Raw genomic sequence first — 53,889 nt, forward strand, 5'->3', positions numbered from 1 at the left:
AATGGACCCACTGTGCGACTGTTGACGGAAACTAAGCAGTCAGAAACAGACTGATTACTGTTCGCCGCAGTGGCGTTCCTTTACTTCGCGAGTCGTTAAATTCTACGATATTTTTTTTTTATCACGTACGTTTGTCTGTTTAGAAACTGGTGCGATTGTGTTGGGACGAGATAGCATGTATCGAATATTACACACGTGACCACACTTCGATCAAGCAAAGGTCAAGGGTGAATTTACTCATATTTATAAGTTAACTCGATCGCATGGAACTTAGTCAGTCAGTGTTGCATACCCAATACCAGCCGCAATACAATATAGCCATATAGATACGGATGTCGGCCAAGACGATCGTAAGTATCTCCAAGGGACGCGCCGCAGAGCATCGATGCCGCTCGTCGGAGTTCATTTCTTTCTTTTAGTTTACGATTAAATCTAAAATTTTTATTCGCGAGTAATGTTTGCCCATCGCTCCAACAAGATCGTTCCATTTTCCTTTTTCCCAATTTATTTTCGATCTCGGGAACTTGCAGCTCAGAAGTGCGATTATTATTTTTGTCGACGAAATGGAGATCGCGCATCCAAGTGTCTCGCAATATTGTATCAGCAGCAAGACAATCGAAAGTGGAACAATCGGCGACGTCCGAAGCAACGGTTACATTGAAACGGAACTATTGTTTCGGTAAGACGATCGCTGCGACTCGAAAGCAGGATCGACGATTTTTCGATAGATCGCGATCGAACGAACGAACGTCAATAGTGTTCGGTGGCAGACGAAGGATTGAGACGATCGTGGAACGAAGAAAATGTCAGAGTACAGCGAATACTTTCCAAGTGTCACCGGCTCGAGACTCGAACGTGACAAAATGACGAAGCGGAAGTACACGAAATTTTTCTAGATGAAATTATCAAAATGTTTTCGTGTACACTGGGAACAAAAACGACTGAGGAACAGTGAAAGCAGATCGGACACGTTAAATTAAGAAAGTGGATGTGCTTTATGTTTGTCGCGTTAGAAGAAGTGTAATTTCTACGAATATAGTGAAGATGGCCTTATTAGGATGATTTATTCTATCGAGAGACCTTTCCTTTCTGCATGCGATAAGATTAATAATACACTAGGAAATTTTTGATATCGTCGATAGTCTCTGAAACGGCGGTATGATTATTACAGCGGGAAATCATTTTTAGCAATTTCTCTATCACGAATAAAAAGTATTTACTGTTTTTCAAATATATTAACACTAAGTATATTAAGGGGGTCAAAATTACTTACAAACAAATGAATTGCTCATGCAAAGTGATCTCGGAAAATCGTTTACCACTTGCAATCCGATGCTTTGATTTCGATATACATATGAGCAATTAAAGTTAACTGGTATCAATCTCAGTACGCTATTTATATTCCTGTCAATTGGTCGCGAGGCGGTTTGTGTGTACACTTGTATCAAAACACACGTGTCTATGGCGTTCGCACGCGTGAAAAATGCTTGCGTCTCGAAACCGAAGCCTCAGATTGCAAAATGATAAATGACTTTTCAATTTCTTTCCGCATTCGTTACCCGATCCGTTGCATCACTCGCGCTGAGATAATGTTCAGCCGAGTACTCACGCTTCTCCCAGTTTCACCGATGCGCAATAGTTTGAAACGCGGTAATTTTTGATCAATCAATGGATCACTCAGGCGATTTATAGTCTTTTACATTAAAAAAAGTCTCAGCCCTTCGAAAAAAATACACTGTAATAATGGTACACGATTCGTTTGACGACAGTCGCAGCCGCAAAGGCAATCCATCCTGGACCCTTCGGACAAGTATCGTCCAGAGGTCGTCTATTCTGGGAAATTGGAGTCACAATTCAGGGACTACTCCACAGATCCACTGGACCCACTGAAGGAACGCGTTCGACAAACGTATCAGAAGATGCACACTAATCAAACCGTCGCGTTTGTGAAATGTGAGTAACAACGTCCAAATCACAGATTTATTGACAACTTGTTCGAAGGCCTGGTTCCCTTAAAATAGTTGTGAACGCTTAAACGTTAGACCCCAAGCCAGCAAAGCTACGACAAGAGTTAGTTTTTTGGGGACAAAACCAATTGTTTAAGCTCGCATGGACAAATGGCTGCAGTTCAACAAATTTAAGATGACTGTGAAGGATGCACTGATCAAGCTGAACAATTTGGTGGACGAGAGCGATCCGGACACCACGATGCCGAACATCGTGCACGCGTTCCAAACAGCGGAATCTATCAGAAAGGAGCATCCCGATCAGGATTGGTTCCACTTGACTGGTTTGATTCACGACTTGGGCAAAGTAAAGCGCTATTCGTTGTCTTGTTCCAAGAGGACGGAGCTGACGAGCCTCTTGTCATCGTTTCTTGTTGTTTCCAGGTAATGGCATTCTACGGGGAGCCGCAATGGGCCGTGGTGGGTGACACGTTTCCGGTCGGTTGCGCTTGGGCAGACTCGATAGTTTACAAAGAGACCAGCTTCGAGGATAACCCTGACGGTAACGACTCGCGATACAAGTAAGGATCATTGCACACGAGCTACACGCGTCACTTTGCAGCCAAGTCAAAACAATCCCATCTTTTGGCAATACAGTAATACTGGGGGTGTTCGAGAAGTTTCTGAAAAAATGAAGAAAACATATTATATTTTTGGGGGTTGAAGTCTGTACTCTTTCAATGGACAATTTATAACTCGAAAATTAATCCTCAACTATTCGGTTACTTTTGATTCTATTGTTTTAATTCACAACATTATTGGAATATAAAAATGGCTGTAATTTGGGAGCAAGTGTTTCATCGTTTTGTGCCAGGATGTACCGTGCATGACAACAAATAACGTTTTCTTTTGCTTCCAATGTTTTAACATCTCCATGCTTAGATTGAAACTGATCGGGCAATGCAATCATCAAAATGGACGCTTGCCGCTCAGGACTCGGCTGCAAAGTAACGCCTGTTGCTTGTGCGCCAGGCCTAAGTGTACGATAACGAAGCGTATCAGGAAAACGATCTTTGGTTTTCCTTGAAAATCGACCCACGATCGTTCCGTTTCAGCACGAAATACGGCATGTACAAGCCTAAGTGTGGCATAAACAACCTGATGATGTCCTGGGGACACGACGAGTATCTCTATCGCGTACTGGTTCATAACAAGTCCAAACTACCGAAAGAGGCTCTGGCCATGATTCGTTATCACTCGTTCTATCCCTGGCACGCGGGTGGCGACTATATGCACTTCTGCACCACCGAAGACATGGAGATGCTCAAGTGGATCAACGAATTCAAGTGAGTACGAATGGTCAAATATACGGTTTAGTATACTGAATAGAAATCGAAACCGATATTACAACTGCTTTCAACCCTTGGTCGTCAGGACTCGAAGGTTCCAAACTTTATTACAGCACAGTTACGCCAGGTGATGGCCTCAAAGACCCTCGAGTCTCGGATTTTTGGTTTATTACCCTGCAACATTTGGAACCTGGGATTCTTGGACAGTTGAATGCGACATGTATAATGCATTGTATGTATTATACACACTGAGCCCAATCGATGGAGCATTTTTACCGTTACTCTACAACCGATATCCTGGAATCCCAGACAATGCAAGGGAAAGACGACAGAACCTGTTCTTTTTCCTGTTTACGTATCGATAGATTTGACACGCCCACGCGAAAACACATAACTTAGAAAAGCAATCACTTCCACCGCGTCTTGTCAGGTATACAACCTCGATAGAAGATAAAATACTTCGAATCGTCGGACTTAACGTTTGAAACGTCTCGTACGGAAACTCGTGGAGAAAACAGATGAAAACTCGATGGAACACAAGTAAAAGACTCGTTTCCAAGTTAGGAAATTCAACCTTTTGTACGAAACTTGTATCGAGTCTTACTTGTCAGGATTCGAAATTACTTACAATTCATCCCATCGCTATTCTTGGTATTATAGACTATTTGTAACGTCGAAGTTTTAGTCAACATTTTTATGTTTCAGTAAATATGACCTGTACACCAAGAACGACGACGTCCCAGACATCGAGAAACTCTGGCCGTATTACCAGAAGCTGATCGACAAGTATATACCCGGCGTGTTGGAATGGTGAAAGCCAATTCTCGATCGCTAGTCAACGGGAACCAATCGATCACCGATCAACGGCAGCGGCGACATCGGTAGAAGCGGAAACGAGACGGAGGACAGAACGTATTTATCGCTAGACATGGCACTCAATCGCCTAGGGGATTCGTCGACAGTCCGAAACGCGCCAATATGTTCGTTTATTCGTCTATTTGGCGGGACGCAATCGAATCGAATCGGAGTGACGGACAGGCGAGCGTGACTCGATGAAAATCCAAACGCGCCAAGATGAGTAACGGGGAAGGACGATGCCTCGTTCGAGAATTTGACTCACCTGTCGATCGATAGCCTGGCCACACGCGAACCGTTTTCCAGTTGCCTCTACGCTGACCGAGAGACCGATTTCGCGTTCGTTCATCCGCGATATTTTAACATATTCGAGACCGATGTTTTAATCTATGAGTCACTCTACCTTCCACTCGATTAGCCAATGACGCAGCCTGTGGGTCAGAACAGAACCGCAAAAATGATGGCGGCTGCATCCAACTTGTGTCATAGCGAGGCATTTTTCACGCAGCTTCCTGTAACTAGAAAGTTTCAACAATTAATTCCTATAAGAGACATCAGAGTTAATCAATAATACAGAATGAAATTTTGTCTATTTCTGCTTCAAATAATATTCGGTTTCGAATGTGCTAATCACTTAACGCATGATTTTTTCCGTATTCGCCCGCCAAAAATGATCAATTTATTTAATATAGATATTATTATATTTATGAATTCAACGAATATTAACATTTATTAGCAAAAGATAATTAAAAATTTAGTTGCGTGTACTTTAAAGTAACGGAGGATACGTAATCGTTGCAGCTTTTGCAAAAAAATACTAAACAAGGTACTAAACTATATATTTTATGCTTATAAACGATAACATGTTCTATTCTGCATATATTAAATAGAATAAAATGCATGAAGTAAAACTCGAAACTATAACTACTACACACTTTTCGGTCGAGGACCAAAGCAATCGAAAATTATAAAAGCAACGCGAGTGTCAACTGTGTGTTGCATTGGAACATTCTGATTGCCATACATTCGGCATAGCGGCTAGTATACGAGTATTAAACACGACATAGAGGTTCAATTTCCACTAACGAGATTCAAAGATCGAGAGTTTTCCTAAAAATTTTTTTCGTTATTTGGAAATCAAATGTGTTCGAATCTGGGCACTCAGTCGTGTGGTCCAATCGACAGGATGATTTTTAACGAACGCTGGAATCCGTTGTTTCACGGTTTTAGAGAGCAGAGAGGTATCCAATAAGTCGATCGAGCTTCCGAGCTGACTGCACAGACTCCTTTCTTTGTTCTCTAATCCGCGATCGTTTCGTTTTGCTCGTGCTATCCGACTTTCGACGTGTCCCGTCTGGCTGTCCGTTCGTTTCCGTTCGTTTTCAGCAGAAACCTCTTTTGCGCGCCTAACTTTTCGATTCGAACGATCGTTTGCGGGGCAGCGCGAGACGTGGCAATAGCCGTGGCGTGGGGGCAATTGAAAACGTGGAAAACGCCATTTTAAGCAAATATTTTTGTTAACGACAAAAGTTTACACTGGTATTCGATAAAAGTTTACATTAAACGGTAAACGATGGAATCAAGAAAGCTAGATATGTGTTTGAATTCTGCCAAATCGGACTTTGACGCCACTGAACTGTTTTTAATTATTTCAGGGGTGCATTATTTTGTGACGGTGTGTACGGATAAGAAACTTTTGTGGTTGATCGTAATGGCGCGGCATTCGTACATCGCGTCGTTACACGAGCATCGGTAGTCCGAGGGTTAATAATGAGTTAATTCGTACTTGGTCAGTGGACGCGTCAAGGACCACGCATGTTATAGCCCGTTACCTGCGCTAATCACGTGGGAACGAAACCGCGAGCAGCGGCGTGTTTGGTCACTGCTCGGATGGGTCTTCTGGAAAGTCGACGCGCGTTTTCGATTACCCGCGGAAACCGCCGCATACCCGTGGTTACTAGAGCTTCCCGTGGTACCTTTCGTGAGCTACCAAAGACGCGTCGCTGCACCAAGGAATTCCTTCTTCCTCTCCCTACTTCGCGACCTCATCTTCGACGCATCTAGCGAAGACTTATTCGATCGTAACAGAGAATATAGGACAGGGATAGCCTTCTCTACACGAGAAAACCATTTATTTGATTTAAATTTCGACAGAGTTGCGTTCCTTCTTACGTTCTAGCCTTTTTGTGATAAAATAAATAAATAACCTTGCTAACGACAGTTGTTGATGGAACGTTTCGGAATCTGGGTTGAAGTCGAGCCGTATTTCGATGCCGACCGTTCGTCGAAACTTTGATCGTATGCTTTCTAAAATGGAATTACGTTCAATTGCACGCGGTGTGGTACAGCGTACAAGAGAATTAAGCGATCCCAGACTTTCGAGCGGCGACGTACGCGCGGAGAATCGGCACAGCGCGTCGAAACGGACCACGTAACCCCGTTTCGGGTTGAGTAACTTCAACGCAGCTGTTCCTTTATTACGATACGCGTCCCAGATCGGGAAAGGAACACCATGCCCTTCCCTCCGACCTTTGCAGATGCATCGCAATGCAGAACAGAACCAATAATTACCTTGCCGAGACATGGGCGCCGTTCGGGCCGCCCCGATAGCTCGATTACCTTCGCTAACGATGCGCACTCGGTACTCGGGAATCAAGCACGCCTAACGCGAGATCGAGTATGCTCGTCGAAAAATATCTCCCTACGTCTTCGTTACGAACAATCTACGAAACACGCACACGCGATCCAGCTTTCTCCCTCTCATTCTTCCTTCGCCTTTTCTTCTCTAAGCTCGACCATTGATGCGATCCATCGATGTTTCTGCAATAACGTCCACACACTAGGCGATATATCAAATACGTAGTTACAATTTAACTTTCTTACATTCTACATACTCTTCATTTTCCTATCGTATAACATACCAAGGCAGATAGATCGTTTATCTCCGATCGTTTTGCCGCTATCGGCGCGCGCGATAGCGGTTTCAGGATCGTTCGACCTTGGGAACGTGCGACCACGCGATCTACTCGAGTTCGTTGGACGAGCGAGAAACATCGATGCGGGGCTTCCTCATTTTTAGCGATTCACCGACATTCCATGGCTCCTCGGGGATACTCGAGGAGGCAACATCGATGGCGAAGGGCGACGTCGATGGGAGACGGTCACCGATGGTTCTCGAAGTTACACGGAGAGCCGGTTGGCTTCGTCTCCGGTCCGCTGGCGTCCATTTCCTTCCGGCTGGGGCATCGAGCCGAGTTCCTCCGGAGCTTGTCGGGATTCCCCGCGGAGATGAGAAATTCCTTCGTGCGGTATCCGTGTCGAAAGGAGAATCTACGCGAACCAAGTACCGTCGCTTTTTTCGAAGGCAAAGCGAATGCCAACCGGCGGAGAAACGTTCGTAGTCGTCGTTAAAAGTACCTGGGAATAACCTAACTCGTAATGATACCTATTGGGAGCATGACTCGTGGAACATTTGATCGAGCGACGTTCACTTCGAGATTGACTAAGATTGAGTAACTTTTTTCGTTTCAGAGTTTGTATCCGGATGACGTTTTACGTGGAAGTACCGATCGTGCTGGATTCGTTCGTGCACGTTTAATTTCATCGAGTGTGCACATAAAACATCGATACCTCCTCAAAGTTTCACGCTGGATGTTCGAATTAGAAATGACTAACCTTCATAGCCTAAAGCAGTCGATAAAAACATCGAATGGCTGAGAAGAAATAAAAAAGAACGAGACCGTGTTGTCGGGCACAATCTCGATAATATAATCAATTTATTAACCGTCTTATGACAAAGACAGATGACAAAGACGCAATACGGGTCAGAATTGGCACACCTTCTTCGACGAACTGTCAGGGAAGACACTTTGTACATAGTATCTTTAATAACGCGATTCTGGCAACTCTCTTTTATAATATTAATTGGATTGGAGCGCCATTCTTGCTCGAAGGTTGTGACACGAACAATTCTAGGAACGAAAGACACGCTACGCGAAAACGACGATCGATTCAGGATACAGACGTACCCTAGAGTTATGACTGGTATTCGCTTGGGAGTTTTACTCATGAGAGTGGGTATCGAGAATTAGAGCTTTTTTGCACAAGCGACCGGAAGAGCCTTCGCACTGAAAGTTACCTCGTCACTCGTAAACCCCAACGAGTTTCTCTAAAAGAACCTCTTGAGAGATGAACGCTCTAGAAGCTCAAAATACCTACAAACATACAAGCAAATTTTAATCAGGAACAACCACCTGATCCTAGCCATCGCTTCACCGCTGTGGGATTTAGATTCAAAATTACTAAACCTTTTAACGTTCTCCATATTATAGAGGAAATATACTTGACGAACGTTTTCTCTTGGATCTATATTATACTAACAACTTGTCCAGGGATTCAGCCACGTTTTTGAACAGAGAAATTACAAGATGGTCGACATCAAGGGGGTTAATTTGTACAAGCAACTGTTTCCTTGCACTCCTAGGGTGATGCAAGATGGCAGTGCTTCGTTACGAAGAGCTAGCGAGTTGGAAATGTCCTTCGAGGAGTCTTAACTCGGTGTATGACTGTATCTCGTTCAATGGAGATTCCCGGACGGCAGCGAATCCTGCGGCGCGTGACACGCGACGCGATGGAAACGGCCTAGTACGGTTTACGACGCGTGGGCACGGCTCGCTGGAAGGCACACGGGCCGCAAAATTGGCTTAGTCATCGGCGTATTACAGAATATTACGGTGCATTAGCGGGAACGGCCGCAACGAGCGGCAACTCACCGCTTTCGACGAGGACGAATGACACGAGGGGCGAGCAGGAACGACCGACTCTCCCGGGTATCCATGAATCACGCTCTACCTTGCGGGCTCTCGCGACGATCGCCGCTTCCAGGAACAAACAGTGCGACGTAACGCGCCAGGCGCACGTTAAACTGCAGGGATTGGCACCTTCCTTCGATGGTTTCGACAACGTTCGCGAACAAGTTCCCTCGACAGGTCTCCGAGCATCCAAGAGCAACGATATTCGAGGCTCGATAATATCTGAAAATTTTGCAAACGTCAGTGACACAGTTACTGATAAAAGACATGGGAACATTAAAATTCTTCGATCTATTCATAAGTTATGATTTCTTAAACATACGCATGAAATTTCGGGGAAACATTTCTGGCCAGACATGAAATTTTCGGTAATGAATTTTTTTCTCGAAACTGCGTAGGATTTCGGGGGTACGTTTATTCACCAAAAATGATTGTAATTGATCCCCACAACTGAAAATAATTTTTCCAGAACGATTTGAAACTTTTCAATTTCGCTGAAAAATTTAGGCACCTATTTCCTGTCGTTTTTTCTTAAAAATTCGTTTTTGACTTTTAATAAACACAACCATGGGTAATGCCCATATCAAAGAGTAAAAGGATGATCTCTGGCTATGATCCTTAGCTCGGTGGACGACTTGCAGTTGGAGGTCATAATGTAAAATTTAGTTTAATCACCGTTTAAAGAATCACGGTGACTAAATTGTTTCACAACGGCACACGAAATTCCTTAACCTTTTAACTGCTGTGCTCCAGTATACTCGAGCGCGGATAACAACATTATTCTGGTTGCTCCAGTTAAAGAAAGCGTAAGATTATAAACTTTTTGACATTTTTCAATAATACTGTAAGACCTGTTCACTTTTTCATGCCATTTCCACGTATAATTATTAAAAAATAAATTGTGAACATAATTTAGCATCTATACTTTGTTATTATCGAAGGAATCCAGCAGGGCGGTGGCTAAGAAATAGCTGAACAGTAAAGAAAATAATTAGTTTTGATTTTTTTGATGAGTTAATTATCCTTTAAAACCTTTTAAATCGTGCAAAAGTGTAAACTTTGTAATGCAGGATAAGCAAGCCGTCCATCAGGACGCCAAGATGCAACGCATAAGAAACGTTAATCGGGAAGTTTAATGGCTCATACATATGGATAATAGAAGTTTACTGGTTCTCGATTTATATCGGGTAATACCCGTGCCCCAGCTTTACACGTTGCAGTTGAGTAATAGTAGTCGATGTCATGGGACGACTCCAGGTGTGTGAGTACCTTGGCGCCCAGCCGCCCATTTCAATCACTATACAGGGTAGACTTACATACAAATGGGAACAGCTAAATATCATCGTTGCTTATACGACAAAACATTGTGTGTTCTCAACAATTTATACACGCTTAACATATTTGTGGTCAAAAGATCTATAGACGTCGTCTGTTAACTCATATGATACGACAGAATGTCTAATGACGTCATGAACGTTTAGCCTCATATCGACACAACGTATGGAGACGTCGCGGTTTTTATTAACACATAACGTAACTAAAACCACCAGCATAACAACATGCGCGCACGTTAACATAATTAACTGAAATTAATCGCAAATTGTCTCACAACATTTAAAATTTTACCTATACAAATATTCCACCCTGTACATATAGTTTTTGTAGGGTGCAACGAAGACGTTACTATTATTATTACTAATAATCCATTTTTCATCCATTAGCTGTACAAATTTTCCTTCCTTTTCTCTCTTTGCATTGTGTTTAGCAGCCGTGTTCTTATATTTGTAACATATAAATTTTACTAAACCAGTCATTATATCTACTTAAGTCGTAAAACAGCAATTGCTGAACCTTGCGCTGTCACCACACCCAGTGTTTATGTATTACATTCTGTTATACTCTTTTTCTTTTACACGCTATATTTCTAAGAACCTGAGTAATCATAAAATTGAGGAAACACCCCCTCAAGTGCACGCGTATTCAACGAACATACTTTTATACATTGATACTTTTATACTTTCGATTTACTTTTACGCGAAGAATCATCTTTCCGGATCTATCGCGATCTCGGAATCATATTGTGCAGAAGAGCGTTCGAACGATAGAGTATTCTGATAAAGAAGGCTCCGCTGTATCCGGATTTTTCGTGCTTTGTTCGCGTTCGTCGTTGATTCTCGGACTTATCGCGAATCGACCGAAAGCCCCACCGATGACGCGTCGACAGTCAGTCACGTCGTGCCTCGAAAGCACATCGTCGTCACGCGAACTTTCCGTTCCGCGAAAAAAGCACGTGCGGTCCTCGATGACACGGACGCGGTTCTAGCGTGAACTCGTTCCAGGGAGGAGTCGATTCCCCGAAATCCGGTCGCGTACCACTTCCGGAAAATCGTGTCGTTCGAAGGGAAACCGAGCGTTTCCGGCGCGAGAGCCAGGAAATTCGGGTACGCTCGCGACCGAATATCGCGTCGAATATCGAGCGCGCGGCGCTTGTCATTTCGTGGCGACTTTTGACCTCGCGCGCGATTAGTCCAATCGCCGGGCCGTCTCGATTTCCTCGTCGACGTTGTTCCATTTAACGGTCCTTCCGGTGATAACGAGATTCGGTTTAAACGGCGTCTTTTTTTTTCGTTCGGTCGCGCTTTGTCTAGAAAACTGGAACGTTTTGTTAAATTTTTCTCCAATCGAGTGGTCGAACGTTCGAGTACTCGGTGGATATTATTCGAATGCTTGACATAATTGGGAACAAAGCTTGCAACGTTGAACGAATAGCGTTTCGACAAGAGATACCAAACTTAACTGGTAAAAAGTTCGCATGTAAAGAAACGCAATTTTGGCCGACCCAATACGCGACACGGTGTTGTGCTGCACAAGATTTTATAAGCACGTAACTACCGTGTCTTACGAGGGTTATCTGTATTCTGGTCCTCGTCGTGTTGGACGGAGATCCTGTCATCGTCGGCGCCGTGCTCTAACGAGGTAAAGAGAGGCCGGGGAATGACGAGAATGACGAGTTAACGGTGACGGTGAAGGTGAGAGTATGGTAGCGCCTGCCTGGTCAGGGGTGTCCAGATCTGCGATGGGTAACGTGACTGTATGAATACTTCGAGAAATAATAGCAGTACTTTCTCTCTGTAGACACGAACGTTTCCGCATCCTTTTAGACAAACCTGATGTCACTGAGCGCTGAACATTCAACGTTAGAACATTCGTACGATAACCGATACAGAGTTGTCAAACATTACACGAGAAGCAGATTACTGTTTATCTCCGACACCGAGGATCTAAATACAGAATTGGTACAGAAATCATTGTACGCTTTCGATAACGCTCAATGTTTATTGTATTCGAAACACTAACAAGTACTCCGAGTTTACCCAATACCACGTAGCACAACGTGTGGCGAAAACAATTATGCAAACCATGCGCGTTGATTGGCCAACGGGGCTTATCGCGCTGTTATTCTTTTTCTGGACCACCAGCTTCTTTTGGGAACTCGTTCCAATAATTATCTCGGAATGTTCGCATCGTTTATTAATTCTATCTATAGTCGAACTCGGATATAGCAACCAGTGACGGATCTAAAAAAGAGAACAATGTTTATGGCGTTAACATTATTGTTGGTGCTATATCAGTCTCAATATACTCGAAGAATTGAAATAGGGGTCACGTAAAGTTTGTGTGGGGTCTGCTACATATAATATATAAAAAGTAGTTTTTAAAATATCTCCCCTTTGAGCTTTTCTAGATCTGCCACTGTGCAACGCTATACAACAGAACGTTAAATAGGGGTTCCAGAAACGTTGATATGTTCAGGGTAAACGATTTCCCCCGAATTAGAAAGTTTGTGAGCACGATATACATAGTCTTACATTTTCCTTAACGTGTCGATTGCTGGTACATTTACCCTATTGAATTGATTGATATTCGTGAGTACGTATTGAACTTAATCCTGGGAGCAGTAGTAGTAGTAGTAGTAGGGGAATAGTCAGCGGGATATATACGCGAGCGCGCGTTACCACGGTATTCGACAGTCGGCGCGCGGCACTCGAACGGAGCGGGTCGCGTCATCACGTCCCGTCCCCGAACACTTTTTCCAGCGTCGTTCTTTCCGCGACTGGCGTCAAGTCACGGCGAGAAAAAGAAAGAAAAGCAATTTAAAGGAAAGAGAAAAAAAAACGCACAAAACATTTCACGCAAATTATCGCCGTGACAGGATTACTGAAAATCGTCCGCGAGCGAGGATCCTCGATCGGTTCGCGTTTTAAGATGACCGCCTCGGCACTCTCTTCCCCGTGTTCCTCTTTCTCCTCACCATCCTTCGTCCCGTCCGTGTCCGCGTCGTCGTCATCGTCGTCGTCGACGTCGTGCTCGTGCGCTCCGTTACCGTCGCGCAGAAAGAAGAAACCGAACCGATTGTGGACGATCGATCGCGATTACACGTCTAGTGTTCGCGAAAGGGGTTTCTGAGCTCTCGGTTAAAACCACAGAGTGCCACAGTGGGAGGGAACCGTCTAATAAAAATTCCAAGTCGGAGAGACTGGTAGTGATCTTCGAACCAAGAGATTTAAAAAAGGAACAAGCAAAAATCTAGAGTGCAAGTGCGCGAAAGGATCCAGTTGAGTCCAGCGAGAGGCTGGATCCGCGCGGGTCCAGCAGCACGCGCGACTTCCCGCGGCGTTCAACGATCCACGAGGTTAGAGAAGGGAAGAAGAGGCGCGCACCGTGGAAGAGGGAAAGAAGAAGAAGAAGAAGCGAGCTAGGCGAAAGGAAACAGAATCCAGGAAGAGGCTAAACGACGAGGTAGTGCTCCCTGGCAGGAGACATCCCGCCGGGTCGGGCAGAAACTTGCATCACGAGCCGGCTATGGGAAAGCTGGCAACGAGTCGTCGACGCGTGACCCGTGATAACGTGGAACAGGAGGCATCGGGGTGCTCGTACGGGCCAGGCGGCGCCAGTTCTGGCCGCGCTTTCGTTGCGGTTCCTATCGACGGGATCGTTCCGGAGGAACGCGTTCGCGTGTGTGGACCGTCGATCGTTGGTGATCCCAGAGACAGATCCAGGGACGATCGAACGACAGTGAACAACGAAAGGGCGTGGGCGATCGGGCGGGTCGATCACGGTCGGGATCGTCGATCGCTCGATAATCCTGGGACTCGATCATCCGTCGAGACGGCAGCCGTCGACGGGCTGCTCGACGCGTTTCACGTGGCCGGGAATGCGCTGCCACGACGGGATCATCGTCCGTTCTCTGGCGATTCGCGTCGTTCGCGAAAATTAGCGTGCGATCGACGGGGACGCGGGTGGTCCATCGCACTGACAGCGATGGCGATCGTCGCGGTTTGCGCGCCAGTGTCGGGCGTGCCGATGCCGTCGCGAACGGATCCGCTAACCGGTCCCCGGCACGACCTCGACCGCTCGACCGGTCTCGAGGACGTCTACGAGGACGCTTTCGAGGACGCTTTCCGAGAAGAGGACCAGCGACCGACGAGAACCGTCCTCGACGACAGCGAGCTGGAGATCATCAGAAGAAGCATCGCGCGAGGTCTTGGCTTGAAGAGGATACCCGACCCCTCCAGGGTGAGTCCCCCAGTTCGTGTTTTACTCTCGTTTAACCCCTCACGGACGGTGTCTGGATGCCAGACAACTTGCACTTTTACCGTTTTCGACGTATAGGCATCTCGCGTATAACACGGAGTGTGTATGTTCGGAAAACGTTTCAAATAGTCGAAGCATAATATTTTATTGACAGTCTTCCTCTATACGTTGTCAAAGTATTTCAAACTATTTTGAGTGGTACCAAAAATAAAAAATCTATCTAAATCAGTGAATCGAGTAACGAGTCCTACAGGACCTATTTACCTATTACAAAATGATTCGTTCAAGTGTTTGGCTTGTTGACTGAAATGGGACGATGCACCGTCATGCATAAATAAGAGGCAACCTACAACATCCAATGGAACTTCTTTCAATAACTTATGCAATTGCTTATTCAAGATGTTGACATAAGAACGACCTATCAATCTCCCATCGAGGAAAACAGGTCTAATTACATTATCGTCGACTATCCTCGTCTATACGTTCGCACTAAATTGTTGTTGGTGACTTGATCGAAAAATAGGTTGTTTATTCGGCCCACTGATGAGCACATATTATGAGAAAAATTAGTCCATCTCCGGTGAATGCAATTTCGTCGGTGAATAACACGGGAGATAGAAAATATTGATCGACGATAGACGTCTGCAGGAACCAATTGCAAAAGTTCATTTCGCGAGACAGATTATCTTCGTTAACCCTTTCCGGTCCTACGTCGAGCTGAACGCGACATAGAATTTTTTCACTAGTACTCGCTATCGCATTCTACGTGCTCATTACATATATTCCTGCTATTTCCTGATTTGAGTTATTTTTTCACATCTCAACGGGTTATGAAAATATCAAGTGCTCTTGGTAGGAGAACGATTTAGGCTAACTTATAGAACAGAATAGCCAACAAGGTTGAGAAATATCAAGGAGCTATCGATCACTGTGTGCAAACAGTACAATAGAATCAGTTATACTAACTCGGTTTGTGATTATAAATTATCGGAGTACAAAAGTGGCTCTACCTTGGAAAGAAGGTCGAGTAGGACACATATTTACATGAACATTTGTCGTTATTTTAGTGTCTCGATCGATCGCTAAAGTGGACCCCGCGTATTAGGAGACAATTGGTATGTACTATATGATTTAACGCGTTGACTATAATTTTTCTTTAGACCTTACGAGAGTAGACTATCAGTAACGCCCAAGTGGTTCAACCTGGAGGTGAATCCCCCATAAACTTGGACTGCGTATGGATCGTGAGTCCCTCCCTCGTGTTCTACTTTTGTTCGTCGATCGCGGAGATGTTCCTTGATTGTCCTCGTATTTTCGTGTCGCCTTTTCGTTTTTCGTCGACGATCGAAAGGATTGGAAGTCTTCTCCGGTGTAGACTAGAGGATTGCGAGTCGTCGGCGCCGCCGGCGCCGACACGCTCGTCGGCAAAAAGTCCAGGGGCCCCGTTAACGGGAGCGTACCAGGCGAAAGGTGCTAGCAGAAGGGAGGAAGATGTTGTGAGAGAAACGAGGAGAAGAGAGAGAAAGAAAACAACGAAGATGTACTTGCCGATAGACAGGCGGCGGAGGAGAGAGGATCGGTGATGCGGCGAAATGGTTGGCGTCTGTGGCGACGACGTTGGCTCGGGGCGAGGTGACGAAGCGGCAGAAGGATGAAAGGAACGAAAAGAAAGAAGTGGAAGAAAGGAAAGAAAGGAGGAACGCGACAGGAGAGGTCCGTGGTCTCGCGCCGGCCGACCGTTCTCCTCCGCAACCGCACGCCACCGTTTCGCCGTTCACCACTCCCGATGGCTCCTTTTGTACCACTCACAAACGTAACAATTTATCCTACGGTAATAACAACAATACCACTTTTTATCACACCGCACGAAAGAAACTACATACACAATCTCCAACTCCCTATCCATTGTACGAAAGTCATCCTAGAAGCACGAATAAATAGAAAATGATTCATCCTATTTCAAAAGTCCATTAGTTTCCTTCAACCCTTGTGTCAATAACCGGATACCAGTCCTACTAATTTTTTGCAGTTATTCTGTTGCATTCGGATATGGCAACTTGAGCAACTTTCAACCAAGATACTAAACAACTCGTACGAAAACATACAAGTTCCGTGGAAAACATTTGTATATTTATCCGTTGTAACCAGTTATTGCCACAGTATATTTTACGATTACACGTGAGGTGCCAACGTTTATTCGCATGTTTGAATCAGCCTCGCGTCATCAATTTCACCGAGGCGACCGATTCGTACCCCATCGCGACAACACGTAGCGGAATTTACGACACCGCGAAATTCGTAAAAAATTGTGTTTAGACACGCACGTTCCTTGACAAAAACCGTAGTGTTAATTTCGTAGGCGTGGGTGAAAGCAAGGTTCTAGTTTTAGGTTCGAAGTAATTTCAACGATTCTAGTCATTATACCCTGACGCAGCAACGAGACAACGTTTAGATTCTATGAATGTATCGACATCAAAAATGAATTCTATTCTAGCAATCCATCGTATGCGAGGATTACGACGCGTGTGAAACTTATTGAGAAACGCGACTGTCAAACTATATGATTGATCGATCAAGTTTGATATTCATTTGCAATTCCCATCAGAAATAGAATTAATAAAGACTTTTGCCCTTGTCGTTTCTCGGCTGTCTCTTCATTAGATGACTGTACGTACTGACACACTTTTGTCCGAATAAACTTTCGTTCGTTACAGACGAGCGCTACGACTAATGAATATTAATTGTCCGGATGAATTATTCGAATACAACAGTTTCCTTCGAGACGTTCTTCAAACAAACATTGGTAAAAATAGGTGTCGATGATCGGGACATTTATCTTGCGACGACTCGATATAATTATAATTTGCACCGCGTCGTGAGAGTCGTACGCCGCGTGATAAATCGTCTCGTACGCGGATTCTGTAAGATCGAGGTTCCCCTCGAAGCTTCCAATGACGAAGCCGCCCCCGTAAAAGAAAACTAGTCGATCCGGTCTGGTACGGTTCGATTCGATCCGGTCGCTTAATCCTCTCGCGTCGTGCAACGACGGTATCCTCGCGCACCTGTGCAAAAGGACGCGTCCTCCGCGTTCAGGTGGTAAGGAAAACAGAGAGGAGAGAAGCGATCGCTAAGAGAAGAGACTCTCGGTAGGTTGCGTTCGGCGCACGCACGTGGACAGCCGGTTCTGCATAGTAGAAGGATCGACGCACGTGCTCGTGCATGCGTTCAGCGAAAGTGGGGCAACCCGGACCACCCACGTACCTCGTCTTCGTCTCGCCGCCTGTTTACGGACGCCGACTCGCAACCGCCGTGAACCCCGCGGCCCATTTCGAATCCTTTTTTCACCGAGTCGCCAACCTTTCCCCTGTTCCTTTCTATTTCGCGACTTTCCTTCGAGGATTTCGCGACGACAGCTTCTTCGAGCAGCTGTGGGATCAACTCTCATTAGCGGGGACCATTCCTCTGTTCTTTGCCGCCCAGGTGCAAAAACAATGTTGTCGTCCCCCCAGTAATTTAACGCGTTCACCGCCATATTTGGATGACGCAAAATCTGTGTTGAACCTTCTCTAACATAGTTTTTCAACTCTGAAAGCACAAGTTATGTTAATAATACGATTTATGAACGACAAATTCCTAACAACAAAGTATTTCGATAGATTTAATAAATTATTTCTGCACAATACTCGAAGCCTATAGGGATCGTGTAGATGATGCAGTATAAGGTTTGATGGATAGCAGATTGGACGATACGCGATCGTTCATCGATCATACGGAAAGATTCTATCCACTTCAATCTCGAAACAGAGACGTTGAAACCAGCAGGGTACGAAACAGAAGGCTGCGACTTTTAAAAAGGAGACTTTAAAGTTATAGGCTGCAGGTGTTGGCCTCTTGAATAGGGAACTCTTCTTTTTATATTCTTCGCAAGAATATTTCATCGATAACATCGTTGCAAGAATTACCATTATCTTGCGGGGAATCACAGGTGCCACAGCGTTGCTATTTCTTTTTATAGTCAAGTGCGTTACTTTTTATTAAAATTTTTCAAACGATCAAGAATGGCATAATTGAACAACGAGTCTGTCATTACCGTCTATATGCGCGTTACTAATGTTAGGAGCCGCAGATGTAATGATTCTCTATGCAGTAATTTGCAGAGTCGTTAATACGACCGTGTAAACGATGTAAGTTGTAAAATTGAACCTGTGCAACCTGTCGTACGTACGCGGTTATGTTGAATGGCAATGCGGCACTACTATACAACTGTCGTTGGAACTCGACGTACGTTACGTTTATGGTCCCTATAAAAAGAAGTACTTTCGCTTCTACGCTTCTGCCCCAAGGCTGAAATCGTACAGAGAATCTTTCCAACTGTCCGCCGTACAGCGACATTCGTTCCAACCTGTCGTTCGTCGACCCTGTAGTACACCAAATTTTATGGCAATCTTGTACCGCCGTCCTACATGACCACGTCGTACAAGCTGCCATAACAGCCCCGCACACTTTACAATTATTGTACGAACAGTCATAACAACGACAGTTGTACGATTTGTCGCACGATAAATCGTCAAGTCTGCGACTGGTATAACGGGGACCGTAGATCCGACGATTCATCGTACGTCCAATCGTCACGACGAGGTGCAACGGTAATTGTGCTCGTTTGTTGTACGATGGTTTTCCCACAGACGCAACAAACCGTTGCTCAACAAATTTTAACGAGGAATAGATTTTGCCGCGAGAAGAAATACTTTTGCTTCTACGCTTCTGTTTTAAAACGTCGTGAAATCGATAAATTTGAGAGTGCCATCGTTCTTCGATCAGTACATCCGTAGACAAGTGTTTCTCCGCGTCAGGACACGAGGTACACGTTCCTTTATCGTTTCGTCGATCGCTCGAATGCATTCGAAAGTCGTAGTCGCGGGAACGGGGGAGAGAAACGACGCTGGCCAATCTAAATTCGGAACGTTACGTCGATGGTCCGTCATCCGGAAATTCCCAGGCGATCGGTGAAATCGGAATTTGTTTCGTGATCCCTGCAACCGACCGATTCGGTCGATGACGGCTACCGGAGGCGGGATTCGGTTCCGTTCCGGATCTTCGAGAGCAGGAAAGAGGGAACGGAGCGGGGGTGGGCAACACCTGTTGTCACGGCAGCTATTGCCGTCAGCGTCGTCGTAACACGCCTGTGTACGCGATAACGAAAGTCGATTCCCAGCCGTCCTCCAAACTCGAGGACGTCGCCGAGAAACGTGAGAGCGCGTCGTAAGACTACGAACGCGGTCGCCTCTAATGCCGAAGGGAAGACGTCTTTCTCGTATTGCTTTCGCGAACGCGCGCCCACACTGGGCAAAAGTTTGAATAACCAATAAAATCTACTTACAGCAACTCGTGATATTCATTCGATCGAACTATTAACGGTTCATGATATTCTAGACCAGTCTTAACGCTTCGATGGCCGGACGTTTCGCACGAAGACTCCTTATTTTTCGAACCTGTAAATCGAACATTTTATAAATACTCCAATATTAGCTCTGCATAGTTTTATTGTTAAGCAAATATACAAATATCAAAGACAGTATCTTCATATATTTCCTCGTACACGGAAACTTTCGTTACAAACTATTTCTGAGTTATAGGAATTTGAATTTCAGTCGATGAGCTAACACTCGCTTTTGGGGATTCATCGATTGAAACAACTTTCTATATTAAGATTGTGAACCAAAGGCACACGAGGATGCAAGGAATATTATTATAAATGGCGAGTGAAAGAATCGACTTGTGAAGATATTCCAAGAACGAGAGTGGTTGCTCTCTCGGTGTCGTGGCTACTTTCATTGAGCGATGTCGTACCCTGAGGATCCAAGCTGTCTGATCGAGGCAGTAAGAGGTGGAAGAGTTCCACATAATAGGGGAACTGGCGGGAGATCTTTCAAGTCGATTCGATCGCTGTATCTTGAGTCTGTAGCCCAGCTACCGAGCGTCATCCAATACTCTTTAATCATCTCGTTGTTTCGTGCGTCAAGAGTGACGCACAATTGTCTCGTACGATATGGTTCGTATGTCATTTTTGTCTAGCCGTCTTCAACGAGAATTTTATACGTGCCGACGGTATTTGACGTGTGACGTTCTCGCGAATGCGGATGTCCTTGGGGAAACCATCGCGCAACGACGCACGTTCCCTTGCCTCCCACGCTACGGCTCGAAGAAAGATCTTTCGCAACCCATTTACATAGGTACCAGCGGCGAAGTCGGGTCGCATTCTTCGCGTAACCTTCGCCTCTAGTTCGAGCGCTGCGAAACGCGGGAACGCAATGGGTGTATGCTCGCCGGTAGAAATATAGAGACATCGGAGAAACTGAAGGGTGCCAAGTCGGTAACGCCATTGACAGCGGGGTGCCAGCAGCTCGCAAATGACCGGAGGAATTCCTCATTGGCGCGAGAACTCGAGAACCGACCGCTCGAGGCCACTTTGCGGTCGAATCAAGCACAAAATAGCTGTGATTACTATCTTATTTTTTTAGGAAAAAGTAGGTTCTTATAAAAATCAACTTGAATTTGCCCAACTCGCGTCGCCTATTTCTAGCCACGACCCCCTAAGTAGTTTAAAAGTTAAAATAAATTTTCTTTTCACAAGTGATCGGTCCCTTTTTCTTTTACGCGCGTGTTCTCGATTGGCGCGCCGTTCCCCATCGCGAGCTTTCTCTTGGAAATAATCGTCGAATCGTGACTCTGGACGTCCGATTTCTCACGGGAACCGCGATTTTTTCTCGGAAGACAGGGAATACCTTTCGCTGCGAACGACTGTCGCGAAAGGTCTTCGTCGCGACGAGCACACACGCGTTGAGATTTCCAATTGATTGCGCTGGTAGAAACATCGCTGGGAACGCAGTGGACGTTACCTCAGCGTGAACGGATCAATAGGTATCTTATAGGCGATATTTTTAGATTCGGTGGTCTTTAGACAACCATACTGCACAGACACAATTATTGCACAAGATAATTAGGTTCCGTCTAGCGTTTTTTAAATACATTTTTAAAAACCCACAGACCAACATGACGTTACATAACTACTGTCGACGGTTTTCATTCGATGTACGCACGGGATCGCCTTGCTTAGGTATGCGTGTTATTCGCAGTGCAAGAATGTGCTAATCAACTGGCACGCATTTTAATCGATTACTCACCTTTTCCTTCTAATGTTCAGATTTTTCTTAAATTTGATACTGCTGGTCCCCAAGAACCAATATGGCGTTCAACGTGTTAAGGCAATTTTCGAAGCTGAAAATATAGGAAAGATTATAGATACTTTTGCTACAGAGACCATAGAAACAATGAGAAAAGTTCGATACAAGTACGTGTTCTATTTAACTTTCTTTCCAGGTTATAGTTACTTTTGTACCCCGGTAATTTCTCAATGCAGATTCAGCTAGTACAACTGATTCTACCGTGGTATTTCTATACAACGCTCGATAATTCCTTGTCTAGTTTATACTCTGTAGAAGTTCAACTTGATAATTAATTTGTTGAGCATTAGAAGAAGTAACGAGCAAGTGAATTGAAACTAGGAAATGGCAGACACGCATTTGATGGTATGTAATTCAATCGAAGCAAGACGTCTGTCTGCGAATCGTTTCCCCAATAGACTTCTGCCAGACAAGAGAACGTTTCAGAGAATACACGAACGCCTCTCAGCACAGGTTTGTTTAAAAAACGAGTGTCAGACGGCGATAGACGTACTAGTATCAGAATCCTAAATCACGTTGAAGAAATTGATGGCGTCGATGCTCGAAGAAACTCGGACACACGACGGTCTAGAGAGTTTTGCACAACTGTTTTATTATTACAGTATTTAGAAAGTGCAGCCACTTAACGAAGATGATTTTCCTCTGAAAGTTAACGTTCGTGTTTGGTTGTCTACCGACATCTTTTATCCATATTAGTTACTGACGAACCTGGCTTCACCAGAATTGGAGTAAGTCAACTTTCACAACACTCTTGGTCAAATTATTAGTGACAATTCAAAGTGAATGTATGAGCGAGAATAATTGATGATAATCTTTTCGTGGATCTGCGAACCACGTGGTATAATGCTTAAAAACACTCGCTACATCGCAAAATCGGACCACACGTATATAGGAAGAAAAAACACGTGCTTCGACTCCCATGATCTTCGATCTTGTTTCGTTTCGCCGCTTCCGGACCAACCCTCATTCGTTCCTACCTCCGACGAGGGGATTTTCGGGCCAAAAAGTTCAAAGCTTCTGGCGGAGAATAAATATTTTTAAGAAACCCTCGACGAAACAGTTCTGCTCCAAACGACGTAAACACGCGGAGTCTTTGTATCATTCGTGAATTCGTGAAGTCAACGACCGCTGGAAGTCGAAGAAAGGAGTCGATACTGATCTAGAAGAAAAAATTCGAGATTTATAGAATCCCAAAAATGCATTATCATAACCTGTGTTGTTTGTGCAGTCTTTCAAAAAATCTTACATTTTGGAGTAGAAGGGTAGATTTTTCTTCCTGAAATTCAACATTTCATTAAACATTAATCTAATAAATTGACCCAATCGATTCTCTGAAAGGTTCGAGCGTCGCGCGAAACTCGAAGGAGCTTCGATTCTGATGGTCCTCGAGATCGTCGTGGATCTGGATCGTTTTCCCTGCTCCGGAGGATCGAGCGAAAACCGCCGACTTCCGTTGGTGATTTCGCGAATCGTGAATCCCTGAGCGAAACGCGAACACCGCAAATTTATTTTCGCGGCACGGATTACGACGGAGCTGTGCTTTCTCAACCCGGAAACGGCTGGGATTAAAACAACACCTCGAGTACCGTTCGAGCTCGACAAAACGATACGCGCGACCCGTTTTCGATTTCGTTCGTCATTCTAACGTACAGCTTTACGAACGATTCTGACCAGACCACGGATTCTGGCAACAGGCGATCGAAACACCTTTGAAGTTTCTGTGTACTGTTGCTCACGAGTAGTGTTAATATTTTTCATCTCCTAATATTTTTCAATTTTCTATCGTAACTCTTCATAGGTTCTAACGTTGTGAATAAAATGCCAACAATTTTAATATGTTCGTCGTTCGGATCGTTCCACGTACGATCTAATGTTATTTCGGTCAATGCTTATTGAATTGAGTTCCTTGTTCTCGTAAATCACCTAATCGTGGCCTCTATAGTGTTCCACCTGGTCTTACGATAGGTTTTAATTGTGTATCTTCTGTTAACCAAAATATGCATTTGTTTAAGCTGTCAGAGACCAAAATAATTCAACTCGAATCAAGAGTAGGAATAATTTCGCGAATGAGCCACAGGTTATCGACCTGTGGATTGTATCAACAAATTTTCGCTGCTTCGAAGAATTTCGCGAAGAAATATTAGTGAGAATTCGCAACGATAAAATATCTAAATCCAGCCACTAAATCTAAGTAGCGTCGTCTTTAACCAGAATCACGGTTAACACGCTGACTGCTACGCCAGTTTAAAAAAATATTTGATAATTCGATGGTGGTGTCTCTAATTTTACTCTCTAATTAAGTAGCTTAGAATCTTACAAATCTTATTCTTCGCACAATTAATTGATTTGATTCGACTGGATCGTTATTGCAAACTTGACCAGTGTGCTTACGACCAACGGAAGCACCGAACTAACGTACTCGAAACGGAGAAAAAGAAATTAGCGCGAACACGACGCATTGCGGGGCCACTGTCCCGGCCAACCGGAACTCGTTCGGACCGTCTAACTGACTTTAAAGAGCACGACCAGTTAAATGACTACGATCGCGACACTGCGGAGGCGTCCGCGTGCATCTCCACACCGAGTCACTCCCTCGCCAAAATGCTTGCCCGCCCCCACCACCCTTGTAAGCTTCGTCTGTGGCTCTTCCGTCCGGGTCCTATCGCTGGAAGAGTCGCATCAGACTCCAGCAGCAAATGGATCCCAAGAGGGAACTTCCTTATGCCAGCAGACGCGATTCTAGCGAGAGTCTGACGAATTTCCCGTACCCGTTCCTTTGTTACTCCGAGTTCAAGACCCTCCAGGAACTGTGTCAGGTGTTTTTCTCTTTAAATTGCGGCTCGAGAAAAGCACAGAATCTTCTGTTATTGTGTTAGACTTTGTAAGAATGACCCAAGAGGATACTTCTCTACGCAAACTAGTGTCTGGGTGGGTCTTCGACACCCGTTCTTTAACGACTCTGGTGACGATGAGAGGAGGGTTAGATTGTCCGAATTCAAGATTCTCTACGAAGCGTGTCAGGTGTTTTTATCTCTCTTCATTTATTTCTTTTAATGGTTTGTTATGGTCTTGACGAAATACAGCAAAACTGCCCTAGTTCTTCAGTATTTGAGCACTTTTACCGTTGCATTCGACCATTATTTTGACTACTTTGCTTATACTGCACAATGTAACGAACGAGTAGGTAACATTGTCAGAACATTTACTTTGTAAATACTGCTAGAATGGGCTAAAAGTGATGAATGAGTCGAAACGCGACAGATTTCATTACGTTATATCTAAACTTAGCATCCCTTTATCCTTACAAACGCGATTATACGAGTTTAATTGACATTATTACCGGTCCAAGCACCCTTGAACTATTTACATTCAATGTTCTTTCCAGATCGTTCAGATATAACGATTTATTCTACTTAAACCATCACTATACTGCCTTTGACATGCGAAACTGTATCGATCGCTACGGTAGGTCGGCTAACGCCGTTATTAGATCTGTTGACCTTTTTCAGCGCTCCCCGTTTTCATTCAAGAGATCTCTGCATTCATTTATGGATTTGCATAACTTCCTAACGTGACCGTATTGTAGGTCATCAAAATACCTAAATCGAACGATAACAAATAACAATAATACAGGATCTCGTTCAGAGTTTAATTGGGTCTGAGAGGCTTGTCGGTAGGAAAACAATTGCCTCGGAAAGGGTTGAGCATAGGAAGACCAACTCGAAACCGGGTCACGAGATATCTCGTTTTTGCACTTCGCTGTAATAGCAGACCGACTGCTCGGTGAATTTCAAGCATGTCGAGCACGACTGTCAGTAAGAAACCTCCACAATTGCGTGTCTCGATTCAAGGTACAATCGTACAAACGCCCTACAAAAAAATAAATAGTATTTACGCGCTTAAAAATCATAAATCCAAATGTTGAAACGCACCCGTTGGCCGTTGTATATTTGTTTCGTACCTGTAGTCGGCGAAGCGCGAATCAAAGACCGAAACCGCGTGGGCCGCGACGTGTTCGAAAACACGTACGAGGCTCGCAGCGGGAGCGGTTGTCGTTGAAAACGGAGTAAAGCGGGCTGAGACGTAGACGAGTTAATTTTACGAAAGCGTCTAGGCGCGTCTGGACTTTCTCACTCGTTGGAAGCTCGCGAGGCACTCGCGACGCTCGAGAGGGCAGCGGTGTCGAGTGCCGGCGACTCGAAAATCACCGAGGATGCTCGAGAAGGAAAAGGGCTCCGGGTTGATCCGGCGAAATAAAGCGCGTAGGCACAATGGGAAAAGGTAGCGCAAGACGACGCCGGAAAACGAGGCTCGTGGGCGAAGCACGGCCGTAACAAAATGGAGAACAGAGTGGAAAAAGGCGCGAAGAGGGTCGTTTGCGTCGAGTGGAGCGGCGGCGAACTGAAATCGCCCGGCTGCGTCGCGACCCCAGAAAATTAGATAATTTCGATGTCACGCCCGCGAGGCAATTATCGCGTTCGCAAGGCGATACGCGACCAACATTCAATTAAGCGAACCGAAAGTTCACGCCAGCGATTCGTCCGCGATAAACCGAATCTTTTTAACCGGGTGGCAGGGACGGCCTTAGCCTCGACTCCCGGTTGGGAACATTTTTTGCTTGGGCTCTTAAGCCCGAATGTTTTAGCAAAATTATGTGTCGATCCTTGGATTGCGGTGGGTCCATTTTGACCCTAGTGTAAGGTTTCTGTAAATTTACTTTTACGAGTTCACGTAAATCTTATTGTTCTGTATTGGGATTTTAAAATGAACTGTTTCTATGGATCAAAATGGACGTAAAGGTTTAATGAAGGGTAAAGATATTAGATACCTGGGAAACTTGTAACGAACCATTGCGTCATCCGCAGTAGGGGTTGGAAATCCCCACGATGTGTACTTATGTTAGCGTCACCCTCATCGAATGTGTTGGCTTTTATATATTCTAAAAATAGATAAATAACGTTAGAAGACTGATAATCGTAAAGTGGCAAATACAATCTTATATATTTTAATACATTATTCTTAATTAGAAAACATTGGGAGATAAGACAAAATCTTCGTCGGAGCTATCGTTGGTATCTTTTACTCGTTTGAAGAATTAATAAAATTAAAATTTTGTCGTTATAGATAATTTAATCTCGCTATAAGGTTGACGTACACCGTGGTAAGAACGTAGGCTATAAATACAATTTACCACAACTGTACAGTCCCAGTGGTCGACTAATTGGCAATGTTGCCGATGAGTTTTACGAAGTTTCTAGAAGTTTTAAAATTTACTTTTATTAAAATTATCGTCAATGTTTCGATCCTTTCCTTTTCTTAACATTATACGAAGTGCCAGTTACGCGAAAAATGATCGGAGCATTCTGTTTTCAGGCTAACGTGAGCCAAGCCGAGTACGAGAGAGCGCACAGAGAGTACCTGAAGAAAGTGCAGCTGTCGTTCGACGAACGGAGTTCCAGAAGCACGAAGAAGCTGCACGTGTTCCACGCCACGGGTAAAGAAACTGCATTTTGGAACGTATCTAATACCTCCACCGTCATCTTTCTATCGATACGCTGTTACATACACCACTTTCGAGAGAGAACGAACGATCCTCGGAAACGCGCGATACCGTGGCCGCCTTTCTGAAAAAATATACATACGCTCGTTCGCTATAATTACGACCCGCGTAAACATCTAACCGTCGAGTTTCCGCCAGTCCACCACGGATGGCCGACCCATTCAAAGAAAATCGACGACCGTGGCACGTGTATCAAGTAAGCGTCTCGTTAAATTCGACCGATCGCCGGCCATTTTTTCTCCTTCTCGACGACGCGAGATTAGCCCTCTTTCAGACGGGATCGCGCGTTAATCTACGCTTTAATTATTTGATAATTGATCCCTTTTACACAAAATTATAAAGTGAGAATTGCCAAGTGTCGGAATACTGCGGTTACTCGCTGTAATTCTTTCTGTCTGGCACTTTGTTTCGTTTAGCTCTCGCATACTCCTGGCTGGGACCGTACCAATGTCCAACCGTGAGTATTTGTGTGTATCTCGGAACAAACTCCGAGTTTCTTGGTCGGATCTTCGAACGCAACGTAGGCGAGGCGTTGAAAAGTGTCCGAGCGAGTGATTAAAGGAACCAAAGCGAGAGAAAAAGGACAGACGCGGTAGTTGGCGCGATGTCGTCCAAAAGAGCCCTTAAATTCTTCCCTGCGAGTCGGTTCGTAGTCGCGCGCGCGCGCGATCCCGTCTGAAAGAGAGCCAAGAGAGAGGCTGGAAAGCGTGAAACTAGTTAGACGAGTGGCACTTTCAGAGTCCAAATCCTCGAGCGATGGAGCACGGCTCGACACGTTTCGTACACGCGTAGAAGAACAGTATTGGAAGGAAGGGTCGAGGCGGTACGTGACGGTCGACTGCGTGGAAAAGGGCAGAAGTGGCTTCGAGCACCCTTGACCGAGCTCCTAACGGCTTTGCTCTCGGCCGAATGAATTTCTTCTTTCTTTCGTAATTTTCGTCCTGCGCCTCCAATTACCGGGCACCGCGCTCTGCCTATTCGCGAACCGACAGAACAATTTCCCGTGCTCTCCTACTTCGAATCCCACGAAGGAAGCTACGAGATTAAGTTACTGTTAGAAAACACGTAATTACGCAAATAATCGAAGAAACTCTTGACTCGGTAATTGGAACGTATAATCCTTACCCTTAAAAATAGTCGATGCAACGTCTGGTCCAAACGAAGAAAGAAGAAATCCCGTCCTAAATTCTGAAAACGAGAGCTGGTAAAATGGAATAGCCTCAAAAAGCTGCGTAGACAACGAACGTGTTAAAATGGTCTTGTCTAAACGAAGGGGGTCAACTGGAGATTGCATTGTGGCGCTAGTTTGGTTGCGTTAGGATTAAATCTTCTTAAGACTAAATGTACACAGTCGTAATTGCGGAGCACACTCGAAACGCTTATTTGATACACGCTGGGTTCGAGGAACGCGTCCTTTCAACAGAAATGGGCACAGTTTTAATCGAATAACAAACGAGACCAAGATATGCGCACTCTCTCGTGTTTTTTTATTATTCGTTTTCCTGTCCAGAACAACGGGCCAGTTTTAGCGAACCTGCCAGACGACCAAATCCTAAACGCTCCGTAAGACGACACCCATGGATTAGCGTCGCGTTGCGTATCGTCGACACGCTTGGTACCGGTCATAAAACATCATGTAACACAGTGGTTCTTAACCTTTTCATCCTCACGACAGAATCTGGGAGAATATTCTTAGTCTTCGTGGGCTCGTGAGAAGAAACAAAGTTGTATAACATGTGTAAAATTTTAGGATACACGATGGGGAAGATCCTTGTTTCCTGGCTTTTACGCGTCGCTGAAAATATTAAACTTTTTATAGTTTCTGAAACATTTGATGCTCGCATAGAATAAAAAAAAATTACGTAACGCATACTTTTCGTACTTGGCCGCGATGCAAGCGGGTTAAGAATCACTGGTGTAACGAGACACCTCGCGTTACAGCATTCCGTCGTACGGAATAAATCTCTTCGGAAATGTAAAAATACGACGAGACTTGTCGAGAAAGTTATCGGAATTCTTGTTCGTCGCGCGATATCCTAACGGTCCGCCTTCGAACGTTATCTCCTCCCCGTCGACTTTCGACGCCGTTAACCGGACCTGTAGAAAATAGTTTTCCAAATCCTCGCTCGGGTCGCGTGAAAACACTTTTACGCTCGTTCTACACGCCGAATCGTTTGTTCGGACGATAAGGAACGATTCACCCCGCCGACAAGCGAGGGAGGGAGGGGAAGTCGCGACCCCTTTTCTCGGGTGTCGCGTCTCTCGAGCAATTAGTCGGTGACGAAACGTTCCAGAACGCGCTTCGTTTACTTTTTTACTTTTTTACCCCCAATTTACAAATTGACGTTAACCCTCGAAGAGCATAGACCACGTATTTATTTATAAATACGTTACACGCACGGTGTGCAATCTCTTTCACTTTCCGTTTGCTTGCCATTGTATTACAGAATCCGAATAAAACAAGAATCTCTATTAGCTATAGTACTTTGTATCATCGATCGTAGCCTTCTAATTTTTCAATTTTATTTTTAAACTAAGGAGAAACGAAGCGAAATTTGCTTTTCCAAGATTCGAAACGATTCGAAAAAACTTGGAACTGTTAAGTTGCGCGCCCCTGTTCCCGAAAGATTCGTTTGTTTCTCCGTTACGCGTCCCGAGAATAGGATCGCGGATCGTGGATTCCGCGGCGGTGGCGTTATCCGCGTATCGAAGAAACAATCGTGTTTGGCGATTGACCAGCGATCGCAAAATAACCCGGCGTGAAATCTGTGGAGAATTCGTGGCATTTCGATAATTCGGCGTAAAAGTTCGCTGCCTCCGGCCATCTGTCCCGGTAGCCCGTCATCGAACGGGAATTCGAACGTCGAATCGCGCGCGATATCCGAATAGCTCGTTTATTCGCGGCCACCGCGTACCAATTATAGATTACCTTGCGCGAAATCGGCGCCGAAAATACGCTCGCGCTCGCGGGGTCATTATTTTATCGAAAGGTATTTCGCGATATCCTCGGGGTCGATTTTCGCGGAATCGACTCGCGGAACCAGCGACTGCGTGTCGCGGTCGCCGGTCGAGCCTAGCCGATCGAGAATCTCGAGGAAGAAACGGCGCGATGCTGGTCGAGGCGAGTCGCGAGAGCGGGGACGCACCGTGGTCTACGTACAAAAGGAAGTCGAACTGCTTCGCGGTGCTTCCTCGGGGGATTCGTTCTTATTGCATTCGAGAACTCGTCGTTCGGCATTCCGATCGCGGTCGGAATTTCTATTTCATAATAACGCGGTTGCAACGAGTCGCGACTGAGCACGGAGAGGCAAGACGAACAGAGAGTACAAATCGAGTCGCGTCGAGTTATCGCGAGAGAAGTTTCCGCTCGATAGCCGGAAAGCGGACTCGACGCGACTCTGGACGAGTTTCGCTTCGATGACAAACTCGAATCCGTACGCACAGGTGAAATCGAAAGGTCTTTGTCGCTCGATACTCGTTCCCAGAACTGTGTCGAGATTTACAGGTTCTCCGTTACGAATTAACTTGCGCTAGCTTTTGTAATGCATTTTTTTAAATAAACCGATTTTTTCTCGTCATTTTGTAAGAATCGAAACACCCTATCCGCTCTACGAACTCTGCGGTCATCCGTGTAGACACGGTTCGTCATAGTTGGGGGAAAAAAGTCTCGTGACGCGCGCCTACGTTTATTAACGAATTACCCCGGAGTTTGATAATTCTACTAATTGGTCAATGTAAATAGAACGGACGAGAGTGGCCGTTCTCGTCGCTTTTACCGGATACGTGGCGTTGGCTGGCCGTCGACGTTGTGGATTTATATTTTACACTCGTTATAACTATACCAGTATATAATAATCGAAAAGAGAAAATATATTTACTGTGATAGATGAACGATATACCATAGCCTCCTTAATGACGCCATTTTGATAGTCTGTCTTAAGGTAGAATTTATAGATGGAGACAGCAGAGTGCTCTGTCCATCAATCGGTACATATAATTCTAAGACCATATACAGGGTGTTCGGCCACCCCTGGGAAAAATTTTAATAGAGGATTCTAGAAGCCAAAATAAGACGAAAATCAAGAATACCAATTTGTTGATGGAGGCTTCGTTAAAAAGTTATTAACAATTAAATTCAAAAATTTCAAATCGTTCTGGAAAAATTATTTTCGGTTGCGGGGGTCAATTACAATCATTTTTGGTGAATAGACATACCCCCGAAATCTTGCGCATTTTCGAGAAAGAAATTCAGTACGGTCGGAACTTTAAACGTTAATAACTGTTTAACAAAGCCTTTATCAACAAATTGGTATTCTTTGTAGCATATGATGTTTGCGTTTAAATAAATACGTATTTCCCTTATTCGTTGCGTCTCTCTGTTTCGATGAATCTCTGTCGCGTTGAGGTTACGTGATCGACAATGATTATACTATTATATTAATTTACGAACTACTGTAACTTGCAAACGATGTAAGAAATGAGAACAGCCCTTTCATAAAGTACGATGACTTTCGCGAGCGACTGTATGATGATGGTGGCGAGTAGTAAGAATCAAAAGAGAGATCGCCAAAGACCATTCAAGGTCGTTGGCCAAGTTTTCGTTTACGTAATATCGTATTCACTTACACGTTCCTGTTTGTTGCAGCGCATCCTGGAAATGGATCGAGTCGAATCTACGAGACGGATGAAGGAGGAGGGCAGTATCGTCATCGTTTATTCTTCCCCGTGGAAATTCCTGAGACGGATGACAACGTATCGGTAGATCACGCCACGCTGCGACTGCTGCTGCACGGTCATTACAACGAGCGAACCGACGTGGAGGTTTTGCTCTATCTGAGGACCTTCCGTTCGACGAACTTGATCGTTCGAAAAAGAATCGAACCACAGCATTCGTGGGATTCGAGATGGCTTGAATTCGATTCGACCATGGCCGTTTCCTCGTGGCTCGAGGCCGGACTCGACAATCTCGGCCTCGAGCTAGAATTTCTTCATGACGGCGAGCCGGTGCTGCGGGACTTTACCTCGCCGGTACTTAACGTCTTCACCGAACGAACTTCCTACGAGTCCAGTGGAAGAACGAAGCGATCCACTCCCGAGGAACTGATGTCTCTGCACAAAGGACGCAGAACTAAATGTAAAGGGGAGAGTAAAAAGTGTTGTAGGCACGAGCTTACCGTGATGTTCAAAGAGCTCAAGGGATTCGAGTTCATCGTTTACCCGAGAACTTTCGATGCTGGATACTGCAAGGGTCGTTGTCCGCCCAGGTACAATCCGGCCCATCATCACGCCCTCCTGCAAAGTCTGTTGTGGAAAGAAGACAGGAAAAAGGTACCGAAGCCTTGCTGCGCGCCGAGTAAACTCGATCAGTTGATGATCGTTTACTACGACGAGAACAATTCCACGCAGCTAAAAGTTTCTTATTGGAAGAATATCCAAGTACTCGAGTGCGCTTGTTCCTGAACGACTTCCGTCTTCCTTTTCGGACGGAGTGATTGAACGTACGAACGTGTGGTGCGTACATACGTGTGTGAATACACAAAAAGGCGCAATAGCAAGCTACACGTGAGACAGAATAGAGAAACGAAAAAGGAATGGACGGATTATCGTCACCGAGGACTCACCAAAGAATCGTCCGAATAGCGTTCGGTGGTGCCACCTCTCCGTCGTTTTTCGTAATACAGCGATCGTGCGCGTCCCTCTCATACGTCTCGTAAACTTCCTTTCCTTTTACGTTTCGTTTAGATGCGAGTACTCTTCCGAACGTTTCGTTTCGCTAAAAATGATCGTTCGATAGACGAAAAACGCGTTGTCGAAGCTAACGACGGAGAACCGTATTTCTCGTACCGATGATCGACGATTAACTTGATCCGAGGGCATCACCGAAGACTCAGGACCCCTATTTGTGGGTCTTGCATTGACTGTGATACTAAGATATCTGCTTGACGTTATTGCTCGTAAATAATCGTATTTCGTATCGTTAAATGTTTTTTTTAATTACCCTTGTACATACGCGACCTGGTTAAGCGAATCATCGCGGATGGGATCGTTCCGCCAACAACGCGGAACTTATGAACCTACCGACAAAAGCCGCGACAAGATTCTTGTTAAAAAAAAAATTGATAATGTCCACTCGCACGCGCACACGCAGCGCAGCGACCCTAATGTTACCAACCCGATCGTGCTCGGTTTCCTTAACCAGGAAGATCAAATCGCACGCAAAAGAAACGACATTACAAACATCGCGCCGCTGTATCGTTTTAATTTATTTCGATCATTTTGGGTTAGAATATGAGATTCCTGCGCGTATCGCGTGTCGAGTGTCGAACGCAGAAGATAAATTCGATCCTATCTATACGCGAAACCGCCGCTTCGTAGTTTTCTTCTGCCCGAAGTTACGTTAGTTCCTAATAGAATTATATAGCGAATTCCTGAGATCGTATTTCTTTTATTTTATTTTCTTTCTTTTCGCAGTGTCGATGAAAAAACACTTGTATCAATCGATTTAAATTTGTCATTCGTGATTCACGCAATCGACATTGCATCGAGGACTCGATCGAAATTATAAACCTTTTGAGTTTGTTTGCGTCGAGAAGTTCTCGAACGCTCTTACCTACACACCATACATTTATCGCAACCGTTAAACTCGATAAGAAAAGAAACTTAGAAACACTCTTCTTCCTTCTACGTTGCGTGGCATGTAAGCATACGATAATTCGTAATCGAAATTCCATTGAACTTGTCATTAAACAGAAGGAACATGCGTTTCTGTATCGAACTATCGTTCGCGAAGCTAATTTTGACTACGCACAATGGGCATCGTAACATCTCACGTTACTTGTACTTTCTAATCAACCATCGATGATGTAACGACAAAATAAAAATTTATTCGTTATTTATATAACAGAACCGTAACTATATCTCGACCACATGATTTTAAATAAAGAACCTCTTCATTTATTTCGAATTCGTTTCGAACGTTTTTGTATAACGACGATACGAGACGATGGACATTGCACAACGCAACACAACGAGCATCGATATCGGTTACTACATGGTAAGGAATATAAATCCACGAACAAGGCAGACTCTTGGAATATTATAGTGAAGGGGTTATCTCCGTACGACAGCAATAAACTTTCGCTGAACGTGCGATGTTGCTTACCCCGTTCGAGGGCGAAGGTCACCCCAACGACCGAGTTATTATGCAATCGGAGACAATTCATTCATACTGTCGCGATATCATACATGACTTTAACTATGAACTAATCGTGTTTTTTAACTGCGAGGTAAAACGATTTATAGCAAACTTCAATTTATTCGCGTGACAAGCGAGAAACGAATCTTGATGAGAACTCGATGTAAATCTTCGACAAAGTAACAGCATATAAATATCCATTATCTTCTGTCCGTTTTGCCGACGCCCCTCTTTCCTGAGAACAAGTGTTTCGGCATTTTTGTACCGATGAATCGATCCGCTTCTCCTTTCATGCCTTTCCTCGCGATCTTCTTCTTCAAAGCCTTGTGTGCTATGTTCTTCAGTTTAGTTTTCATCACGCCATCTTTAATACCCATATCGTCGCGAGCTGGTCTTGAACTACTTCGAGCTCTTGATTGAGACACAGATTCGAAACGCATACGTTTCCTAGCAGGCTGCGACAACGATCTCGAACGTCCTTTCGTTTTGGTAAAGTGTGCCTGTCGCAAAAAAATCACAGTACAACGTGCAAATTTCAAATACAAATTATCCACGTTGCTTTCTTACGAATATTTGTACGTGCTACTCACGTTTTCAGTTTCTTCCATATCGATGCCAAGATCTTCCATTTGTTCCTTCAGTTTCGACACTGACCTATCTCGTACCTTAGCCGTAGCTGTACGGGGCATCACAGGTTTCGTAGAAGCCTTTTGAACCCGTGCTTCGTCCTTCATGATTGCTTTCTTTTCTCGAATCTGTTTCGCTAATTGCACGATCTCTCGCATCGTGTCGGATAATTCGGGTACTTTGTAATCGTACATGCCAGCTTCCTCTCGAAGCATTTCTTCTCTTTCGAGTTGATTCAATTTCTTTAAAAATAATCGAAGAAAACGGTGAGTAATCGGAACTGAATTTGAACGCAATACTGCACGGTCGAAGTTAAAAATTATGTAAAATACGAACCTCAAATATATCTACATCGATATAATCAGCAATATTATGTCCCTCCCAAATTTCTGGAATGATGTCATATTTTTGATCCCCCTCAATGTCATAATTCTTCTTCAAATCAAGCACGTAATCGTCTCCCATTTCTTCCTCTATTTCACGTTCTAGTTTTCGTTTTCTCTTTGCCTGTTCTTCAGCTGCGAGTCTCTTCTTCAAAACACTTTCCGGGATACATGGGGTACGAATTTTCTCGTCCCTCGGTACTGGTTGTGCAACGTGTAAACGATTAAGTAGTCCTTCTACCTGTAATTATAAACATACAAATATGAATATATCGTTTAAATGTTAATATTCTAAAACAATATAGAAAAACCACTTGGTTGGCATACCTTCTTCGTTCGTAACTTCTGATCAACACGGAAACTCAACAGACGTTCGCACGCCTGTATTTTAACGTCCATTACTCCGAAATCTGTGATTGTACTCATTTCTAATATAGGGATATCTTTCTCCTCCAATGACTTTAAAATTTGTTTTTTTTCGGGAGAAAGTTCCTCTACGCGTAACACGTCTACCTTGTTTGCCACAACCGTTAAAGGTTTATTGACAAACAGAGGTTTGATAGATTCAAATAATTTTACCTGAAAGTATCCCTCTCAATTTGTATTATGCTAAAATTAACGAGCATTACAGTAAACAATGAATTTATATAAACAACAGATATGTACTTGTTCTTCCAGATTATGGCCACATTGCTCGGATACATCGCAAAAATAAAGTACAGCCGCTCGTAAATGTGCGAGCGCTGTTATCGCCTGCATTTCTATGACATTTCTCTCTTCTAGAGGATGATCTAAAATTCCGGGTGTGTCGACTACTTGCCATCTTAAATATTTATAATCCATGTGACCAACATATAATGACTTTGTTGTAAATGCATATGGTTGAACTTCAACATCTGCACGAGTAATCTATAACAAAAGAAAGGTGTTATACATGCTCCTTCCAAAACTTCATACACATAATCAATAAAAGATAATGTTCTGCTCACCTTATTCATGAAGCTGCTTTTACCAACATTTGGAAAACCACATATTATAATGGTACGTGTGTAAGGATCTATGCTAGGCAAACGAGCCAAATGTTGGCGAACTTGCTCCAGATATGCAAGATTTGCAACTTGCCTTTTCATAATTGTGGCCATACGACCCAAAGCAGCCTTTTTCAGTTGTTTACACCGATACAAAGAATCTCCATACTTCATCAATCGTACATAATCTTTTGCTACACTATTATGACAAGATACAAGAATGGTTTGTTAAAATACAGCAACATAAAATAATACTTTGACATACTCACTTGTCAATTAAATGTCTTGCTATATTTATCTGACCAAGAGCTAATTTGTAATGATCCTTATCATACAAAACATTCATTAGATCAGCATAAAATGGATGAATGTCGTTCAACTTAGGAAACTCTTGTATTATTCGTGATAACCTATCATGGAAATTTTGCTGTGTGTATTTCACTTTACGCAAGTAGAAAGCACGTATCCTTGTGATTTTGTAATTCTTGTGAATAACAGTTGGAGTTTTACGTTGGGTCTTTGACAAGATTATATCGATAAATTCCTAAACAAAGAACGTAGGCGTGTCAATTTACAAATGCATATATATTTATTATAAACAAAAAATTGAAAGCATATCGACTAACCTTCGCGGTGGGGACAACCGCTATTTTCTTGAAATTGTATAATCCCATTGTTACGTATTTTCTTTAAATTATGAAAATGTCACGTTGATGAGGCGTGTGATAAGACTACGTTTATTTTTTAACACTAAACGCAACTTTTAACTATGTAAAACACGAAAGCACATGTCTGTTACGTCCCCAGGGTCTACGTTAGGTCTTAGGAAAATGGCATATCAGTAAAGTACCTTGACCGAGTAAAAATGGGTATCATATGGATTCTTATTCGACTGTTTTAGAATATTTAAAAGGAAAAGGAATGTTAAAGTAATTATTAAAACAGAACAGAAGTTTCATGTAACACAAAATAAAACGTGTATTACAAGTATAAAAGTTCAAGTAAAATGCATTACAGAAATGTAAAACTACAAAAGAGTCAACATCAGTGTGGCCAGATTTGGTATAATTGATAGGATATGTCGGCTTTTCCCACCACTCCGTTAAATGCTAAAGAAATTCGGTGTTACTAGTATCGCCGTCGATGCACTTAATTATGCCAAATCTGGCCACACTAGTTAACATGGCAATCTTATTCTCCAGATACATTTTCAATGGAGGTATGAGAAAATAACAGAATAAATGGCACAAGTCAGTAAAGAGAGTCAGTTTATTATATCCTACAAATGTTATTTTATTGCAGTATCCGTTGGAAAGCACTGATTTAGGAGGGAAGGTTACAAATCAGAAGGAAGTGAGTTTTCTATTATAACTGTATTATTTTATGTTGTTAATATAGTTACCATCATTCACTATTAATATTGGCGCGAAAAATATACGTTTCTTTTTAGTTAAAAGAAACCCCACCAGAGGGCTTCAATCTTACTTATTTTGGCGCTAATACCCGTGCATTTAATTAAATTATTTTTAACTCCAAGCCATTTAACAAATGAATTTAAAATACATTTGAATTTAATCTTAATAAATTTTGTATTTTATTTATTGTGAGGTTAGATTGATTTATATTAATCGAGAGTTTAATATATTTTATGAGTTAGCCAATCAGAGCTAAGAACAACTTCGCGCCCTTTTGCCTTCAGGCCCTATATTTATGTCTGTCTAATTTGAGGCCCTTTATTTGTGTTTATCTAATTGATGTTATTTTAATCATATTTTAATATTTTGATTATTAATAAAAATACACTCGAAATTTTAGATAAATATGTAGGTGATACTTCAAACTTATAATTTATTTATTATTTAGACCGAAAATTTGTATTGAACAAAAAGTAAATTACCTTCGTTAAATATTTTTGATTTGAAAATTCGTAAATTTGACGTTTTCACACAAGTAAAAGTTGAATATTGGATATTATAACGATGCTGTTAGTGGTTTAATCTACTCTAAATCATTGATCACAATATCGAGCTTTTGAATAAACGTTGTTCATTGCTAGATTCGTTTTTCGATGGCTACATAAGGTAATTGATTTTTCAATTTATTTATTCCAATTGTTTTAAATTTGTTCGATGAAAAAGGAACTTAGTGGTAAAGATAGAAGAAAATATTTGCCACCAACAATGCGCAGTCGCAACAGCGAGTACTTGGAATTGGCCGGAACTGGTAAAGAAGAACGGTCAAAGAACGGGGAATTTCTATCGCTTTGAAACCTTTCGAACTTAATAGTTGCTGCAAGAGTGCTTTTTTTTGTTGTGTAAATTAGGAAAAATGTTGCGCGCCAAAGCGCTGAGATCGACACACGATGTCTTAAACTAACAGAATGGTGGCCAAAAATTATAATGGTGGATGTTGTGCGTCGCAGGTATTCAATAGTTGGAAACGGTTGCAAGCTAGCGGCAGTTAAACCGATTCGTCCCGCCATCTTGAAATATAACCGTGCTTGATCGTTGCTAGACATTCTGTTCAAGGGAAAGAACTGTCAGTACACGTACACATACATACGTTCAATTTGTATTACGCGTATCTTTCCACTTTTAAACTTCAACCTAACGAAACACGGTCTAGATTTTAAATCAAAAGTTTCTTGTTCTGACATTTACATCGTATCTATCTGATTTGTGATGAATTGACTTTTACAATATGCACGTAGGTTGCACGTACCAACTTTTCTGTACATTAAATCCTTTTCAGTTCTTAACAAGTATCACGAAAGTAATATGAGTCATTTAGTGCAATTATGTTTCGATTCTAAAATATTTCGACAAATTAGCTTTGATAGGAGTTATGATACATGTTTTGTATAAATTAATGAAAAAGAAAGTTTTCGAACGAGTGAAGCGTCAATCTGAAAATAGAGAGCAAGAAAGGTCGTTTGATCGTCTCGAAAGCTACTGAACAGGTATATCATTGTTTACCGCGTTTTTGTATTTTCGTAAAATTGATCGTGTTCTTTCGTACACGAATACATATTTTGCACACAAAGTTTACCCTGTGTGTTGGTTCAACGCAACGTAAACGATCGGTTAATCCATATAACGGTTTTTTATTTTTCATATTTTATTTTTTTGTTATGTTAAGTTATTTCATGCCTGGATTTTCTATTAAGTTTTACTGCGTAATCGCATACACGTAAAATGATACAATATAAAAATACTTATAGTTCTATCTATTATACCTTGTGTGTTATTAAATAATAGTGAAAATGAATGTTACTTTGTGATACTGTGCTTGCCAAATAAATAAAAGTATAATTCAATACAAGGTTTCTTTCATTCTTGATTTTCTTCTTTCGTCATTTCGTGTATAGATGATATTATGCAAGAAATGTGTTGTTCCTTTACTTCCAACTATTAATATTTTACAATTGTTTTTTATGTAGAGGAAACACAGAACGAACAAATAACATTGCAAGGAACCATATATTTCAAATCTAATATGAAATGCAAATAATGTTGCTGACCCTAAAAATATGAGATTCTCAACATTGCAAGAACAAGAATACGGGGTAGATTTACCTCAGGATCAGGTACTCAGTGATACGCATCGGACTGTGATGGCTACTACAGATAACATAGCATTAAAACATGAAGATCCAGTGGAAGAAGGTTCTGTAGTATCCAATCTTCCTCTTCTATTTGCCAATGGATATCCAACATCATTAGAAAAAATTACATTAGTATGGATAACAGTTCTTATAATACTTTAAAGAAAAGAAAGATTAAATATGTTATTAATTAACATGTAATGTAAATACCATAATATTGTTTAACTTCAGGTACAGCTAGAACGCTTTGTATCTTTCATGGTTCAGTGTTCTCTAGGACATGATAATGGCGATGTTATCAGTGAACCACGATGGTGGCCAAAAGAAGTAAAATTTTCAAATCCCCTGACAAGACCTAACAGAGTCAATGAAGTAAGTTGATAATTTACATTGTAATATAGTTATGCAAATGGTCCATCATCGACAGCAACATGATCAAAGTCTGACGCGTTTGTTGTATTTTAGAACTGGATGGCGAATTTGAAGAAATTGGTATTTAGATGCTACACATACCACAGAAGCGAGTATTTGTTACGTTTTTGCTCTTACCTTGCACGATACCCGCACGAAGACTTAGAATATGTTAATAATTGGGACTCTACAACCAGTCTGTATCACAAAACTACTGGAAAACTATTAGTAACGTTTCGTAATGAAAATATGGTTAGCCATTATAATTAACTTGTACTTTGTTTTATGTAATTTTCATTATAAATCTAAAATAAATTTTCTTTTTTTTTTCATTTGTAGAATTATGACAAAAGAAACGAGAGTCCACGAAAAAAGTTACTTTCATGCAGTGGAGTCGCTTTTTGTAATTCGAGTAAGTTGAAACTACAACAGCATCCCATTGCAATGGTTGAACCGCCGGTGGAAGACATTTACTTATGCGACAATTGCGATGCTGAATTTGTAGGCCTAGAGAAGATGAAGGTACTAAATACATTACAGCAAAAAGATTGAACGAAGCTAATAATATTATAAAATTTATATAGGAACACGAACGTACGTGTCGCGAACAGCAACACAGCGGAGGCAATTCACGATCTATAACTCCGGATGTGTTAGTTCCGGAGCCTGAATTAAGCCAATATCAATTCTTAGACTATTTTCGATTGTGTTCTTCGAAAGCAGAATTAAAATTAGCCGAGTCAAATAAGGCCTTTACTATTAATAATAATACCAACGAAGAACGTACATCTCGCCGTGTTCGTGGTTCTATTAATTTTACAAGATGTCCAACTATTCCGTTTTCTTCTCCTGCTGGTGTATTATTAGCTAAAAAGTCAAAGGTGATGACCGAAGAAACTCAGTTAGAAAGGCTAGAGAGGATAGAGAGACATCTTATGGCTCCCGTTTTGCAAAGTTCATGTAAACCCAAATGGTTGGAGGCTGAATTCGGTCACGATAGATGGATCGTTACGTATAAACCGAATCGAGAAAAATTAGTAGATGACTATGTGCACCAATACAAATTTGTAAACTCTGTTAAGAGAAAACCGAGTGAGTACTCCATCCTTAAACGTTTTGCTTTCGTGGTAACGTTCCCAAGACAAATGGTGAGACAGAAACGTGTAAATTGGTAGCACCCTTACAAAAGTTGTTTCTTTCTTTTAGTGTTGAGCATACAGTCGCAATTATTATATATTGCATGTCGTCCTGTTTACGTGCTATTAACGCACCTGACTCAAGGGCAAATTCACGATCTCAAGCAACATCCTCCGAAATGCCGACGTCTTGTTCGAAGAGTTACAATTGATGATAAGGAATCGATGACGGAAGATCAAAAGAAAATAAAACCGAACGTTCCTTCTAAACGTAAAGCTCCGACTGATGAAAGCGATTCGAACGTAATGGAGAAAAGCGAAGAGACTATTAGTAATGAGGCAAGTGTTCGAAACTTAATTGTTTTCGAAGTTACAAAGTCGTGTGACGAAAACGATACCACTGTCGCGATACCGATAAAAGAAACAACTTTGTGCCCTAAATCGATGAACAGGGTTACAGTGATCGATCTTTGTTCCTCGGATGAAGATGAAGGCCCAGTTATTCCTGCACCTTCGGATGAGAATAGGGATCCACTGAGTTGTATCGACGAAGACGTAACAAAATCTTTGTTACAGAAGCTTTCCTCGACCACATTTCGAATGCAACAAACGACGGAATGGATAGCGGATAATATTTTGAGCAACGGTAGTGAAAATTGTACAAGCGAGTACCGTAGTACAATGTTGAATACGCATACAAATCTATCCCCAATCATTAGACCAGCACCATAAAGTCTCGATAACTTGGTGCGTAATATTCATCGTACACGCGTTACATTTGTTACGATATTTATTGTTTCTATTTTACACGATTATTAAATATTAAAAGATTATAAATATACGTACTTTTATCATTTGCAGTGCATTGTAAAGTTTTTCACGAAAAATTCCTTACTAACGTTTGTAAAATAACAAATCACTCAAATTGTATTTGTCATAAAATAAAAAAATAGCGAACAATTTTTTATACTTTATGTAATATTATAGATACAAAACATGAAAGAGAAAAGAATAATAAAATTAAATGGAGAACCGTTCATAATTGTACATATGAGAGTAGTTCCCGTATCTCATTGTATCAACATTATATGCTAATTTCATTTGAGGGGGAACACCATTTTTCGGGTTAAAAAATATTGATATTCAGGATTTTTTCTAACAATTCCGAGATGATGTTTCCCCTTTGCTTAGGAATATATATGCATAAATTGGAACGAATCTAATAAATTATATATTTTTATTCTTGTTTTGCTTTCTTTGGTTTAACAATCTTTTCCATCAAGAAAGAAAAGAATTTCTTTTTTGAATCCTTTTCAATTCGTTTTAAAACTAATCTTTTCGTTGAAATATTATGAAGCGGACCAAACGCTAGGGCGACTGCTGTACACGCTAAACAAATTACGTTGTATGGCATACTGAAATCGGGTGTGGGAAGACTGATGAGTAAAGATTCTGTTCTTAGCTGTACCAAATATCCATCGCTCGAAGCGTTAAAACTGAAAATTCAATTACATCGTTAACAAAATATAATGAAGTTTGTATGCATACCATGTTACTTAAAATATCAAACTTCAACCTTGACGTTATAGTACTTCCATCAAGTGGCAGAGCAGTGTAATTCCTTGCAACCGGAAGTAACGCAGTAATTATGGCTGAGCCCATGTAAAATCCATGATTAGCATCTGGTGGATATTCTTGCCATTTAAGAAATGAATAGTCCATTTCTATAGAGAACTTGGTTATCGAGCGCGGCGGTAAACGCAAAACCATTTCCAAATAGTATGGACTTTTCCTTTCTTTGCCAGGTAGATAACGCTGTGCTACTATAATATATGATTGCAATGCATAAAAGTAACTAACATTGACTTGCCAAAGCGGAAGAAATAACAGATTGCCCATGATAATCTTACATCTGGAAACAATTACTCACTTACATGGTACAATCTGCTTGTCCCCGCAAGTTATTGCAACGGAATGTAGATATACTGGTAAATACCATGGAATATTTTCTAATAAAACAATGTCAAACGGTTTCCAGTAATTATTATAAAGTTTCGTTACTAAGCTACCTCTTTCTTGTCCATATCCTACATAAGAATATTTTATTAGTACTTCTATTCAGAGTTAACTGTTAAAAGACGAATTCTTAATTGTAATAATGCTTTTATCGATGTTTCTTATAATTTACGGTTATATACACACCGATAATGTATCTGTTTGCAAACAAAATTGAAGGATAATTTAAGCTAGCTTTAAAGCCAGTACTATGTACAACTCCAATATTAAACATTCCTTTTGCAGAATGAGACCTGATGTCATAAACGGCTATTTCGTTTAGTTGTCCTCCGCGAAGACTCGTAATTTTAGCACTCGGAGGTGGCAATAACGAATAAATTTCATTTGTATTGTTATTAGATACGTCAACGTATATATTGCTTAGGGTAGCAAGGGGACATGCTCCCTTAATTCCCATTCCAAAAAACTTTCGAATTGACCAATCCTAGGAAATATATTGTATAAATGTTAAGAATGCTTCAAGCATTATAAAACATTGCCAACAATTTACCTGTAATGAATCTACCATGGTGTCATATATCAATGAAACAGTCTGTTTTAATTCCAATGATGTGTTTGAACATATTGCATTTGAACATATTACTCGAAAATGTATTCCAATAGAATGATAATTAGTGTTATGAATATATGCAGAATTTAATAATGTTGCTAAACCCTTCTGTTAAAAATACTGTAATGTTAATATTTTGTACATGGAACAGAAACAAACAGTATATCTCATACAGTACCTTAGAGTTACATGGAAGTAATTTTTTGAATGGTGTTAAATTTTCTGTACAAACTATTTCTCTTGGTAACGATGAATAACGTAAATGACTAGAATTGGTGTTATTTTGTACAACACCTGTGGGATGGAATGTAAATTCTGGAGACATACTGTTTGAAGGATTAACAAAATTCAAAGAAGCACAAAATAATCCAGCTAAAGCATTAGTCAGACTTTTCCATTCATCATCAACACTGTAAAAATAGAAGATCCTTTTATCCCTGGACTAGTTTGCAATAAATAATATCTTTGGCAGATACGATGCATTCATTTAAATAACATCTTACTTGGCAACATCTTTGTTAAACCATGTGGTTATTTCTGCACCAGGACCAGCATCATGATAAGGGTATCCCCATTTTTCATAAGTCCACAGTCCTTTGGTTAAAGTAAGATGTAATTCATTTACACCATGACGACTTATAATTTCACCAAGTCCTCTTGGGAATAAATGGGAATGTTGTACTGAAATATAAAGATGTACTCATAAAATGCTACACCATACAGTCAAAAGGAAATATTTTTTTATGAATAAAATACGTTCTTACGTCTTTTAACTTACACGTCTTCGCTTCCTTCGATGTCTCCCATACCGTAGTAAATTGAAAGTATGCGTAAACATGACTACTTGGCAATGGCTTTAACATTAATTCTTCATCAAAAAAATCATTGTACGGAGACACAAATTTTATAATACCGATAAATATGAAAAGTAATAGTGGACTTTTTGAATACATCATATTTCAAATAAAGCACGAATATCTTTAACCAATTCGGTACGATTTCAATATCGTTTCAGCCGTTAAATAAATGTTTACCATTTCGTGTTTGACATCGGAAAGAACGTTAGCAATCAAACTGAAGAATTTAGAAACAATTAAACGATTATTGTATTAATTCATCGCGCTTATCGGCAAACATCGACGAAAGGAATGTAAACACAAGATAAAGCAGGGTAAATCGAAATGAAATCTAGAGAGTTTATAACAGATATTGTGTTGGATGGCAATACATATAGGGTGTGTTCGGTTCACGTGCTTTAAAGGTTTACAAGCGTCGTTTACACAGTTCGATTCAGCTATAGGGTATAACGCTGGGTCATAGGGTATGACACCATAACTCGTACTTAAATATCCCTTTTCCAATTTTAGTGTTTGTATTGAGAAGATTAAAATGTATTAATGTACAATGATTATTATATAAACAAGTACATTCTCATTACTTGCAAAAAGAAGTTCCTATAAAATTGACATTGATCATTTTTTTAAGGTATAATTTTTGTACTCTTTTTTAATATTGTACTCATCATAAACCAATCATTGATCGACAACTAGTAGAAAACAAGTTGTTTCAAACAATAGCAGAGTTTAATTTCAGGCCCTCTAATAGTTGTTCTGTATTTCATCAAAGAGGTCGCCACACTGTCTAGATGGAAGAAAAAAGATTTTATGCGGAAAATCGATGTATCCGATTGTCAATGGATAACGCCTAATATGACAGCTTTGGACAGTGGACAGTGAATCGATAGTTGTGACAGCAGGTTGTCAATCTGCAAACTAATTCGTAAAAGTGGAGAAGCGATGAGCTTGTGATCAAATATTCAAGAAAGCAAAAGAAAAGGGATTATAAATCGCATATCAAATATGGAATCGGAAGAGAGCGAAACATATCCGAAGCCGGGAACAACACGCAGCGAAAAAAATGCTGCCATCGACTACGACGAAGATAGAGTAAGGTTAGAGTTAATAGGTTGTTTTTAGGCAGCTTTGTTTACATTTGAAAAGTTTATTTCGTATTTAATCGCAGTTAGTCTTTCTGCGAGCATTAACTATTTCCTCAATTTCAGCTGCACGAGATGACAGCGTCTTATTCCGAAATATCGTTCGATTCGCTATCGTCGCCGCCAATTTCGGAGTTAAGATCACTTATAGAGTCCCCGGATATCGACGGGACGAAGTTTCTGGAGGATAGCCTAGAAAAGATGAGTGCAGTTGGTGGCAGGCCTGATCAACTCAATTTAAAGAACAGAAGAAATAGTCTGGTAGAGGATGAAGATTTAGATCCTCCGAGTTATCACAAAGCTATGGGATATTTGCAGCTCGAAGGAACTGTGATGCAAGATGGAGACATGGTGCTATTCGTAGCAGAAGATTTAGAAAACAAAATTAAACTTTCCAGTCCTGTCACAAAAAAAGGGGAAACTCCATCTTTCCCCGGTTCTCGTAGTTCCACTCCTTGTTTGTACAGACAGGCTTTAACTCCTCAACTGCCTCCACTTGATCATAATGTACTAAACGAGTTGGAAATGGAAGCTAGAAAGGTGGCCACCTCGGTCGATGCATTGACTGAAAATTTAGCTGCTATTTTGCACAGTGTAAATTTTTTTCTAGTTCTTATTTCAGTTTAATCGTTTAATCAAATAGTTTACTTCTGAAAGACTTTACACTTAAATATTTTCAGGCGTCCGCGCTAACCGTTGGATGTTTAGAAACATATAGAGACGCGGTATGTAAAACGTGTGACGCGGTGGATCATAATATCAAATCTATGTATCAATTAATGGCAAAATGCGAGGAGTTATCTAAATCTATGGGACCTGTCTATAAGCTGGCTGAACAAATGTGAGCATTACAATATTTTCTTATAGGTCTTGCACTTTGACCACCTGTAGTAATAGTTTATGTTTCATCTTTTAGTAAAGAAATGAAGAGGATGCTAGATCTGTTCGAGAACGCTATGAATTTGTAAATATTTAGGAAAGCTGGAACTTTTCTCTATCGCACATTTGTGCAATAAACAATTTTTTTTGTATTATTTACGAACGATGTTTAAGATTATATATACAATATGTAAACGATTGGTAAGGAGTTGTGACTGTCGTTGGAATGTAACTTTGAGCAATTAAAAGTCAGTAATATTAAAAAAGCAGTTTCTATCTAATCTCTGTAATTTTCGATGTATCGAACTAAAATAGTACGCGTATTAAACGTCTGCAGCGCTGCAAACATTCGTGTACTTCAAAAACAGTTGAGTCGAAGTTATGTTTCCTTTGTTTTATTGTATCCCAGACATTATCGAGTATTACAGTATGACGGTGTTCGATGCCAATCTGTGTAACGTTGTTTTGTGATAATACACCTTAACCTTGAACTCTGGAACAAGATCCAAATCATGAATTGAAACGTTGAGTCGATGTACAAATAGAACAACGAAAAGGTATTATTTAATTGCATTTCGTTTGTACTTTTGATAAACTTTATGTTATTGATGTAAATGTAATCGTCGTTCGGTACGAACTAGTTAATATATCACGGTGCATAGATGATACATATGTATATTCGTATTTTGATCCGTGTACTTCTCAATCTGCTATTGATTGATAGATATCGATACATAACATCAAGATCTCGCATTTAGTCGTAAACAAATGAACATAAATATTACGAAGGGATTCAGAAGGGGTTAAAAAATGGGGTGGATTGATTTGTGCTGCCCCCTTATAGTAGCATGGGTCATAAATGACCCAGGATGGGCCGCTAGTGTCGCTGCCAATCGGTTGGCCCTCTAGTGTCGCTACCAATCGGTTGGCCAGTCAAATGCTTTCATTAGTGTACACAAATTTAATCCGCGTACGTACTTATTTAATGTATATAAAATTAATTTATTTAAGTACGGATGTATAAAAACGTTTTGGTTATACGGGTCGTGTAAAAAGTCGCGTATTCAAGTATTAAAAGAAAGTATGATCGCCTCGAGGAAAAGGTGGGAACAAAGCGGCGTGCGCGCCGGACAAACCCGTGACGCGAGTGAAAACAAGATTTCGCGTTAATACGTTTCCGGCAGCGGTTGAACAAATAAGTCGAGCCAGACATGAAGGAGCAAAGTCCAGGGAGTCGCTTCATTCTGCTCTCTTTATTTGTACGTAGACGCCTATACGCATCTTTCATAAGCCGAACCCACAATGAGCGGCTCTTCGCTTTCACCGGGACACAAAGTTCCGTGGAAAACACGCGCATTATGTTTTCATCAGTACTGAAACGGGCACAATGTCAGGGAGTAATTTGCGCGTATTTGCGCGGTTCGGTGGCCCATTGTAAACCAGAGCTGTAAATAACGTTATCAAAAAGCGACAGGCGTCGCGACGCGCGCCTCATTTAGCGCATTCGGTCGGCGTAATTATTAAAGACAGGATGATTTTAATCCGGCACCGGGAAAAAGGGGTGGCGATAGCGAACAAACACCTCGTTAATTTATTCTCCTGTCTCCGACGCCCATTGAGGACGCGGAAGGTGGGTGCGTGCGTGCAAATGTGCCAGCGTTACCCTTCGTGCCGCGGCTCTGTCAACGCGTTCGCTCTTTTGCACGTTTTGAATTCCCGTCGATGGAGACCGATTCGCTTCTACCTCGTGAGACCCGTTCGCGCACGCCCCCACCTGCCTCCCCCCGTCCCGTTCCGTCGAAACAGGACACGTTTGAATTACGAATACGATGCAGTCGCAGACTGCGTTGTCCACTGGATCGTCGCGGTTAACCTATACGGACCTATCGGACCGTCCCTCTTTCCTCTTCCCTTTATTTATTTCGTTTTATTTATTTATCTAACGACTTTATTCACCGTAACGAGGGAGAAAAAGAGAAGTAGAAATTCAAGTGCACGAGTAGAGTAAAGCAAGGTGAAAGGGACGAGGTTTACAGACGAATTGCTGTTTCGCAACCTAACCTTAATTTGGTTCTTTCTTCGCTAATTTTCTCGCGCCTCGACGCGATAGACGTAATTAATATCGCCGTATAGAAGCACGCGACGAGAGTTAATTTGGACGTCCCTTCGTTTCATATCGGGCGAGGATTGTCAATACGTTTGTCCGGTACTGTATGTAAAGAAATATAAATCAAATAAAAATCTAAATGAACTTCGCAAAATGCATTCACTTCTTTTCAAAAGACGAAGAGAAAAAATGTAGGCACGCGAATACCGTTACTTCATTTTAAGCCGAATAACTGTTTGATCGAATAAACGTATCAAATAAATCGCTTTATGGTGTTTCCATTCGTCATCTATTATTCGTATAAAAGTTTGCACGTTTCGTACGAGTACGAATGCGTACCGATACCATAAGCTATTGTTCGTATTCTCATTCATTCCGACCGCTAAATAAATTGTTAAAACTTTTCAAAAATACAGAACCGCGAATGCTCTGTTTCTGAATACGTTATAGTTTGCAGCAGTGGTTTTCAAACTTTTTGCGAGGTGGTTTCTCTAAATAAAAAGAAACTTTTGACAAAGAAACAACTGTTAATATGTATTAGGGGTACGCATAAGTTTCTGTCGTTCGGGTATAGTTGATTTTGTATGTTATTGCAGACTACGTTGCAATGTTTTTTTTATTAAACATTTTCTCTCGTTGCTATGAGACACACCCTGGCCAGGGTCGAGCCCCCACTGGTCTGCAATCACACACGAAAACGACATTGCTTGTGGAACAACCTGATAAAAACTTCCGAGGGTGTATGTAACATACGTTCTCCATCTTCCGTGATAACTACTGTATGGGTATGTACAAACATAGTAGGTATTATCTCCCTTGGTTTTTCTCGTAGATACAAGCGAGAGATAATGGTTAAACAACTCGAAGAGATACCAGGTGTCCGTTTTGTGGGGTCCACGATCATACAAATTGTGGCGTCGCCTCCCATGCTCGCCACCAGAGGGGCCGCGTTCTCACAAGCGCTCGACCGACCCCTCGGTTGCTATACAATATGCAATTTTTAATCGACTTCCCAATATCCCAGTCGTCTAAGGCAGGGCCTGTTAGGGAGCCTTATTGTCCTCCTATGATTTCCCAAGTTCCTAGAACAAAAAAATCCGTCTCTGCGAAAACTGCGAGGTATATTTGAAAAACTATTAAATCGTATCTGTCTCTCGTGTTGTCGATGCACAAATACTAAACTGATAGATTCGATTTAAAATCTGTAGAGTACTTGACAGGAGACCTCTCGATGAACTAAAAAGTCAGAGCAGCTATTTCAAATGTTCAAAAGAATTTTATCCAGTTTTTAGAATGTTAGCTTTTTGGAGAATAGAACCTGTATCGCGATATTTCGAGATATTCGATTGAATATCGACAGCGTCAGCAAAGACAGAGAACGATTCGATTCATCGCAGGAAAAATACACCGGAAATGTTTGTGCAAACAACCGGGTCAAGTATCAAAACACGACGGCTAAATAAAAGATGGAACCGACCCGTTTGTTGGGTCGTTTGCGTCCTATGCAAATGCTTATTTAACCATCTGATTTTCTTTCTCTTCGCGAGTTGTAATGTAATTGGACGAATCGTGTCGCGAATCTAGTTGTTTTTCCGCTTTTAGATAGCTCTCGTTAGCTCTCTGAACCGCTACTAATTTTCCCATTCTATCAGCTTTGATATTATTTATTATAACGTCCTCGTTATTATGCAACTAAAGTACTCTTAACCCAACCAGTGACGGATAGAAGGGAGGAGCTACGAGGGCCAAACGAATCTATCGTCTGATTTTTTGTTAGCCCTCCCTTTTGAGGCGTTTTAGGTCCGTCGCTGATGGCAATGCGAGCGATCTCGCGGGAGTGCAGACGTTGCGAGTAGGATCGATCCTGGCGCCGAAGTAACCCGCGCAAAATATGAAAAGTGAAATGAAACGCAGACAGAAACCGAATCTTTCTTGACGGTGACCGCGCGAGGCGTGACCGAGTCGCGACGTATTCGTGCGTAAGAGGGTAGTCTGCGAGGAACGAAGGGAGAAGGTACGGAAAAGGGGAAAAGGAAAAATGCTCGGCTGATCACAGACCGCCTAATTAAAGGAGTCACCGTCACGCGGAATGTTCTTTCTTTCGTTTCACCGGGAGCTGTTTGCGGTAAAATCTCAGGAAACCGTAGTCGTCTCTCTCCTTTTGTCCTGTCTTTAACCCTGTCTCGCATACGTATCTATGAACATCCGTTCGTGCTTCTTTGGTAATGAGTTGGGGTGTCGTCTTTCAAACGTTGTTGCCCCTCCTCGTAGAGCGGAGATAAAAGAACTACGGGGCGAAGAGACATCGATATTTGCGTAAGCGCCGCGTTACGCGTATACCAGTAACGCGTTTCGTTCCTTCAAAGAGAAAAGTAATCCATGGGTCTCGTTATATCAGCGTCCTCGTTGAAAGAAGCATCTACTCGACGTCGTACGGGCGAATTCTTTGTAACGGCGACTGGGATTTCTCCGGGGCGAATTCGTTTTCGATGATTTTCACGGCATCCTCCTCTCCTTTCGATCGGTATCGAGTTCCACGAGCGCTCGTTGCCATCGATACGATCGAAATTTTCGATTCTACGCTCAGCCCCATTCCACGAGGCGAGCCGAGTCGAAGGGGGCACAGCCTTCGCGGGGAATCGCGCACTCCGAAAGACGAAGTTTAAGGAACCTTCAAGAACCGGCCAATTAAATTGCGATTCGCAAATTAACTTTGGTAATTATGAGTGGGCTTCGAGAGCGGCACGTTGAGGAAGGGTTGAGGAGAGTTGGGATTACAAACGAGACGGCGGGAACTTGGCAACTTTTCAGTCGCTTTTTATGCAACTTTCCTTGTTAAGATCGTGATTATGAATTTTCTGTTTGATTGCCCCTCCGCGAGGGTACACTTTACTCTTGTAACCGCGGGAACGTAAGACGCGTTCGACGAGCGATCGTTGGGACAACGAACAAAATTCATGCGGATTACGTCTATCACGCTTAACGTTACTTGGAAAACTGTACGAATAAAATGAGTAAATTTTACGTTCCTAGTATCCAGAGCAAGTGCTTTAACTTATTAAAAATGCAAGAAATTAGCAACTAAGCTTGGGCTAAAATATGAGAACGACGTAAATGGATAAGAGCTTGTTAACTGAAACTGGAAGTTTTAAATGGCTGACTTTTCTCAACGATAATATAATTTGCAAATGTCGGTACTAGAAAAAAAGATCCGTGATATATTAATATCATAAATTAGTTTCAATTTCAAGCTCAACCTTTGCTATTCGAAATATTTAGAAAAATGAAACTTCAAACGAAGATCACGGGCGCAGATATCTATACCACTTTGGTGTAAGTGTATGAATACAAATTGTAGTTTACTTATCCAGGACAACGCTCGGTAATTCAGCTACATAGTAGTTAATATGCATGAACTCGCTCGCTCTCACCGTTTGTTACTCTCATCCCCAGTGTATAAAATCGAACGAACCGGAAAGATAAGGGAGATCAAATTTCGCTTACATGTTCTTCAGGTTGTTGCAACCTGTTAAGTTGAATCTGGTCCCGATCGAGTAACAACCTAAACAATAATACTGTATTTTACACTGCAATATTAAAGTAATTTATAGATAACATAATACGTTCACATACCACTGTGCCACGGCGTAGCTCGGTGTCACGTTGGACCGAATTCACCCTCTAATTCTGTCATTCTGTCGGGTACGAAAGACAAGAAATTCTGTTATGGAATTTATTCGCAAATACGCGGTATGTTTGGTGTTCGTGGTACGGTCGACGCGAGCCCGTCGAGGCCCATCCAACGTAGAAACAACCTTGACGCCAACATCCGGTAACGCGATGCGACATCGCGGCTGACCGAAACGCAACGGTAATTGACGACTGTCTGCAGTGTCGGAATGGAAACAAAGGTGAAAGCACGCGTATATACATCTGCTATAGAACGAGAGAGAAAATGCGCGTGAGTGCGAGCTCGAGGGATTGTGTGTGCGTTGGAGGAGGGGGAGTGGTTGGCGGCCAGGTAAATAAAAGAATAGGGGATCCCCTTTCTTCTCTCCCTTTCCCTCCTATTCTGTTAAGCGTTTCTCGGCCTTCGCGTCCTTGTTCCATCTTCATTTCTCTCGCAGCGATGCAACGACCGCTTTTGCTTCTCCTTTCGTGACTCGGATTTGCCACCTCAAACATCCCGTTTTTTCAATACTTATGCTTTTCCAACCTTTTTCATCTACACCTTGTTCGATCGTTGCGACGGCACAATCACTTCCCTTTGTTTCCTCAAAGAATTTTATTGAAATTTAATTAATAAAGATGGGGTTAGTTGCTCTGTTCGTCAAAGTAAATTCCACCTGCCACGAGATCAAAGGGACATAGTTACTGTAGTTGTTAGGCTTCGATGATTAATGTGGTCATAGGAAGAGTCGTTGGTGTTATCTACATTGTTCTGCATTATAAATTTTCTTGCAATCCCCTCTCTCTATGGATCACGATATTTTGGAAAATACTAGTGTAGTTATTGGATCATACTAGTCTAATTGTA

The 53,889-nt window shown here is 42.1% G+C and overlaps 6 protein-coding genes and 1 long non-coding RNA gene across 14 annotated transcripts; 4 read left to right on the plus strand and 3 right to left on the minus strand.

Annotated features, from left to right (window-relative positions):
* Positions 1 to 218: 218 nt before the first annotated feature.
* Positions 219 to 5,068, plus strand: Miox (Myo-inositol oxygenase). The gene is made up of 6 exons (XM_076764198.1): positions 219 to 350; positions 1,770 to 1,953; positions 2,105 to 2,313; positions 2,391 to 2,527; positions 3,062 to 3,292; positions 4,001 to 5,068. The coding sequence occupies exons 1-6, from the start codon at positions 333 to 335 to the stop codon at positions 4,107 to 4,109; spliced, it is 888 nt and encodes a 295-aa protein (XP_076620313.1). The 5' UTR covers positions 219 to 332; the 3' UTR covers positions 4,110 to 5,068.
* On the minus strand, positions 4,889 to 33,272 carry LOC143341326 (uncharacterized). The gene is made up of 7 exons (XR_013079582.1): positions 33,205 to 33,272; positions 32,535 to 33,133; positions 31,987 to 32,469; positions 26,629 to 26,739; positions 21,741 to 21,834; positions 19,937 to 20,048; positions 4,889 to 9,183 (listed from the first exon to the last, which is right to left on the minus strand). It is a non-coding gene; the product is annotated as an uncharacterized LOC143341326 (long non-coding RNA).
* Mav (TGF-beta domain-containing family member maverick) lies at positions 13,012 to 33,994 on the plus strand. The gene is made up of 3 exons (XM_076764197.1): positions 13,012 to 14,538; positions 27,174 to 27,294; positions 32,006 to 33,994. Exons 1-3 carry the CDS (start codon positions 13,825 to 13,827, stop codon positions 32,818 to 32,820), a joined length of 1,650 nt encoding a protein of 549 aa, XP_076620312.1. The 5' UTR covers positions 13,012 to 13,824; the 3' UTR covers positions 32,821 to 33,994.
* A 611-nt stretch (positions 33,995 to 34,605) lies between these two features.
* Positions 34,606 to 37,633, minus strand: Non1 (nucleolar GTP-binding protein 1). Its single transcript, XM_076764186.1, has 8 exons — positions 37,220 to 37,633; positions 36,863 to 37,137; positions 36,555 to 36,792; positions 36,232 to 36,474; positions 35,893 to 36,144; positions 35,519 to 35,806; positions 35,146 to 35,424; positions 34,606 to 35,055 (listed from the first exon to the last, which is right to left on the minus strand). Exons 1-8 carry the CDS (start codon positions 37,265 to 37,267, stop codon positions 34,756 to 34,758), a joined length of 1,923 nt encoding a protein of 640 aa, XP_076620301.1. The 5' UTR covers positions 37,268 to 37,633; the 3' UTR covers positions 34,606 to 34,755.
* Positions 37,634 to 38,746: 1,113 nt separating this feature from the next.
* Ova (ovaries absent) lies at positions 38,747 to 42,984 on the plus strand. Of its 7 annotated transcripts, none has more exons than XM_076764188.1 (8): positions 38,748 to 39,131; positions 39,345 to 39,552; positions 40,033 to 40,329; positions 40,429 to 40,569; positions 40,663 to 40,860; positions 40,948 to 41,130; positions 41,193 to 41,700; positions 41,815 to 42,984. In XM_076764188.1, the coding sequence occupies exons 3-8, from the start codon at positions 40,123 to 40,125 to the stop codon at positions 42,474 to 42,476; spliced, it is 1,899 nt and encodes a 632-aa protein (XP_076620303.1). In that variant the 5' UTR covers positions 38,748 to 39,131; positions 39,345 to 39,552; positions 40,033 to 40,122; the 3' UTR covers positions 42,477 to 42,984. The 7 variants fall into 7 exon arrangements, with proteins under 7 accessions (XP_076620304.1, XP_076620306.1, XP_076620307.1 ...); XM_076764190.1 differs by having other exon boundaries at positions 38,748 to 39,015; XM_076764193.1 differs by having other exon boundaries at positions 38,748 to 39,552; positions 41,815 to 42,083; positions 42,197 to 42,380.
* On the minus strand, positions 42,968 to 45,707 carry Pig-t (phosphatidylinositol glycan anchor biosynthesis class T). 2 transcript variants are annotated; one of them, XM_076764196.1, is made up of 8 exons: positions 45,149 to 45,707; positions 44,874 to 45,051; positions 44,549 to 44,780; positions 44,311 to 44,478; positions 43,947 to 44,244; positions 43,679 to 43,831; positions 43,321 to 43,396; positions 42,968 to 43,240 (listed from the first exon to the last, which is right to left on the minus strand). In XM_076764196.1, exons 1-8 carry the CDS (start codon positions 45,324 to 45,326, stop codon positions 42,982 to 42,984), a joined length of 1,542 nt encoding a protein of 513 aa, XP_076620311.1. In that variant the 5' UTR covers positions 45,327 to 45,707; the 3' UTR covers positions 42,968 to 42,981. The 2 variants fall into 2 exon arrangements, with proteins under 2 accessions (XP_076620311.1, XP_076620310.1); XM_076764195.1 differs by having other exon boundaries at positions 43,321 to 43,567; positions 45,149 to 45,695.
* A 353-nt stretch (positions 45,708 to 46,060) lies between these two features.
* Borcs6 (BLOC-1 related complex subunit 6) lies at positions 46,061 to 47,480 on the plus strand. The gene is made up of 4 exons (XM_076763314.1): positions 46,061 to 46,316; positions 46,433 to 46,960; positions 47,047 to 47,207; positions 47,283 to 47,480. Exons 1-4 carry the CDS (start codon positions 46,230 to 46,232, stop codon positions 47,332 to 47,334), a joined length of 828 nt encoding a protein of 275 aa, XP_076619429.1. The 5' UTR covers positions 46,061 to 46,229; the 3' UTR covers positions 47,335 to 47,480.
* The last annotated feature ends 6,409 nt before the right edge of the window (positions 47,481 to 53,889 follow it).

This window comes from Colletes latitarsis, chromosome 4 (assembly GCF_051014445.1).
Source record: "Colletes latitarsis isolate SP2378_abdomen chromosome 4, iyColLati1, whole genome shotgun sequence".
NCBI lineage: Eukaryota > Metazoa > Arthropoda > Insecta > Hymenoptera > Colletidae > Colletes > Colletes latitarsis.

Coding starts and splice junctions, on each gene's coding strand:
- Ova (XM_076764189.1), top strand. CDS start 40,123: ATGAGATTCTCAACATTGCAAGAACAAGAATACGGGGTAGATTTACCT. Junction 40,330..40,428: donor CATTAGAAAAAATTACATTA/GTATGGATAACA, acceptor GTTTAACTTCAG/GTACAGCTAGAACGCTTTGT. Junction 40,570..40,662: donor GACCTAACAGAGTCAATGAA/GTAAGTTGATAA, acceptor GTTGTATTTTAG/AACTGGATGGCGAATTTGAA.
- Mav (XM_076764197.1), top strand. CDS start 13,825: ATGGGAAAGCTGGCAACGAGTCGTCGACGCGTGACCCGTGATAACGTG. Junction 14,539..27,173: donor GGATACCCGACCCCTCCAGG/GTGAGTCCCCCA, acceptor TTCTGTTTTCAG/GCTAACGTGAGCCAAGCCGA. Junction 27,295..32,005: donor GCACGTGTTCCACGCCACGG/GTAAAGAAACTG, acceptor TGTTTGTTGCAG/CGCATCCTGGAAATGGATCG.
- Non1 (XM_076764186.1), bottom strand. CDS start 37,267: ATGGGATTATACAATTTCAAGAAAATAGCGGTTGTCCCCACCGCGAAG. Junction 36,793..36,862: donor GCAAGACATTTAATTGACAA/GTGAGTATGTCA, acceptor TTGTCATAATAG/TGTAGCAAAAGATTATGTAC. Junction 35,056..35,145: donor ATATGGAAGAAACTGAAAAC/GTGAGTAGCACG, acceptor TTTTTGCGACAG/GCACACTTTACCAAAACGAA.
- Miox (XM_076764198.1), top strand. Junction 1,954..2,104: donor AACCGTCGCGTTTGTGAAAT/GTGAGTAACAAC, acceptor CAATTGTTTAAG/CTCGCATGGACAAATGGCTG. Junction 2,528..3,061: donor GGTAACGACTCGCGATACAA/GTAAGGATCATT, acceptor GTTCCGTTTCAG/CACGAAATACGGCATGTACA.
- Borcs6 (XM_076763314.1), top strand. CDS start 46,230: ATGGAATCGGAAGAGAGCGAAACATATCCGAAGCCGGGAACAACACGC. Junction 46,317..46,432: donor TCGACTACGACGAAGATAGA/GTAAGGTTAGAG, acceptor CCTCAATTTCAG/CTGCACGAGATGACAGCGTC. Junction 47,208..47,282: donor TATAAGCTGGCTGAACAAAT/GTGAGCATTACA, acceptor TTCATCTTTTAG/TAAAGAAATGAAGAGGATGC.
- Pig-t (XM_076764195.1), bottom strand. CDS start 45,326: ATGATGTATTCAAAAAGTCCACTATTACTTTTCATATTTATCGGTATT. Junction 44,245..44,310: donor CCATGGTAGATTCATTACAG/GTAAATTGTTGG, acceptor TATATTTCCTAG/GATTGGTCAATTCGAAAGTT. Junction 43,241..43,320: donor GGAAGTACTATAACGTCAAG/GTTGAAGTTTGA, acceptor TTGAATTTTCAG/TTTTAACGCTTCGAGCGATG.